The 53,039-nt window shown below is 39.4% G+C and overlaps 1 protein-coding gene across 4 annotated transcripts; it reads left to right on the top strand.

Annotated features, from left to right (window-relative positions):
- Window positions 1-12,819: 12,819 nt before the first annotated feature.
- On the top strand, window positions 12,820-52,836 carry LOC114479274 (pituitary adenylate cyclase-activating polypeptide type I receptor-like). Of its 4 annotated transcripts, none has more exons than XM_028472866.1 (15): window positions 12,820-12,965; window positions 20,541-20,672; window positions 23,294-23,387; window positions 28,968-29,078; window positions 30,755-30,855; window positions 30,939-31,036; window positions 33,459-33,591; window positions 37,253-37,406; window positions 37,497-37,557; window positions 39,254-39,323; window positions 39,438-39,529; window positions 39,651-39,734; window positions 46,072-46,201; window positions 48,325-48,366; window positions 50,609-52,836. In XM_028472866.1, the coding sequence occupies exons 2-15, from the start codon at window positions 20,631-20,633 to the stop codon at window positions 50,831-50,833; spliced, it is 1,437 nt and encodes a 478-aa protein (XP_028328667.1). In that variant the 5' UTR covers window positions 12,820-12,965; window positions 20,541-20,630; the 3' UTR covers window positions 50,834-52,836. The 4 variants fall into 4 exon arrangements, with proteins under 4 accessions (XP_028328667.1, XP_028328668.1, XP_028328669.1 ...); XM_028472867.1 differs by having other exon boundaries at window positions 50,622-52,836; XM_028472868.1 differs by lacking the exon at window positions 39,651-39,734.
- The last annotated feature ends 203 nt before the right edge of the window (window positions 52,837-53,039 follow it).

Here is a 53,039-nt window from a genome sequence, read left to right on the forward strand (position 1 = left end):
CGCTGAACTCTGTGATCTCTTTGTGCATGGTTAGATTTATCAAACAAGCCTCTCTGTGGTAGCTACTCGTCTGTGTCGTCTCATTCGTCTGCCTTTTACGTCCTCGTCTCAGCATTTCATGCTTTACGCTCACAGGGCACATCGTTACTGCAAGGAAACCAAACGCCTGTGCATGCGCATGAAGAAGCAGGTTTATGTGCAGTATAGTTCAAAAAGTTATGCAGATGGTACACTGATCTATTTATCTATGACGGTGAAGCAGCTACAGGCAGCCTAAACATTAGCTAATGCTGCTCAACTATTCATATTTGACATCATCAGTGTCATTAGATTTGGAGCCATACTACTTAAACTGAAGGCATCAATGAGAGCATACTTATAACTATAGGGCATACATGGGCAGCTGGCAGCCTTGGGGCCACATGCAACCGTCGGTGTAATTTTGTGCGATCCTGAAAATAAATCCCAAAAAATTGTAGATAAAAAAGTTGGAAGCTATATGAAACCCAACAAAAGACAAAAACAAAACAAAAAGCTCCATAAACACATGCGCTATTGCAGTAGGGCTTCCTCATGTCTTATGTCTGTCTCAGAGTGTGTCTGTGTAAGTCACATACAGCTGTTTGTGTTTCAGTGAATGACTGTGTCTCAACACACACACACACACACACACACACACACACACACACACACACACACACACACACACACACACACACACACACACACCACACACACACACACACACACACACAGAGGAGACTTCACTTCAGATTTTTTGGTATCCATGACAAGAGGGACACTTTGTACCTCGATGGTTCTGCTGATGTTTTTTTCTTGTTTTTTTTTATGTCCGCATTCATTGTCATAGCTTAACACTACATGTAGTGCAATCTTTATCTGAGAACTATGTATGCTTTTTTCTTGCAATTATCAAACAATATGTTTATATTTATAACTGTGACTGTCACATTCTCGATTAAAGTCTGTGAGTATGTCGTTGGAGAATCTTTATATGTCTTTGTCATGAAGAGGAGTCTAATCAATCGATCAATCAATCAATCAATCAAACTATAGTTATATAGCACCTTTCTTATAAATTGAATTGTAGATCAAAATGCTTCACAGAAATTTGCTTATGTGATATTCTAAAAAAGACTAATGCACACAGATGTAATTTAATAAAATAATTAAAATGATGATAAAATAAGGAACAGTCAGAAAAAAAAGAAGCAGAGAAGCACTTTTAAAAATATAAAACATTAAAATTAGCATAAAAAAACAAGAACCATAAAAATCATAAAGCACTACATAAATGCCAGACTGAATAAATAGGTTTGTAGCATGCCGGGCAGGCTATTCCACCATCTTGGAGCATAAAAACTAAAAGAGTAGTACCAGAGGATCTGAGGGTCTGACTGGGTTCATAAACTAAAACCGATTGGTAGTTGGAGGTGAGGCCATGCAGTGCTTTATAAACTAATAGAATTTTAAAATCAATGCAAAAACTAACAAGAAACAAGTGCAAAGATTTTATAATAGGATAATGGATAATGTGTGCTCTCCTTCCGATCTTAATCACTACTCTTGCTGCAAAATTTTGAATGAGCTGGAGTTGATTTATTGTATTTTTTTGTAGACCAGAAAGGAGAGCATTACAGTAGTCAAGCCTGTTAGAAATAGAAGTGTGTTAGTCTCTTGGTTGGCTCAGTATGGGTCTGATTTTTTACAATGTTTTTTAAATGACAAAATGCTGTTTTTGTGACCCTAACAAGGTTTCATGCTTCTTGACATGGATCCACTTCTGTTTTGTCCTGGTTTAGCTGCAGGAAATGATGTGACGTCCATATTTTTATACATAAAATACATTGTAAAAGTTCACCTATTTTTCCGGTGTCATCAGGAGACACAGCCACATAAAGCTGAGCATCATCAGCATAGCTGTGAAAAGAGATACCGTGTCTCTAAGATTGATCCTTGGGGTACTCCGCAAGTTACCTCATAGTGTTCGGAAGTTTCTGCCTGGTGTAAATTGTGATCTTTCTTGATCTTTGGACATATTTCATCTCATCAGGAATCCACATTGTTCCAGTTCTATGGCATTTACTGAGCATTCGAATGAGTATTCATACTCATTTCTGTATTTGAACAACATGCAAAAGCTGATCTGAAAGAAAGGTTTGAACCAACAACTTTTTATTGTTTTTTTGTTGTTTTTTTTTAAGGTTTTCCTAACTTTATTGGATTAATAATCAACAATGGTGTTTTTGTGAAGTGGTCCCTCTAAAGTGGTTTACAGAGGTCCCCTGGCCTTTAACCAGGTGTGAGGCGAGGACTCACCTTCTCACATCAAGGGACACTTGGCATTGTCATGACTACAAATCAAACTCTTGATTGGGAGGAGGAGAACCATGCAGCACCTTAAGGTCTGTTTATAGACTGAAACAATACGTACCCAAACTTGTCAGGAAATACAACACCAAACATCAAATAAACACAATTGTCACCCATGGCAACCACACTCAGGTGCTACAGTATGGGTCGTCCAGTCAAGAAGCATGTGTCTACATGTTTACCTTTCTCCCAGTGGAGGATCTGGGTGTTACATGGCTACTCTTCTGTCTCCCTGTGCGTGTTTGTGTGTGGCTCATCTTATAAAAGGCTTTGCATCGACTCCTGCTTTGGAAATGATGATGAAAGCGATTCTCTCCGAGCCCTCCTCCTCTAACGATGATGTAGCGTACAAGCTAAACTTTGCACAACCTCGCCGCTTGCTAATGTCTCCTAATGAAATAGTTTTTGGTAACCCGAGGAACATCAAGGATCCCTCAGGGTTTCATCTGATTGCTTCTCCTTTGGGCATTTACAAAGTGAGCAGATCTCATAAGTCAGGGTTAGACAATCAGAGGTTGGTCACGGTCTCTCGCATCTGCTCTCACAGAGCCTGAAGGTCCTGCAGCATCCCTCTATCTAAGTGTTGGTTATCTAAAGAGAAGTGGCAGTGATTACAGTGCTGTGCATTAGAACCCTTGATTACCAGAAACATGGAGGAGCATCAGTGTTGTAGAGCTTTGATCAGAGATGTTAATGTGAGGTTACAAGCTCTGACCATCACAGCGTGGTTTCACTCACTCACTCACTCACAGAGCCTCATTTTTCCTGCTGTTCCTCTGAGGTTTATCTGTATTTTAAAGTTTGATACGTTGAATCCAAGGTTGTGTGGATTAAGTTAAACTAGTCAATAAATAAACTAAAGACTCGGACGTGGCCTAAGATGCCTCACATTAACATTCTGCCCTGTACATTTATTGGAAGGATCATTTTAAAAAGACAGGGACACACATCGCACATGTTTCCGCAGCTTTCTTCCTCCATCTGTGCAAAACTTTGCATCCGTCTGTGCAGAGAGAGCAGCAGCCTTCCTCCTCCTCTTCCTCCTCCTCCTCCGCCTGTGCCGACGGACTTCCGGTGAAAATGTCACCAACTTGTGCTGATTTGTGTTTGGCTGCTGTCTCTTTATTTATAATCATTCCAGAGCCTTTGCTGACTGTTTTGGTGTCGTCTGTGTCAGTCAGGCTAAACACTAACGTCACCACAGTGATCAGCATCTAAGGCAGCTCCTGATTGGTTTGTTTTACATCAGACAACAATATGAATCTTTTTCATCATGAGTAACACGCTGTTACTTTGATTCCCAGGTGAGGGATAAGTAAACTTGCTGTGTTTTTATTTGAGTTGTGTGTTTTTTTTTTTTTTTTTGTATTATTGTTTTGTGTTATTTGGTCTTATTTAGTGTAAGTTTGTTGCTTATTTGTGTCGTTGTATTGACATTTTACTCTTAATGTTTTTTTGGTGTAGTCTTCACATCGTTTAGTGTTTATTTGAAGTCATTTGGCGTACTTATGTTGTGTTATTCAAAGATAGAGAACTGCACTACTGAATTCTTTAACTGTCGGTGCAGAGGCCATTTCATATTCCTTGGTGTTGAATACCTTTCCCAATGAGGGTTAGGAGAAACTGGAAGATGAAAAAAACACTTTACTTGTAGTTTTATACATAAGGCTGACATTCGGCTGAATAAGGTGTCATGAAGGCTATCATTTAGTGTCGTTCATTACCCTAACCGTAACCCTAGCCCCAAACCCTACCTAACCCCCCTAGATTCCTCCACCTAACCCATTTTTGGGTTAGGTGGAGGACACCATATTCATGATAATGACACTGTAATGGCAGCCTTAAGGAAAGAGTTACAGATTAATCTTTGTGTTCCGTATATTGCAGATGGTCTTCTGAGATTGTGAAGGACCTGTATTCCAGTGACCATTACCACAGGTTTTAGTTAGCTTAGCACGTAGCGACGCTATTGGGCAGGAATCAGCCATTGTCAGGAATCAGCCGATAAAGAACGGTTCAGCACCAGGGCACTTTTAAAGTTTCAGAGCTGTTTGATTGTTCGCTGGCGGTTTTTATCTCATTGACTCTTTGCTCACACTGAGACACACAGTGGGAGGGGCCGAGGCACGGCCTGCAGGTTCCACATGGGTGAAGTCTTCCTCCCACGTGTTGCTGAAGACGGTCTCCATGGTGATTGGCAGGATGATGGCGGAGTAGGAGGGCGCCCTGTGGAGAGCTTCATTGAGTGATGGAGATATGGAGCAAAGAGATTACATCAGTCATACAGCAGAAAAGACACACCTTTCTTCTGAGTTCAATCTTGCAATACTGGAGCATTGTCGGTTAGTGTGTAACTTAACCCTGAGATTTTGGCTGACATACGACTATAGCAAGAAATTAAAAAAATGCCTATATTATGGGCGGGGCTACTGGGGCAGTTAAGTGACGCCCAGTCACTTTCTGACAGTAGGCTGCCTCCAAAACGTCATTGGCAAAACTAGGTTGTGTGGTATATTTTCTATTAAGAATTCATCCTGGTTATCACATTCTCTGACTGTGTGCTAGGTCTTGTGTGTGACCTATGACCTTGCCAATGCAGAGGGAAAGGTCCCTAACATAGATAACATCCAGATGTGTAAGGATCAGATAACACAAAGGAGGGGTCAGCAAGAAGATGGAATATATGCAAGATGACAAACAGATTCAGGAGCAGTAGGATTTGGAGGAATAGCAGTTTAAATGGTTTGGCGCCGATATTTGGGAAAAGGCTCTGTGCAAGTCTAATCGGAGAAGAATGCTGTGATTTTTGAGAATAAACCTATTTTGTATTCAATTAAGACAGCATTCTGGCAGCGTCTTTTGTTCATCAATGAAATAGTAAAGCACGCCAAGAATCCGGGAGAAGAACAAGAAGTACAACACTTGTAATAACAGGTCTTAACCCATAAAAGGCAGTCACTCTTGTGTTTTTACAACAAAATTGAAATACTTTGACTAAAATGTCAAGAGTTGGACAAGAATGAATCGACAACACTACTTCATACCCAAATACATTTGTTTTCAACAGAAAAAAAAGTTCAGTTAAACTTTTTTTTTTTTAGTTAAACTTTAAGTTCACTTTATGTTCATTTTGAACTGAATCGCTTTGATTAAAAAGTAGGAGTGGAACAATATACAAAGTCCCAGAGACAAGACGATACTGGGCTCACAATAACGAAACGGGAGGATTTTTTTTTGAAAAGGCAAAAACCAAAAATGAAATGCAGTTTGAAAAATCACCACGCTGTTATTTGACCAACTCCCGGCATACTTACGTCTGGGTGTGACCTTTCCATCCATCCTTTTTCTGAGCAACTTGCTTCTTTTTTCAGGGTTCTGCTGGTGGCGCCTAGTCCAGCTGTCCTCGGGCACTAGGCAGGGGTACACTGTGGACGGGCACCATTGCAGGGCAACATACACACAGACACCCTCTCACACTCACACTCACTCCTATGGGCCATTTAGAGACTCCAATCAACCTCATAGTCATGTTTGTGGATTGTGAGAGGAAGCCGGAGTACCCGGAGAAAACCCACTTAAGCAGGGAGAGAACATGCAAACTCTGCCCCAGAACCTTCTTGCTGTGAGGTGGATGTGCTACCACTACCCCACTGTTCACCCATGACCTTTTCAACTGTGAATATAAAATATGAAAAAAACCAATAACGCAGATAGGATAAATAAGGCAAAAAAATTAAATGGAAACATAGTGAGACCACTTTTACCATATCTTGTCGCACGATATATCGTATTCCCACCCTTAATAAATATGCAATGCTGGAATCATTATTGGTGGTTGTTTGCTTTAAATACCAAATAAATTAATTGAATTAGAAAAGTTAACCTATAATGTCAATTTGAAGCTAAAAAGCTGAGTATTTCCTGTATGTTTTAAGTAAATTGGATCAAACTATTGACTTTATTCTTAGAAATATTCCACTACAAATAATTACCACTAAAATAAAGTGCATTCAAGGGCTTCTAAATTAGAAAAATGGCTCCTGAGTGCAGGATATACAGTCCCCTCCAAAAGTATTGGAAAGGCTAAGTCAATTCCTTTGTTTTTGTTGTATACCGAAGACATTTGAGTTTCAGATCAAAACATGAATAAAGACAAAAGTTCAGAATTCTAGCTTTTATTTCATGGTATTTACATCTAGATGTGTTACACAACTCAGGACAGAGCAACTTTGGTTTAAACCCACCCACTTTTCAAGTGAGCAAAAGTATTGTGAAATGTGAAAACTGCATTTGCAAACATGAAGACCACAGAGCTGTTTATGGGAGAAAAGCAAAACATTTTGAAGCTGAGAGAAGAGGGACAATCAATCAGAGCTATTGCACAAACATTGGGCATAGCCAGTGCAACAATTTGGAATGTTCTGAAAAAGAAAGAAAGGACTGGTGTACTGAGCAACAGACATCAAACAGGTCGGCCAAGGGTTTCAACAGCAGTTGATGACAGAAACTGTGAGAGCTGTGAAGAAACACCCAAAGACAACAGTCAGTGACATCACTGCCAACCTCCACAAGGCAGGGGTGAAGGTATCACAATCCACTGTTTGAAGAAGACTTATAGAAATATAGAGGCCATACCACAAGATGCAAACCACTCATCAGCAAAAAGAATCGGAAAGCCAGATTGGATTTTGCAAAGAAGTACAGGGATGAGCCACAAAAAATTTGGAACAAAGTTTTATGAACTGATGAGACCCAGATTATCCTCTACCAAAGTGATGGAAAGACCAAAGTATGGAGAAAAAGAACCTGCGTATTATCCAAAACACACAAGTTCATCTGTGAAGCATGGTGGAGGTAATGTCATGGCTTGGACAGGTTCACTCGTCTTTAATGATGATGTAACTCATGATGGAAGCAGCAGAATGAATTCTGATGTTTACAAAACCATTTTGTTTGACAATTGACAGAAAAATGCATCCAAACTACTCGGGAGAAGCTTCATTATGCAGCCAGACAATGACCCAAAACACGCTGCCAACAGTGGACAGGACTTCCTCAGGGGGGACAAGTGAAAGGTCTTAGAATGGCCAAGTCAATCACTGGACTTTAACCCAATAGAGCATTTTACCTCCTGAAGAGGAGACTGAAGGGAGAAACCCCCAGAAACAAACAAGAACTGAAAGAGGCTGCAGTAAAGGCCTGGAAAAGCATTCAAATGAAGAATGCAATGCATTTTCAACCTGTAAACAGAAGATAGATGCTTCTCATTTTGTTTATGGTTTTCAACCTGTTCAGCTGCTTGTTTGTTCAATTAAGGTTAATTCTGTATTTCTGTAAAGAAGAAATTAAAAGAAAGAAAATTGAAATCAAGCAAAGAAGTGAGTATTTTGTCTGTCCTCATTTATCGTCTCAGTCCTTTCAAGTCAGTCGCGCATCAAATCAAAAGGAACTTGACAAACACAGTCCTGTTTGATGATTGAAGAGTAGACAGGGTTTGAAAGCTGTGCTGACTTTTTATCCTGCGTTTGAGCCTGAAGATGCTTTAGTTTTCATCCCTGAGCTCAATTGTGCCAGAGCTGTTGTTTGCTTATCAGACTAATGATTAATAACAGAAAAGAAAGTGCAGAGAATTTGACAAAAATGACCTGAATCTGCTATTCTAACGATGCAAAGACGGAGCCGTTCCTAGCTGTAATAAAATGTGTCACTGAGGGTTCCTCTTGCGTATATTTCTATTTTTTTTAAGGTGTTTTATGTGCAAAAGTTTGACTTTGGTGGCTCTTTGAGTTTGGTAGTTATGGTTGTAGTTAGGTTTTTGTTTCTGATCAGGTTTTATTTTGTGGTTGTTCTCTTTGGGTTTCTTCCAGTTGCTTTTTCTGTGTATTTCACCCCCTGTCCAGTCTGTGTGAAAGTGCATTTCACTTCCACACATCGTACATCTCCTTTCTAACTGTTTTACTTGTGGAGGAAAAACTGATTATTCTGTTGTTTTCTATTGGCGGTCTAGGTCCAGCCCTTAAAAGAGATGCTGAGATAGACTTCAAACTTAGTTTTATGTCGAGCTTACAGTAGCTCCTCCCCTCCAGTAGATGATGCTGCCAACATTTTTTCTCGTGTTGCAACCAATCATGTAATCCAATCAACAGAAGAGAAATTAATGTTAGTAGGCCTACAGTTCCTGATTGAAATGTCCACCCAACCCCAACAATGCAAATCTTAATTCACAAAACAGACGATTTAACAAATATGGCGAAAAGCCTGTTTGTTTAATAACTGGGGAGAGTCTCCATTTGTAAAAACATCTAATGCTAACTTTAACACCATATTTCCACGTGACGCTGATTTCATGCTCGTACAGAACAGCATAGAATCATGTGGGCATCGTTACGGTCCCACTCTAGAAGAGCGTACTGGAGTGTATGCTAGCTTGGACAGAGTAGGAAAGCAGAGTTTGTCATTGTTGTGCTTGGGTTGTCCCCAGTCTAGGCTAGGTGATGGACAGAATGGAGCATGTTTTGAGCAGTCCCTCGTCCTACTTTTCACACCTGCTCTACCAGACAGCCTTGGCCTGGCTGCGAGTTGGCCTGGCAGTTCCGAGGGCCACCCTCCATCCTCCCTGGGAAAGGCGGCAGACCCCTGTCGTTGGAGCACTCAACGTGTTACCATGTCGAGAAACCCTCCTGTGTCTGATCTCCCTTGCATTCTCACTGAGCTGCAGAGCTCTGAAAAGTCCACGAAACGCAACCAGAGCTTGCATGAGTTGGGCACTGCTGCTGGTGAACACTTGGTATCTGTGCTGCCCGTCTCTCCAACAAATTAGATTATTTAATCCTGGAATATGCCGTAACAGTCTCCCAACATCAGATACAAATGACATCCAATATGGCATCATAAACAAAAATCAAGTGAATGCGTGGCGTCACAGCAAATCATCTATGAGGTGACTCGGGACCATTGTGATGAAGGTTTTTGAGACCTTTGGAAAAACGGATATCATGTGTTTTCTTTGATTTGAAGCAAAAGGGAAGGCCTCACCATGGCAACAAGGCTCAAACCTCATGCTACTTGCTCTCATCAATGAGCAGATATTGTTTTGTGTCAGACAAAGCGTGTCCATAAATGTCTTTGAGGCGGATGCTGGAAAAACGTGCATCACTTCACCCAACCCCCATTTTTATCACACGTTCAGACGAGGATGTCCTCCAGGCAGCTACTGCTTCCTGTCTTTGCTTCGGGGTTTAATACTTTGTTGATTTAGAGCCTCCGTGTGCTGATCAATCACTTCTGTTGCTGCGTCTCCCCGAGGTTGTGGAGCAGATCTTTGCTCTGTGGGGTCGATTGGGAAAACGCAGCAAATAGCCCTTTAGTGTACTCAAATTAACACCAGCATTCACCTTCATCAGGTGCACGATCACAACTGTCCATTAGCATACAAAGCTAATGAGCAGCTTACACTGGAGCACAAAGCAAGCATCAAGATGGAAAAGAAAGGTGAAGCACAGCTACTGATCTAATGTGAGATTTACTGACAACCTCAAGTAGGAACAGAGATGAACGATGATTTAAACGGCTGCCAGAGAGTCAAATCTGCTCCCGCAGTTCTTGTTTTGTGTATTGTTTTGTAATTTCTTGTGTTTTATTTTTTTGTGTATTTGTGTCATTTTCTTGAATTTTTGGTCGTTTTGCGTATTCTTGAAGTCACTATGTGTTTATTTTATTTCATTTTTTTGTTATCCTATCGTGTAAATCCCTGTCATTTTGTGAATTTGTTTTGGGGACCACACAAAGTTAGACCGAGGGCCATCATTTGTCAATTGCTTGTTTGACCTCCAAATGATCTTTTTAAACCAAATGCATTTATTTATGCGTTATATGCATGCATACACATGAGACTGTAAGCGCATTAGTATAGCGTACCATGAACTCCCTTAAACATTTTAACAATGCGGAATTGAGCAAAAACGTAATTTTGGAATTGTGTAATTCCATATTGTGAGTCACTTTAGCACTATTAACACTGATCCTAAACGTCCTTGTTTTATTTCGTGGTTTACTTGTCATCTTGAATCTCAGTGTATATATTTTAATGTTGTACTGTGTGCATATTCAAAAAAGTGTGAAATCTGACATTTGAGGTTTGATCACCCAAATTACTACTGATTAACCAAAGGTTCTGCAGTAGAGCTTCTCGGAAAGCACTATATGTAAAGCTCTATTTCACACACACACACACGCACTCACACACACACACACACACACACACACCATCTGGATTTCTGCTGCTGTTCAAGATAGTAACACAAATGTTTAGACAGCAGATGAACAGTAGATTTAATGGCACATGCTGATGTGTTATCAACAAGGAGTCTTTTAGTCTTTTTGTCAAATCGTGTACCTACTTACAAAAAGTATCCAACGAGGTTCCAATCACAGCTTCTAATCTCCAAAGCCCTCATAGGAAAAAAACAAAAGAACACAAATAAATCCAACTGGGTGCAGGGACACGAGGAGTGAAAATCACAGACAAAAAAACAGCAAAAACTCTTTAAATAGTGAGCGTAATCAGGAAATTGGGCATCACCTGTGAGAGAACAGGGAGAGAGAGAGGCAACATTCGAAATGGCATACTAATGTACTAGAGCCCTGTTTACAAAAGGGTTAAAAACTAATGGAAGTCAAGAAGAGATGCTTTTGATGTGAAAAAGAGGATGTTTGCCTTTTAGCTTGAAGCCGGTCCCAGGGCGATTTTACGTTCCGCTCATAATGCATTATGGGGCGGTTGAGTATGACTAATGTGTTCGCGGTGTCTTGATATACATCTGGGTATTTCTCGTATACTATGAGCCCATCAGGTCTGGAACTCACAACAATGGAGTTAATGTAAACGACAATCAGTTTGCTTAAAAAACTGAACAAAAGCATAAAACCAGGTCCAATCCGTATTGTAATAAAAAGTGCTTTTTTTGGCTCGTGACCTCACAAATGTCCTGCGACCCCAGACAATTTTTTTTTTTTCTATTTAGTTTTTGATCATGTTTATGAAAGTGTGTTACAAATACAGAGTAGCCAGGATTAGTGCACAAAGTGACAAGTGTGCTGCCTTAAATATTTTCATACTGCATTTTATTTGAACTAGATTTTTGTTTGAGGAAATTTAAGTATAGGATACAGTTATTAGATATTTATTGTGAATACGTGTACCCTTCGTTCTCTGGTCATTCCATTTAAAAACCAAATCAAAATAACAAATAAACGGTGTGGTTATTTTGTTTTAATGACTTAAAACAAAAACAGAAATACAGAAAAATCTAAAACCAAACAAGCAGTGTTTTTCTGTTTTAAAATTAAATCTTGTTGTGTGTGTGTGATATTTGAATATTTAAGGGAAACTAGGATGAGAGCTTCATGTTTTAAGCTCACCACACAGAGAGGACCCACAGACGGGGGATGGACTTTACCCTGCTGCGTTGAATAAAAATAATCTTATATCATGTGGTCCACCTCACACTGATGGCAAAGAAGCGTAATTTGTGTGTCAATGACGTTTTGTGAAAGAGTTATTGATGCTGGAAGTGTGAATCTGTGAATATCTGTCAACTTTATCAAACAATGTTACAGTCCAAATAGTATCCAGATAATCTGGTGACTAACTATTAACTGTGAGGCTTGTGTGAGGAATAGATGTTTGATCCATTTCACACTTTTGCAAAAACAACTACAGTAAAATTGCAGTAAAAATATTTATTTTGCACATTATAATACCACCAGCCATAGGCAGAGTTTGAGATTCTTGCCGGGGGGGGGGGAGGGGGGGAGGTGGGGGAGGGGGCAAAAAAAAAAGAAATATATAGAACGTCTCGAGTTTCGCTTCACAAATAAGGAATGAAAACAAAAGTATCAATCTAACTGTTCTTCTTCTTATTATTATTATTATTATTATTATTATTATTATTATTATTATTATTATTATTATTATTATTCATTTCTGTAACATAAATTTTGAATGGTGGACCTGTCAAAATAAAACCAAAATGCAACATGAAATGTTCATGATCCCATGAAACAAGGAGCACCAGTCGATTCTTTACACCACACATTATTGTGTGTGATGTGTATTTAAAAATAATAATGAAAATTTTAAAAAATAGAATTTGAAACCGGTGTTACCTAATTTTTCATTTTTTATTTTATTTATTTATTTATTTTTTACCAATCCCAAGCGACCCCACAAGGGGTCCCTACCCCAAGGTTGAAAAACCACTTTTTTTTAAAGGGTTTAAAAGACACACTGAAAATGTAGCTGTTGAACAGTAAAGAAAACATATTTTACTTTTTTTTTAAAATCCATTCTCTCCATCCTTTCAGTGAAGTGACTCCCTGTTTGCTCAGGATCTTCTTCCTCCTCCTCCTCCTCCTCCTCCTCCTCGTGCCGCAGCAGTGGATGGATGCACATCTCGTCCTGCAGCAGCAGCAGCAGCAGCATCTTGTGTCTGCGCGTTCCTCCAGGCACGTTCTTCCCTTAACGGAAACCATGACTTCAGACATCTGTTTCTGGGGACAATGACGCGCAGGTAAGTTGCTCTGACTTGTTTTTCACGCGTTGCTGTGATTTGGCAGCAGCGCGTGGATGAAATGATGATGTTTCCCTGTCCGTGCACGAGGGACTCGTGTCATGAATGTGAAGGCCTGTTGGATGTAAAGAGGAGTCTTCGTCACTCACTCATCCTCCGCTGTCACTTAAAGAAATTCATCTGACCTCTGTGCGTCGTGCGCCTCTGGCACACGCACACGCACCACGCAGTCCGGCTTCGGTGGAGGCGCGTCCACGAGGATGAAGGATGAATGCTTCACGTTGTTTTCAGGCACAAAGAAGGGAATCGAACCTTTTACCTCCACGTCTGCAACACACACACACACACACACACACACACACACACACACACACACGCACACACTCGCACAGAATTTTTTTTTTTTTTTTTTTTTTTTTGCAACAACAGTAACTACAATAGGGGACATGTAGAGTAAGTATAAATTCAGGGGCAATTTATATACAATAATAAAGATCAATGACCATTTTAAAATGTTCATATAATAAATATTGATGTTTCTTCTATTGCTGCTCATACAGCCAAGAGCATTTCCTTACAAACAGCATCATTTAGATGCTTTTGCATCACATATACGTGTGCAAATCTGCACGTTTTACAAAATAAAATCAATCTTTCATCTCTGATTAACAGCAGTTTGAAAAACACCAATGCTTTTATTTGACTTAAACTCTGAACAACATTAATACACACAGTATCATGGCATTAGCCATGTAGGCTACAAATAGAAAAAAATGCATGTACACATACTACTAAAGCCTTTTCTGTTTGTAATAAATTGCTCAAAGAAAAATTAATAATAATAATAAAAAACATTAAATATTAAACAAACCATAACATTTTCTTTGAAGTAGTAGATAGTGTGGATCTATTTTCTATCTAACCCACCCACCTTGCGATACCACTCGTACCCTCGACGATACATTTTGTAATGTTTTAATCGTGCGTTGTCTTATATATTGTCCTACTTTTAATCATTTGGTTACACGATAGATGAAACCCTAAAACAAATCTAAAACTGACACAAAGATAATCCAGTAATCTTTAATATTATATAATGTAGACAATATTATATTATTTGCTTCTTCGTACCACACGCCCACACAGACATGAAAAAACAACTATTCAGGGCCGTAGGTACATATTCAGGCGTGCATTATAGGGTGTCCAAGAAAACAGGGTTTTCTAACCTTTATTTGTTATGTGCACCCCCTGATCGTTATATTAGTGCTCCCTTGTTTTTGTTACAAGTTTTTTACATGTTGTTCGGCTCCTCTGAGCTATTGTTTGTGAACTATCAGTGATCAGACATTTAACCCATTCATTGATGCATGAATGATGCTTCTGCAGACCCATGTATTCAGACTTTGACTCAAGATGAAGTTATGTCATATTAATGCTTATTCTTTTGTTGCCATTTATTGTCGTCAGGTGGAGATATTATTCCATATGTAAATATGTGCAGTGAAACAAGCTTATAATGACTCCTTAGCTTGGGAACATAATATAAATGTTTCTAAGTAGCACCTGCAAACCCCTGGTTGGAAAACATCTTTAGAGAAATAAGAGGGCAGAAAAACAAAAGCAAAAATAAATTCCAATAAAATTAGTTTGGAAAGCTTCTGTTGTTGCTGTAGAGACAATATTCTGTTAAAATAGTCTTAAATCATATAGAAACCAAAGGAAAAGTAAGATACAAAAAATTACTTCAAGAACACACAAAATAAGAACACTAAAACAACATGAAATGACAACAACGCTACACTAAAAGACATTAGAGGGCACAAAATGACAACAAAAACATACAAAATAGTGACAAAAGTATACCGAAAGAACAAATGATAACAAATGAGTCATATTACAAAAACAACAACAACAAAAAAACCCACAAACCTACAAAATTACACAAAAAACACTAAAAGGTCACAAATAAAAAAATAATAATACAAATGGCTTACACAATGACAAAACAATGACAAAAAAATTTATATATATATATATATATATATAGAGAGAGAGAGATAGAGAGATATATATATATATATATATATAATGACAAAATAACATCATAGAGACACAAACTGAAAATGAAAAAAAAAAACAAAAATACAAAAACAACTAAAGAAAAAATTACACAAAACATGTAAAATATATAAAATTAGTAGAAGACAAAAAAAAAAAAAATAACACTTAAATGACTTAAACTGCACAGAGATCTGGGGTAACACATATAAAAAAATAACTAGAGTCACTATTCATACTGCAAAAAAGAGCCATCATAATTATTCATAATGTTGGGTATCTTGAACACACCAATCTATTATTTATAAAGTCTAAAATAATAATAATAATGATATTGTAGAATTTCAAACAGCACAAAATCTATATAAAGCAAGGAATACGTTATTATCAAGTAACTTACAGAAAATGTTTCATGGAAGAGAGGGATGTATGATTTAAGGGAAAAGTTGAATTTTAAGATTCAAAGATGTGAAACAACAATGAAAAGATTCTGCGTAACGAATAATGGAGTAAGGCTATGGAGCAGACTGAGTGTGGAGCTGAAAAAATGTTCAACCATCAACCAGTTTAAAAATAAATATAAACAAATCATTTTCACAAGATACAGAGAGGAGGGAGCTTGAAGGTTTGTTTTTTTGTCTGTGGTTGCTCTCGGGTGGGGTTAGGTGGCTCTGAGTTATTCTATATATATATATATATTTTTAATTTTTTATTTATGTATATGTTTCTTAAATTTAGTTTGATTTTATTTCTATGAATATCTGATATACTGTTATCACTGATATATTAATTTATAAAAGCGGTTATAGTTATCATTATATTAGCGTACATTGATGTGTGAATGTGTTTTTATATTACCATACTGAAAATCATGTAGAGTTGCACATAGGAAATTAAGTGTGTACGTGTGTGTATGCATGTGTGTATGCATATACAATAGAGATTAGGGGGTAGGATTAAATACGTTTTTTATACTTCTTCCTACTCCTTTTCGAGCATGGTAATGATAATGATTGATTTATATATTCATTTATTATGGATTATTACTTTTTTTGTTTTGTTGCGTTGATTTCACTGGCTCGTGTTTCGAAATAAAGATTGCAAACAAAAAGGACGCTGAACAGCAGTAATAATACAAAAACATTTCCGAAAAGACACAAAGTGACGACAATAAAACAAAACAACAGACATGGAAAAACACACAAAGCAACAGTGTCTGCAATACATGGATTCGAAAGACTTAGAGAAAGAGGAACGATCTCAGTATGAATCGACTACAGCACAGAATGTCAGAAAAAGCTGTGAAAGCTGTGGAGGAGACGAGTTATTTTCAGTCCTGTCAGTAATTGTATAGTTCTCATCCTGACTGGTGATTGGTTCTCCGATGGGTTTGACAAACCCACATTAGTGCCTCTCAGGTTAGAATCCTTCCAGCTCCAGCAGCTGTTTTTCATGACATCATCTCCTGCCTGTGTTGGAGCCATAGCTCTCCATCACAGTAAATAGCTCCTGCAGTGTTTCCTAGTGACTCATGTTAATGCTGCACCAGTGCCTTCAGAATGGAAGCCATATGGGTTTAAAGTGCGTGCGACTGGTTTCTAACTTCATTTGGAGGCTGCAGACGACACAGCAGACCCCCCCACCCCGGAGCAGTTTGTGTGCAGACTGCAGCTTTTTGGTTTCTGGCCTTCCTGGCAACTGAGAAGTCCTCCTGTTTGTATTTTTATTTTACTAAAGGCTACGTGCGCTAACTTGTCAGCAACGCTAACACGTGCTACATAGAAGTGTGCCAACACATCGATTATTTGATTAATTGCGATTCGACGTGTGACGATTCGATAACGATTCATGAATGTAAAAAAAAAAAAAAAAAATCAATTGATTTCCTTAATCAATTGATTAAGAACACGACCGCTGCTTGCGTATCGAAAGTTAAAGTTGCCCGAAGACCTGAAGAAACGGACCAGGTGAAGGAGACGATAGCAGCAGCTAACTCTTTAGCGAGAATTACTGAGCGTGAGATTCACTCATCTGGATTCAAATAACGTGTTTGAAAAAGAAAAAAAAAGTGCTGTATCATGATTTCAAAGTTGGCCAAGAGGTGTCTGTGCATTATGATTATGATTACATGATAAATAATCACTGTGTTCTTTTATCAATTTACCTTTTATTTAAAAACCCAAATTCCACAAGAGCTGATATTGTAGGTTTTATATGTTTTTAAAGCTGTTTTGATTGACGTTTAGTTTACTGTGGGATTTATGCAGCTCTTGGAATAAGTCTTTATTTTTACTGAATAAACTATCTTTTATGTGCGTTCAGATTGAGTTAGCTGCATAAACTTATATTTTAGTTTTTTTTATATTGTAACATTCATTTTGTAATATAAATACTGTTGGATTTGGTGATTTGACATGAATAAAGATAATGGTGATACATCTGTAATACAGACGTAACGATTAATCGTAAGGCAGTTAAAAATCGATTCATAGGTATCAAGGTTCACATCATGCTGTGAAAAATGAATCGCAGTACTTTTTTTAACCAGCAGAGGGCGAGTGTTGGCGGTGGGCGAAATCTGCTAATACTTTCTTTCTGGCCGCCTTCTACTCTTAAACATATTCATAAATGATTCCTTACCCCTTTAGCACCGAAAGAATTTCTGTAATATTACACGAATATCTCTGTAAAAGTCACGTTTTTCTATTAGCTCTGTCTGCTAGCATAGCATCTCTTCTTCACTGCAAGATATCTGTATGCCAACCGACCACTGGGTTACCAGCGCCCTCTGCTGGTCCAAACAAATATCTGCCCTAAATACAGTAAAATGACTGTTTTTTATTTTTTTTTTAAGTCCAATTGTTAAGGCACAAAATACATTTTCAGTTGCACTTTTAAAAAGAAAAAGAACTATTATGCAGTTTTGTATTGTTTACTATAGAACCAGAATTAAAAAAATAAGCTTCTTCTTCATTTGTATTATTCCTTTATTTATTTCATTCAAGATTTACTTTTAGTTAAATTGCATTGTTTTGAATAGTTTATCAAGGGATTCTTTTGACAATGAAAAATTGTACAGTATTTTTCCAAAAAAAATAAAGGAATATTTTTCAGTCATTTATATACAGTCCCATTTTGTAAAATAAATCGTGAGAGAATCGTATCGTGAACCCAGTATCGTGAATCGAATCGTATCGGGAGTTGGGTGAATCGTTACATCCCTAATCTGTATGGTTACTTTAATGAATGGATTCATATACAGTAGCTTGTTGAAAAGTATGAAATAGCCACAAAGTGAGGAAAAAAGAAACCCTGAATGGATGCTTAAAAAATTGTTATAATCGTTAATATTGTAATTGCAGCACCCTGAATTGTAATCGAATCAAATCGTGAGGTTCCTCAGATGGCACACGACTCATACAGTTGAGCACATTTAACAGGCTGGTGTTTTACTGTCACAGCTTTACTCACAGATGGCTGCAGTTATTGTTGGAGGAGGCAGAACCGAAGGCTACGAAGAGAAATACTGCATTTCTTATTTTTTCTTTGTTCTTCTTTTCTTTATCCATCTTTTCTTGACTTCATATGCTTCTCTTCTTGTTTTCCCCACAGCACTGACTCACTCTCTAACTTTTCCTCTTGCGCTTGCGGTCACTCTGTCATCCCACATTTTCCATGTTGAACACTATAACCTTTAAATTGGGCCGTCTCCTCCACTTTCACACCTCTCTGTGATTCTATGGTTTTTGGTTACCAGATAGTTCAGGACATGGCACAAAGCCTTTGACGTAGTTTGGATGTTGTCCTTGTGCAGCTCTGGCTTCCACCCACAATCCAGATATATGTATGTTAGGGTGATTCAAATTGCTTTAATTGCCTCTAGAATTCTATGAGTGTGTGAATGTTTGAAATGACTTTTGTTGTAATTGGCGCTTTATGAATAAAGTTGAATTAAAAATGTAATTAATACAGGAGTTAATTCTCAACCTTGGGATCGGGACCCTATTTTGTATTTTTTTTTTAACAATTTGAACCCATATTTGCTTGTTTTGTTTTTTTTTTTTTACCATTTTTCTGTAACTACACAAACTTGTCACATTTCAACCTATTTTCATCACTTTTTCTTGGTATATTTTTGCTCCTTTTAATGCATTTTTGCTACATTACTCCAATTTCTGCCACTTCTTCATCAAATCTAATGCCTTTTCTGCACATTTTTTCCACTTTAATGACATTTTCAGCATTTATAAACCCTTTTCACCACTTTTCCCACCTAATGTCACATATGTTGACCCAATGTTATCACCTTTAACCTCTTTTCACCATATTTTATGCTTCGTTTTTATTTATTTTTTGCCAATTTAACCACATTCGCGTTTTGTCATGCCTATTATTTGTCAGTTTAAACAAATTGTTCCTACTTTTTAAATAACATGACTGTTCTTGAATGTTCTGTGTTCAACCACCTTCAGGTACAGTGGGTGTCTGCAGTTTCTGGCACCTTTATTTTGGGGGTTTGGAGCTGAAAAGGTTGAGAACCACTGCTGTAATAGGCTGGCATCCTGGTGTACCAGCCTTACGCCCAGTGTGCGTGTGCGTGTGTGATAATCCACATCAATGATGATTTCAGTCAAGAGATGGAAAACTGAGACAGAAGTGTTTCACACAGTTTATTACTGTAGCTGATCTGCTATTGATCTTCAAACACAGACGGGGACAACAGATGACGCGCAGTCCATTTGTGGGTCTGTTTTTAGACAAAACACACGAATCGACGACAAAACATACAAACATCAACAATAAAAAAATGACCCCGAGAATAAACAAAACTGAACAATAACACACAAATATGAGAGGGAAAATAAAATAAAACTGACGATAACACAATAACATAAAGTTAATGGAACATTTACACAACATCCCTCTTGAACACACAAACGCTTTGTTAATAAGGATCAGATTAACGACAACAGAAATGCACAAAACTACACCAAAAAAGATACAGAAATGCACAAAATGACTCCAGAATCACACTACAATGGCAACAAAAACTATAATTATACAAAAAATGCACAAACACAAATACACGTAATGACTCCAAAAAACATACATTACAGAAAAATACACCAAACAAAATAAAATATAAAAATTAGTAAAAAAAAAAAAAAACAACAAACACATTTATCATGCACATGTCCCAAACAATTAAACCAGGGAAATTGCACACGCTTTTTCATTTTGCACCCACAAATAAACCCCTTTATAACACTACAGAGTATGAACACCTCTTTGTACATCCAACCTTCAAACACATACTCATTTGGCCATAATTGATAACTCTAACTTAAGCTCCCACATGAATGCATACTTCCGACGGGCACTGTACTAGTTATTCCAAATGCTGAAATGAATGTTGATCACGTAGCCTGCGCTCTGATAGAAGAAGCCCATCTCTGCTCAGTAGTCTGACAGTGTGTGTGTGTGTGTGTGTGTGTGTGTGTGTGTGTTCCACAGCCTTTAAATTACCTACACACTGAGAGGAGCGCTTGTTGACACACTCGGCACATTGAGGAGATCTTAAAAGCCACACCTTCACTGGAGGCCATGAGGAGCTTCCTGCTGACCGCGCTCCTTCTGCTGCCTACGGTGAGTCTGCTTAAAACCAGTGGAATGTTTACCAGTGTCTATACTGGTAATGGGTTTTCTCATCAAATTGAGTTACCCTTTGTCAGATGTTGATCATGTTACCACCAGAATTAAGAGGAAGTAAATATCAAGCATCTTCGGTTAATGGAGTCGAGTCAGGGACGGTCAGGACTCTAACAGTCTGGTTCCTGAACGCTATTAGGGGGGTAAAAATAGATCTTTATACCATATACAGTGAGCGTCCTACTGGGAGTGGATGGTTGGATGGAGGTCACGGCTACCCATCAGCAGCTCCTGCAGCTTCTGGTTCGCCCATTGTTGTTGTTTGATGATGTGTGGACACACGTCTGTTTTACAGCAGAGAAAAAGAAGAAGACTATTTCACTGCTCCCATCACCATGGTTACTGCTTAAACCCACAGCCCAGACTTCCTCAGGCCAGCTGCACCTACTTCATCAATCAATCAATCAATCAATCATCTATCCATCTATCCATCCATCCATCCATCCATCCATCAATCCATCCATCCATCCATCCATCCATCCAATGACTTCTAAATTACCATCAACTATTGTCAAATGTGTGAATAAATGAAACTAAATACATGCCCTTCAAAATAAATGCACAATATAATTTTTTCTATTTTTTACAAAGTAAAGACCCACTACTGAAATTGAAGCACAAACTGAGATTCATGAGGCTAGAAAATAATGTTGCCTTATAAGGAAAGGTGGAGGTGCGTTAGATGCTCTAATATAGATAAAACACGACTGATCGTAATCATAGGAAATACCAAAAAATCCAGATGAATTAAAACCACGACAGCCAATCATCTTAGAATCACAAACAACAGTGACGAACCCATCCTGCCTTCATGCTGAACAGTTTCGCAGTCATCTGCATCCAATTCTTCTTCTTTGAGTAGCTTCGCCCCTGCTGCTTAGCAACGTGGACGTTTGAGTACAAAGAAGGCCTTTCTTTGCTGCGCTGCCAGCACTGGTTTCATTAACAATATCAGACACGAGCGACAAGAAGGAAAGGTGAGAGGAGTTTAGTTCCTGTGGAGACGGAGGGTCTGCTGTTGTTCTGTGAAAGTATCAGAGAGCAGACGCAGAGTTCACAGGATTCTGGAACTCTTGGACATCTTCACAGTTGGTTCTTCTTCCTCCTCATCAAGGTCTGAAGTAAGTGACATTATAGGGAGGCTTTTATTAGGATGGAAGTAAGAGGATGGAGTCGGTCCAATAACGTAGAATAATTATTTAATAACTCTGCTTTCCAGATTGGCAGATTTTCATTTATTTTGTACTTGATAACATCGCCCCACCCCTTTACCTGTTGACCATGCTAAGCTAACCTGAAGATGTAGGACTGGTATGGCGTTCCGTCACAGTCTCAGACGAAGAAGACAGCACGTCTGCAATGTTTCTGCAATACGAGGAACGCGCAGATTCATCTTCAAGTGTCCTTAATCCTCACCTGGAAAGATACACCAAGTGTTTGGAAGGAGCATGTTTAGATGACAAAACAACACAAATACACACACAAAAATACACAAAACAATGTGAAGAATGCACGAAGAAAACAAAGGGAATACGACCACGATTATTTTACAAAAACAACTCGAAAAACACACTAAACAAAAATAAGAACACACAAACAGATGAGGAAAAAACCAAACAACTAAAGGAAATGCTAAAATGACTTGTAGAAATAACACAGAAAATATAGAATGACAAAGAAATATCGACTAAATGAAATAAAAAAAATACACAAAAAACAAAAACAACTCCAAACAATACTTAAAAGACACAGAACGACACTAATTATATAAAAATAAATCCAAAAAGACACAAAACAACATATTTACTCTATGGAATTTTGAAACGCCATGATTTCCAGAAGTGGATAAACATTTTCAAGTTTCCTTATCTGGAAAGTTGTCATAATGATGATGATGTTTGGATGGATTATGAAAGGGTTGCTGCACAGAATGTCAGAAAAAGCTGTAAAAGAGGTAAATTGATTTTCACAGCTGTAAAAATGTGCTTCATTGGATGATTTGATTCAGTTCATGTTTGTACATTTAATCATTTGGCATTTTGGAATAAGAACTAAACAACATTATATGACAAGTAAACTCCATTTTGTTTTGTTCATAAAAGATTATTGGATGTATTTTCATCACAGTTTGGTTAAAGAAAGTTTTTGTTGAAAGAAAAACAAAACAAAGAGAGGATTTTTGTGTTTTTTTTTTTGTTTTGTGTGTTTTTGTTATTTTGTATATTTTTGTTGTCAATTTTTTTTAATTTTTCTCTATTGTTCTGTGTGTTTTTGTAGTAAATTTGTATATTTTTGTTGTCCTTTGGTGTTTTATTTTTCTCCTGTTGTGTTTTTCTTTCTGTTATTTTTTGGATTATTTCTGAGTCATTTTATGCATTTACTTTGGGGGCTGCAAAAAACTAGACAGTCGGCCGCGAGTGGGAAAGTAATAATAAAATTACAAACATGTTTTTTTTTCTAGCTGACTGACAGGGCAACGTGATGAACGACTGTCACGTCCAGATGTGATGGTGTGTTTCCACTGCGTCAGTGCTTTGTGCTTGTTGGTTTGTCTGCAGGTGGCCTCGGAGTCGGAGCACTGTATAATAAAGCGTGAACATGAGAAATGCATGGAGAGGATGGCCATGCACACTGCACACGAGGATGATTTCGGTGAGTGGGTCTGCCAGCACGCGTGTGTGTGCGTGTGTGTGCTTTGGCACCGACTCCCAGCGGCTGTGATTAAATTGTCCACAGTCTGCTGATTAGAACCATTAATCATGCACATGTTCAGGTATTATTATCCGACTGGCTTGTATCTGCGTGACCTCTGACCTCCACCGGGGTTAAAGAGGCCACATGGGGACATAAAGCCTGAGAGACAGGAGCAGCTATTTGATAAAAATAAATAAATAGATAAAAACGCCGACCTGCTTGTAATGTCACGCTGAACTGGTTTTACGTTCCTCTTACGTCACTGTTAAAAAAAACTGCTTCTGTGGTTCCTGGAAGCCATTATTTTCATGGCCATGGATGGTGGGTTGATGAGGGTCTGCACCATGACTCACAGCCTCCAGCTCTGAGGAATACAGCAGTGTAGGGTGAAAATGGAAGCGTCTGTTCTTTGTATTACATTTTTCAATTACAATTATGTCTTCAATTATCCATGTTCAATTACAACTGATTTATCATCACGATGACCAGCATTTCTTCCAATTACAATTATTACATTCCACCTGAAAGCCATTTACATTTATGTCTTAATCACTAAAGTTCAATGAAAATGAATCACAATTACTGAGCCTTTAATAAATAACCCCATAAAATGTAACCGTCCTCTTGTGCTAGCTTTTATCAGCTGTAAAATACACTAAAAAATATGATCTATCATGCAATTTATTTCTCAATGAAAATATTGGTGTTAATGTTTTTGGCGTGGGCGTCACTCTGAGCCTTTTTTGTGTCAGTTTACCCCTCGATTTTAATGATCCTCAAGAGAACTGACAGATTGTGGGAAAAGTTTACATGACATATGTGCATGCCATAGAACTGTAATGTGATTCCCCAGGTTTGCTTTTAATGAAATTGTAATTGACAGTTTTTGTCGAATTTCAATGCCAAATACTAAGTGAATTATCTGAACTCAATTACAATTTAATTATGATTTTTTAATGTTTTTATTTATTTATTTTTTTTTATTATTTTGGACAAACAACAATTTAATACCATAATAACTAAAATATAAAACTCACATACACCCCATACAAATGATCACATATTTTCAGTTACAACATAATTGTAATTAGTTATTAATTATGCAATTATGCAAATTACAATTATAATTGTCCCCAACCCTGGTTAGCTGATTATCAGGCAGAGCTACATGATGACACCATCATTAGATTCAGGTGTGTTGGTGTTGGGAGACAGCGGCCTCCGCCTGTTGATCCGTGCACCATTTTGTACCAAGTTTATGAAAATGATATTTATATTTTGTGAAATGATATTCTGCTTTAACGTGCATCAGTCCTATCCTGTGTTCTATATAGTCTGTCTAAAACACGCTTGATGCACGCACACACACACAACCCGAGCGCAGTGAGTGCAGGAACATTTTGTCTGCATTATTTTTAAACAAATCTATTTTTGTTTACAGCTGAATATTGTGAGTCACAGCCCCACACAGTGGAGATAAATACGTCTTACAGTGTCTGGACGTTGGCTGTCCATCGAGGGTGTGTCTATAACAGTGGTTCTCTAAACTTTTTCAGCTCGCGACCCCCCCAAAATAAAGTTTCCAGAAACCAGAGACCCCCACTGTACGCAAACATGAACATGAACAATGAAGAACAGTAATGCGGAGGCAGGGCCATCTATAAGGAGGAATAAAGGGGAGAGCAAAATGATGGTCCATTCTTCTATGATCCTGTGATAACCACTTTTATTTATTGATCTGAATAATATCCACTGTTATCCAGGAAGTTTAGTATTATTTACTCCATAGTATATAGTCATCTTATAGATGTAAATCCTTGTTTTAATCAGAAATGAAATGGGTTAAAAATGACCAAAAAGGTGGGAAAATTAGATTTTAAAAACGACAGATATTGGTTAAAATTTGCAAATTAGAGTGGCCAAAAATGCAACAAAAAGTGGTAAAAAAAAAAAAAAAAAAGAGTTCCAAGTGTCAATATTGTAACAATTAGTTTAAACTGGCAAATAATGGCCATGACAAACCGTGAATGTGGTTAAATTGGTAAAAAAAAAAAAAAAAAAAAAAGCATTAATTATGGTGAAAACAGTTTAGTAGCAATAAGGGGCAACATCTGTGACATTAGGTGGGAAAAGTTTGACGCAAAGGGTTTATAAGTGATGAAAATGTCTTGAAAGTGGAAAAAATGTGTAGAAAAGGCATTGAAATTTGATTGAGTGGTGGCAGAAATTAAAAGGAGCAAAAAATATGACAAGAAATAGTGATGAAAATAGGTTAGAATATGGCAAGTTTAGTGTAGTTGCAAAAAAGGGGTAAAAATAAGCAAAAATGGACTCAAAATGTTAAAAAAAAAATATTCTTAGTTTCTTGAAGGCATCTGGCTACACCCTCCTAGTGTCTCGCGACCCCAAGGTTGAGAACCCATGGTTTATAATAATGCTGCATTAGGAAAGACTTTTAAAACAAGCTTATTTTTTTCTAAACATTCAAAGAACTGTTTCAGTGGAAAACATTTGCGGTCATAAATGTAACCAAAAGGAAGCTCAGAGATGCATCACATCAGTAAATCAAACCATGATTAAAGAAGAAAAACATTTGGTTCACGGTTCATTATTCATGGTACAGAAAAGATCTCCACCCTTTCAATCCTGCAGTCTGTGCACGTGCACACGCACACACACTGCCTGTGTGCACAGTGTGTGTGTGTGTGTGTGTGTGTGGTGTATTGTGTAGCAGCCAGTGATGTCGCTTCATCAGACCTGTTACCTCTGCAGCCCAGTGCGCCTCATTTGGCTTCAATCTGCCCTTTAAAAGGTAATTGGCTTTGTGTCCGGCTCAGCAGACAGTACTAAAGACACACACACACACACACGCACACACACACACACACACACACACACACACACACACACACACACACACACACACACACACACACACACACACACACACACACACACACACACACACACACACACACACACACACACACACAGATGCAGCGAATGTTATAAGAGAGGACAGATAAGTCCGAGTCAGCTTTGCACTGCAATAAAACAGCGTGATAGAATAAACCGAGGGGGGAAGAAGATGAATAATGGGAGCAGGAGGTATTAAACTGGGATAGAAACTAAAAGACTGGGAATTAACCAGAGTCAAAAGATGAATAATGGGGGATGAGTAGAAGATTGAGATAAATCAGCTGCTGTCAGGTCCTGGAGAGCCTCCGTCCTGCATGTGTTAGTTGCACTATTAAATCTGACGGCAAGTTTTAATGTAGTTTGAGTCTAGTTTTAGTCAACTGAAGGAGATTGAGATTTTATTTGACAAAATGTGTTACAGAATCTAATAAAAACAAACACTGGATGAGAGTTTACACAAGATATGGGATGGTATTTATAATAATCTTTGTAAATACACACATTTAACGTGATCAATGTGTGAGACCACGTGTTTACGTGAGTTCTGATTTAATCTCGTCCAGTGTGACAAAATTATAGTTTCATTTTTATTAGTCAACGAAAATATCAATATATTTTGATATCGTTTTTGTTAACATGTATTTTTTTAATTAGTCATTGCCTGAAATAGGACAAAGCGGGTCATAAAATGGATGGATCCATAGTCATTGTCCTGTCACTTAAAAATATGGAGTTGACCAAAACAATGATGGGAATTTTTAGTGGATAAAAGATGTGATGTACAGAAGTCTTTTACATGTCGACGTATTGAACTTGTTTTATTATTATTATGAGCTGTTTAATATTTTAAAGAAAAATGTCTTTAGATTTACAAACATCTGGTTAAAAATTAAGAAAAAATGCCTTGATTATGGGCGGGGCACCTGGAAATCCAAAGAACAATATATGCTATGCTAACTACGTACTCAATGCTCACTCTACCTCTCTATTCACAATTCTCTCAATCCAAACAACTCATCACAGATTACACAGGTGCTAGTTCTTATTGGAGGGGGCGGGGCCAACAGTGATGTAAGAAGCCACCGAAACGTCACAAGCCACCATACTTAGCCAATGGCAAAATATGACCCTAATAGACGGGTTTCAATCCATAGAGAGCAGTCACACTTAACGTTTTTACGACATACACCAAATTGAAAGACTTTGACTGCGGTAAACACACCCACGCTTGAAGCAGCGTTTGTCGTCTCATAATCAGAATAGAATGTGTTTTACGTCAATGTGTAGTGATTGGCCTAAAACAATAACAAGATTGTGTGGCTAGCCAAAGAAAGCCGGTACGTTGATTAGCCGTGGGATTCCACACCCCTAAACACAGACGCTACTCTGCACTAAAACAACCATAAGGTTTACTGTTCTAAAACCTCTGATATGGTTATTTGAAGCATGGAGTGCTTTATTCATAACTTCAATTAGAGCATTTTGCAAAAAATAGAGCAAATATCACAATTTTCTCAGAAAACAAAGGTTTTTCTCTCATGCCGACTTGTTCCTGGATTTGCCATGGCGCGTCACATTTTTTTCTCTGTTAATTGGAATTTGTGTGTGTGTTTTTTTTTTAAAAAACAATATTAGAATGTAGACGTTTTTTGTTGTGAATTTATTTTTTTAAAAAAACAGTTTTAACCTACAAAGTTTCATTCAACAGCTTCTTACTTAATGCACAGTAATATTTTTATGATACATACATTACACTATACATGTTTTACAGCACCATAAATGTAAATATTTGTTGCAGCTTGAAGTTGGACCCTAAAGCCAAACCAGTTGAGAACAATTGCATTAAATACAATACTTGGAGTTAGCAGGCTCGATGCGTCACAGTTGTTTTTGCTGCCATCTGCTGTTCACTAAAACAGTACGATCTCCAGTGGGCACATTGGCATAAAGTAGTTAATGCTTATTTCATGTGTTCAATCTTTCTGACTTAATGCCACTTTTGTCACATAATCTTCTAGGTTTGCTCAGGACTGTTTAGAGAGAGAGTTGCGACCACGGAAGTTCGAAATAAACTGAAATAGTTCCCGGAAGTTATTGGCGGACAATTTCAATCCATTGATTTCAAGTGACATAACTGGGATGTTAGGTAATTTGTCGTGAATAACTGCATTGATTTACAATATTTACACAGTACACCGTCATATATACACATATATATACACCGTCATATGTTAATAATGTATTATTAATGAATTAATAATTAGTTAATAATGCACTCGTTAATGGGTTTAGATACACTGATGATAATAATAATAATAATAATAATAATAATAATAATATCCAATATGATAATTTACACGTCTTACCGTTCAAAAGTCAATCACACACTGTCTACTCCGCTCTAGCTCCATTGGGCTGCAATAGTAAACTGCTTACTTCCGGGAACTATTGTGAGGCTCCGTGAACCGCCATTGCTGTTAAAAAAAAAACAAAAAAAAAAGGACCATTGGAGTGAACGGAGTTGTCGCATCTCTCTCTCTAAACAACTCTGGGTTTGTTAAGTTATTGGATAGATTTCAGCCAATCCATTGTCACACCGGTGTGTCTTCTGTCCCTCAGTGTGTGAATGGATGTGGGACAATCTGACCTGCTGGCAGGCGGCCCAAGTCGGCGAGGTGGTGGAGGTGAACTGTCCCGAGCTTTTCCACGACTTCATGGATCCAGAGGATGGTGAGTTGACGTCAGACACGTAGGCCTGGGCAATACTCCGAGGGTCGAGATATATCGCAATTTCTCTTTTGGCGATATAGAAAATTACAATGTTGCCTAAATCTATTTTTGTTATTTTATAGCTTATTTTGTATTAAAAGTACTAATTTTAGGAGTTGCTACTTGTGCTACTTTTCAGAACAGCATGAAAAGCACAATTATGAATGAATGAATGAATGAATGAATGAATAGCTTTCATTGTCATTGCACCTGTTACGGAGCAATGAGATATCACTTTAGATGAGAAACGGGATCACAACACAGGGAGAGGTGAGGGGAAAAAGGCAGGTTTTGTACTGAATGAGAGTAAAGAGTGAAACTAGGAAAAAAACCTTCTTCGTATACATGCATCAAGCAAAACAAAGAAAACACAGTCACGATAACCATATAGCACATGGGTGGGTGGTGGGTCTGGTGGCGGGGTGTAGGGGACGGGGGCTGGGCGAAGAGGGGGAAAGGATATCCAGCCGCTGGGGGGGCGCGGGCGTGACGCCTCTGCGTCCTCTCCGTCCTCTCCATCCTCTCCAAGATCGATTTGATTCCATGCAAACACTCCAGAGTAGCCTCCTCATTACTTTTGAGTTCTTCATCATAATATTCTGAGAGTTCAGTGCTCTGTCCCATCCTTCAGAGATGACTGGCAGCCTTCCCAAAACACCTGCCAACGTAACACAGACTTTATGAAAGATCAGATAGCTGCCAGCTCCAATCAACAGCATCCCTACTATTATGATTCCAATCATGTATATATCCTCTACGTCCGCCACGGAGAGTAAAACCAGGCACATGACCTTCCATCTGTCCCAGGGATCCATCGTGTATTTGGCTGCAAACGTTCCGTTCGGACATGCAGGCTCACCTCGGCCTGGTCTTCTCATTGAGAAAATTTGATCCATAGCATTAAATTACCAGCTGACCAATTCCATCTTTTTGGTTTTTGGATGAATGCAGAGAGAGTCTCCTTGATCCACAAGACGGCAGAGAAAACAAGCAGCTGGGGCAGATAGGGAGGAGGGTAGCAGCAAAGAGAAATGTGACCGCCTTTGAAGAGAAGCAGAAGACAAGGAAGAAGGAAGAGAAGTTAGATGAATTTCTGAGTGTGTCTTCCAGAACCTTCCCCTAAACAAGCCACACTACAGAACCCACTCACACATACTGTCTTTGGAAAAAAACAAAAGTGACATTGTTCATCAGCAAATTTAACTCCAGAATGGTATTTCTGGTAAGACTTTATTGAGTCGACATTTATATCGTATATCGGCATTTTGAGAAAAAATATTGAGATTTATGTCCATATCGCCAATGTACTAATGGTTTGTCGCCCCCTGGTGGGAGAACTCTCTGAGACAAAGAGCAATGAGGACTTGCTTACAGCCTTTGTTTATACCTGTAAATAAATAAATATAAAATATATTCTATAGCCAATTATGAGTTTATTCTGTTGCCATGACGTCAGGATGCGTCCCTTGATGTTACACATGCTGTCATCGGTGTTTTGTTAGCATATATACTGTATATATTATATAACAATGCACCTTTGTTCTCCATTCATATGTTGACTATACACGTAATGAATAATGAATATTCTTCTTAAGCCCCCACTCCTTCAGCTGAGGCTTGTTTCTTTGTTTTCTCAGAGATGGCAAAGGTCAGCAGGAACTGCACAGAGGACGGCTGGTCAGAGCCGTTTCCTCACTACGTGGACGTCTGCTTCTTCTACGACAACTCCACCAAACCCGTACGCTCACTGATATACTATAACACGTGTCACGTTTGACTGATCTGTGCACGACTAAAGCCCGGCTTGTCTTTGCATTCCAGGACATGTACTACGCGTCGGTTAAAGCTCTGTACACGGTGGGCTACAGCACGTCTCTGGTGTCTCTGACCACAGCCATGGTCATTCTCTGCAGGTTCAGGTGAGGTTTGCGACAAAGGTTTAAATACAAAGTTTATTTCCAATAGATTAAAAAGAAGAAAAAGTACTAAAAAAAGTCAGTTTATACAATTAAGTATTTCTTTTTCTCTCATGATCAAGAACAGGTTTAGTTTTGTGACTCACAAAACCAGACTGTGGTGAGAAATAGTGTTACAAGACGACAGAAGAAAAGCATTAGATCTCTAAAAATGTACTTTGATTAAAAATAAGTTACAATTTAAACCTGTTATAATGGAGGTGATTCAGGAGATTGAAGTTGATTATGTAAGATAACTTAAAAGAGAAACAAGTTGAGTTTTGATACTACATTAAACTACATTAAGTGTAAATACTTAATACTATAGACCAAAGACAAGCAACTTTTATCACAAAAATGCAGTAAGTAGGGGCCACAAAAAGGTGATTATATCAGATCCAACATTAATGACCAATTGGATAATTACAGTAATACAGGAAAAAACAAATAGTTTGTGTGTTTTAGAATTGTATATTTTTTGTTGTAATTTTTTGTATTTTTATTGCTAGTTTGTGCATTACTGTTTTCATTGTTTACAAAACATGGATGATATGATCAGATGAACACCAGAGGGGTATTCCATAGAGCAGGTTATGTTCAAACTCTGAGTATGTTCAGGCTCAAATGAGGGAAACTCTGAGTATCCCATTCCAAAAAGCGAGGTATGTTCTTCTCTGAGTATGTTACCATGGCAACATTGTCCGTGAATTAAACCTGGTCGCTGGCAGGTTTTATCAAAGAAACCCAGGGTTTCTACCTGGCTCCACTTTAATGAACCTTAACACTTTTTTCTGAAACACATTAGTAACATCACACACCACAGACGTGTTCACATCATTACTAATGTTGTGTTGTTTTACGTTTTTTTTTTTTTTTTGTGATAACGGTAATTTTCTTTATAACATTGTAGATGTAGATCATTAAGTGAAAGTCACTGAGAGGTTGATCTGCATTAAAACATCTACTGACGTCTGTAGTAAAGTTCTCTGGATAAAAACCTGTGGATAATATAAAGGAGGAGATGATCATTTAAATAAATCAACTTTTAAGGCTCGATTGTTGTTTTATATTGTTATACAGTTAAGTCTGTAGATCATACATCTTTGAAGGTATGATGGCGCAGTGAAGTGTGACACTGCTCTTGAAAGGGATGGGTCGTGGGTTCGCGTACCGCTTCAGTGTGTTTTTATGACATTTTTTTTGAAGTTGAGATGACTCTGGCGACAATCTTACATTAAGAATCAATATAAATGATGTGATATGAAGCAGCAGTCACTGTGTTTATATCCAGTGTAACAGGAGGGCTCTCTATGCAGACATCATATGCTGCTGCCACGTCTCCTCAGACACACTTTATTCATATTATTCACCGCTTGTCACGTCACTGAAGCAATAAAGTGATGAAGTGACCAAAAAGTGTGACTAATTCTGGGTGATTTACGCCACTATAGTCACTGAAGACTGAACGCATCTTTAGAACAGGCTCATATTCATCAAACAACGGCTTATTTCACCCATTACGGTGAAGAAATCACTATCTTCCGTTTGGTTGTCATGGCAGTTTGAGTATTCTTTGATCCATTGATGATGGCTTTTTATCGCGCGCATGCACGTAAGTAACCCAAGGTTTACATACTCAGGGTTGATTAACCCACTTCATCGCGGGGTATGTTGACCCAGAGTTTATGGATAGACTCAGAGTTTCTTAACCCGCCTTTATGGAATACCCCTCTGGCATAAGAATGGAAAATAAAGGAGCGTGCTATGCTAAGAGAGCAACCACCACAGTGGAAGCTAATGGGGATCCAATAAAAAAATAAACAAATAATACATATAAATCTATCTTAGTGGCCTCTTTATGCTGTGTAGATATGAAACAAATTGTAGTGTAGCTAAATATGAATTCATAGTGGATGTAGTGTGGCTTGTATTGTTTAGATGTGTCCATCAGGTTTCCTTAGTCGTACTGCCATGGATTAGAATCACAGTTTGTGGCAGTAGATTGGAGCTCTGAGCTCAGACACAGCTCACATTTAACTACAATGTTTCTGACTTTGTCGTTCAATGAAGAGAAATACTGACATAATCTCCACGTGAAGGGACTCGTCTTAAAGGGCAACAAGTTACTTTGAGTCATGCTGTAGTCCCAACACTGCTTCTTGAAATGACTTTTGATTAATTCTCATAAATGTCTTTGTCCAGTCATGTTTTAATGAGGCAGAAAGTAAAATGTCCCTCTGTGGCATTTAAACGTCTACACTCAGCTTGGTGAGCAGAGCGTTAAAGCAAACTGTGTGTGTTGTTGTTGTTTTTTGATGATGTGTATCTTTAATAAATGCTCAGGATGTTTTTATAATTATAATTTTCATGTTTTCTTGAACCACAGGAAGCTTCACTGCACCAGAAACTTCATCCACATGAATCTGTTTGTGTCCTTCATCCTGAGAGCCATCTCAGTGTTCATCAAGGACGGCGTCCTGTACGCCCAGGAGGACAGCGACCATTGCTTCGTACACACGGTCAGTACTAACAGACAGATATTAATACGCTCTTTTGATCAATGAGGCCCTTTGATTAGTCCTAGGGCACAGTTTCTCTTTGAATTGTAATAGTAAACATTGTTAACTAGTTGAAGGATTTAAACAATAAAGTAAAGGTCCTTAAAGGTCCCATATCATGCTATTTTTCACCCATCTCCATTTGTTCTAAGAACCCCAAAAACATAGTATTTGAGGTTTATTTTACCAAACTCGCCTGTTTTCCAGAGCAACTCTACACAAACAGGCTGATTTGCGTCCTACTTATGCATATTCATGAGTGGGCGTGTCTATACACAGGACACTGACTTCCTCCTCCCTGGACGGTGACGTAGAGCCAGAGGACGGCCCGCCCTCCTCCCACCCACTCCGTAGCCGAGCTCATGCTGCTTTATGAACACGAGACAGAGCGTGGGGGCGGGGCGTTCACCGGTACATACATAGACTGTAGAAAATACATACTTAGCACTGCGTGAAGGATGCTGAAATCACGGCAGAGAGCTTACCGGAGGCGTGGCTTCTCCAGCTCAGTGCCGCGTCAAAGTGGGAACGCGTCATCAAATTGGAGCGAAGTGTTTGGGCTCACCCTGCAGTAAGAAAGGAGCAAATCACCCTCTAACTAACGATTGAGGGAATTAATGAAAAAAACACTGTGAGCATGTGTATGAAACCCTAATAGCACTTTTATGATGTTTAAAACAAAGAAAAGTCAATTTAGTGTAACATGGGCCCTTTAAATCACAGCAAAACAAAAGTAATTATCTGTAAGCAAACTGCAGAATTCAAAATTAAAATTGATAATACTTACAATGAACTGGTAACAGAGACATTTCTAGGTGTAATAATCAATGACAAACTCAGTTGGAGACCACATATCAGATACATACAAAACTAAATAGCTAAGAACATCTCAGTAATTCACAAAACTAAGGAAATTCGAAATCCCAATTCACTTTTTTTACTTTATTGTGCTTTGCTACAACCATACCTCTCTTATTGTGTGGAAGTTTGGGGTAACAACTTCAAAACTGCCCTAAAGCCTCTTACAATGTTACAAAAAAAAAATGTTACATACTATTTGTGAATAATAAGGGTAATTCACAAAGTAGAATATATTGAACACACTAACTCATTTGTCCTGCAGTCAAAATTATTACATGATATTGTACAATATCTCAAATAATGTACAGAGCAAATAGAAATGATCTGCCTTAAAAAATACAAAAGTTGATATCTACAGCCTAAGTTCCCAAAGTGGGGTATGGGTACCCCCAGGGGTACGCAAATTGTCATGGGGGTACATGAATCAAAAATAAAAATTGGAAACTAGAATATGAATCGACCAGCAGTCAGGACCCTCTATGCATTGCCACAAATTACACATTAGCCGATGTAAGACTATCCATGGTTACTGATTATTATTATTATTATTATTATTATTATTATTATTATTATTATTATTATTATTATATATTGTTCCTCAACAATTGTGGCTCCATGTTAATATCACACATTTTTGGTGTCTCCAGAGACTTTTCTTTTTTTCTAGAATTAGCTTGTTGCCAGGATTAGTGCACAAAGTGACAATATGCACTAAATACATATATATATATATTTTAACTAGATTTATATTTGAGGAAGTGAAAATATAACACAGTTGTTTAAGATTGTTTTGTGTGTGAAGTTAAAATTTGAAAAATAATAATAATTAAAACATTTTAAAAATCATTTTTTATTCAGCATTTTTTTTTTTTTTTACATTATAGATTATTAGATATTTCAGGGGACCTCATTTCAATTCCAGGTGACCCCAAGGTTGAAAAACACTGCATTTCATTATTATGTTTTTTAAGTGTGTAGTAGTAGGGGGTATTTGGCCTAAGGTTAAATGTCTGAAGGGGTACGGGACTGTTTGGGAACCACTGATCTACAGTATTTGTTAATACATATCATGTATATTAGCCATGTAGGATACAGATGGAAAAATGTATGTACACATATTACGGAAGCTTTTCTGTTTCTATTAAATTGCAAATAAATAAATAAATAAATAAGTAAAGGTAAGTAGTTAAGTTAGGTCTTAGGGGTTTTATGTTTACTGAAACTGGCAGTTTTCCAAACTTGGCGTGGGTTGACAAACACTTTCCCATTAATAGGCTTCACTATAAGCCTCAGCCTGTCACACAGAGCTGAGGACTGACAGTCTGCAGCAGCCTGTTAGCGGTGTGGTTTATTCAGAGCTCTGCTGCTGTCGCTCAGCTGCAGGTAATTACCACAGCAGCGGCACTGGGAGTCAGACCAGTGTTGTACCGAGCTGACCTCCATCTCAATGTGCATTCTCCATCATTAACAGGATGTCATTAGATTACACGTCATCCAACACGTAGGCGGCTCGTGTCATCCGCTAATGAAATCTCATTCTGTTTATTCTCAGACGACCTTTGTGAGTAATTAGTGTTTCAACCCCTGCTTTGATCTCTCCGACTTTTTCATCGATTGTTAAAATAATGAGAGTTTATTAAAAGATAATTTCCACATGTGCTGCTTTTTCTTCTTCAGCTGATAATTTTCTGCCCCAAATCTGTTAAGAACAACCTCAAACTCTCCTTGGAAAAAACCCCAAGGCTTAGCAACATATATGAGCACTATTTGATTTCCTTAGATTACTTTTTGTTTTCTAAAAACAGTCAAATGAATCAGAAAACCAGGTTCTCAACATGTGGGTCGGGGCCTAAAAGTGGATTACAGGACTGTGTTTCTTTAGCTGTGGACATTTGTGCAGAAAAAATAAATAGATAAAAAGATGTGTTTATTTTGAAGGATATTTATTTATGTTGTATATCCAGGTCAGTCATTTATTTTTTATCTCTAAGAGTAGGTGGCATTATTTATATGCTAGTACTGCTGAAGCTATTCACTGCCAGTCAGTGAATTGATGAAGGTGTTCTCCCATTAATCAATCGATCAGTCAATCAAACTTTATTTAAAAAGAACTCTTCATACAAAATGTAACTCAAAGTGAAAGTGCTTTGCATAGTTAAAAGCCACAAACCCCATCAGCCACTGTGTGATGGACAGATGGATGGATAAAGAGAATGATAGATGGATGGATGAACAGATAGATGATGAAGGAATTAACAGATGGATGGATGAATTGAGGGATGAATTGATGGATGGGTGGACGGATGGATGGATGAATGAACAGACAGATAGATAGATAGATAGATAGATAGATAGATAGATAGACAGATAGATAGATAGATAGATAGATGAACAGAATCATGAATGGATGGATAAAAAGAAGGTTGATGGTTGGATGAACAGGTGATTTGATGGACAGATGGATAGATAAAGAGAATAATTGATGGATGGATGATCAGATAGATGATGGAGGAATGAACAGAGTCATAGATGAATAGATAGATGATGGAATGAATGGAGGGATGATATATCGATGATCGAATGGATGGATGGATGAACGGATGGATGTCTGGATGAAATGATGGATAGATGCTTGATGGATGGATGGACAGACGGATGATTGGAATGATGCATGATGATGGAAGAGCACAGGGAGAGGGAAAGGTGTAGATGAACAGTTGGATGATGGTTGGATGTCTCTCTCTCTCTCTCTCTAATGCAGGTTGCCTGTAAGGCGGTGATGGTTTTTTTCCACTACTGTGTGATGTCCAACTACTTCTGGCTCTTCATTGAAGGCCTGTATCTCTTCACTCTGCTGGTGGAGACCTTCTTCCCTGAGAGGCGTTACTTCTACTGGTACACCATTGTAGGCTGGGGTCAGTCCACCAGTAAAACCAGTAAAGTCTCCAGTTTGTGCATGTGTTATTGTTAGGCTAAATTACCTTTGTTCTGTGGGCGTGTTACAGGAACGCCCACAATCTGTGTGACAGTGTGGGCTGTTCTCAGGCTCCACTTCAATGATACTGGGTGAGTCCATTTATCTGTTCATCCATCCATCAGTTTATCCATCCATCTCTTCATTCATCCATCAGTTTATCCATCCATGTGTTCATCCATCCATCCAAATGTTCATCCATACATATGTTCATCCATCCATCAGTTTATCCATCCATATGTTCATCCATCCATCTATTCATTCATCCATCAGTTTATCCATCCATATGTTCATCCATCCATCTGTTCATTCATCCATCAGTTTATCCATCCATATGTTCATCAATCCATACATATGTTCATCCATACATATGTTCATCCATACATGTGTTCATCCATCCATCTATTCATTCATCCATCCATCCATCTGTTCATTTATCCATCAGTTTATCCATCCATCCATATGTTCATCCATCCATCCACCCATATGTTCATCCATCCATCAGTTCTTCCATCCATATGTTCATCCATCCATCAGTCATCCATCCATATGTTTATCCATCCATCTGTTCATTCATCCATCAGTCAATCTTTCATATGTTCTTCCATCCATCTGTTCATCCATCCATCAGTCATCCATTCATATGTTCATCCATCCATCAGTTTATCCATCCATATGTTCATCCATTCATCAGTCATCCATTCATCAGTCATCCATTCATCAGTCATCCATTCATATGTTCATCCATCCATCCATCTGTTCATCCATCTATCAGTTTATCCACCCATGTGTTCATCCATCCATCACTCATTCATTTATATATTCATCCATCCATCAGTAATCCATCCATTCGTTCATCCATTCATCAGTCATCCATCCATATTTTCATTCATCCATCAGTCATCCATCAATCTGTTCATCCATCAGTCATTCATCCATCTGCTCAGCCATCCATCAGTTATTCATTCTATTCATCCATCTCTTCTTCCATCCATCCATCTGTTCATTACATCCAGCCATTTGTTCATCCATCCATCCATCAATCCATGCATCCATCTGTTCATCCATCTATCCATCCATCAGTTTTCCATCCATCAATCCATGCATCCATCTGTTCATCCATCAACCATTTATTGATCAATCCATCCATCACGTCATTCATCTGCTCATACATCCATCAATCTGATTATCTATCCATCCATCTGTTCATCCATAATTTTTCCATCCATCAATCCATGCGCCCATCTGTTCATCCATCCATTCAACATCCATCCTCCCATCATCCATCCATCCATACAGTACATCATGTTGTTCATCTGTTCATCCATCCGGTCATCCATCCATCCACCCATACATACATACGTCCTGTTGTCCATCCATCCATCCATCCATGTAAAATTAGATGTAAAGATATGAACTGAAATGAATGATTAGAGAAGCATATCTTCCACATCTTGCTGCTTTGTTTAACAGTCCTTGCCGCGGTCGGTCCATCCTTCTTTTCTTATGACTAAATTCTAAAACTACAACCCAATAAGCATCTTAGGCAAACACAAGTTGCACTCCCCAACATTTCATTGAAGCATGTGCATGTTTTACAAAGTCCTTCAGCACTTAAATGGGTTCATTCTCTCACATTGCACTCACAAAGCTGCCAGAATCAAACAATCCGATTTTGAACTAATCATGTATTGCTCGTCCAGACAAAAAGTATCTCCAATTTTGTGTCTTGAATCACCTTTTCTTTTATATCAATAAATGTCATGATAAGTGCTTGTTCTGTTGCAGCTGCTGGGATACGAATGAGAACACTGCCCTCTGGTGGGTTATCAAAGGACCAGTCGTGGCCTCTATAATGGTAAGAGCAGGTTTTAATGGTGTGTGGAGTATTCATTTTATGTAGGTTGGGCACCTGCTAACAGTCAGAGGAGGTGAAAATCACCTGATTCATGCGCTTCTGCTTTGGTTTCAGATAAATTTTGTGCTTTTTGTTGGAATAATCATCATCCTGGTGCAGAAGCTTCAGTCTCCTGACATTGGAGGGAACGAGTCCAGCATCTACCTGTGAGTCAAACACTGCGTGTGTGTGTGTATGTGTGTGTGTGTGTGTGTGTGCGGACCTGTGCGTCCCTGTCCCTAAAGACGTTGTCTCTGTTGTGTTGTGTGTTGTCTTTGTGCTGTGTAGCAGCTGTGCTCAGAAATGCTTCAGTGAGCCCACACAGGCTGTGCAGCATTCGTGCAGGATGTCAGAGTTATCCGCCATCACGCTGTAAGTGTGTGTGTGTGTGTGTGTGTGTGTGCGTGTGGTGTGTGTGCGTTTGTGTGTATACAATGTTGTGTGTTGTTATTCATCAATAGGTTATGAATGTCAATCATATCTTAACTTAACCTAATGCAATTTAACTGAAGTAAACTCAACATAACTAAACTTAAATTAGTTTAACTGAACTAAACTAAACATAACATAACTTAACTTAACTGAACTAAACACAACATAACTAAACTTAACTTAGTTTAACTAAACACAACTAAAATGAGCTAAACTGAACTTAACACAACATAACTAAAATTAAATAAACTGAATTAAACAACATAACTAAACTTAACTGAACAAAACACTACATAACTAAACCTTACTCAATTTAACTGAACTAAACACAACGTAACTAAACATATCTAAATTTTACTCGACCCAGCTTAACTTACAGTTACTTAACTTAACTTACAACTCATCTTAACTGAACTCAACTTCACTCAACCAAACTCAAATTATCTTACCTCAAATAAACTCAGCCCACCTTCACTCAACTGCCAATGAAAGTTACGTACGCAACTACGGTTCTATGAATCCCGGGACCAATCCCATGCCGGGGCCCTCTGAATCCTTGGAGGCCGGAGCCTTAAGGCCCCTTTTAGGAAGCGGGTCACCAACCGGTGGGAACCCACCGTGGCCAAGTCCACCAGGTCTGCAAGAAACCATGGCAACAAAGACCTTCAGAGTGGACTGTGAGCAGCCAATATCAAGGAGGGGCTGGAAAAAATCCAGGATAGCAGTCACCGGGTAGTGGACTGGGTCCAACCGCCTGTCTGCACACCAGACAGAGAACCTCTTGAACTTGTTCTCATATTGAGTTTGGGTGGATGGTGCCAATACATTCAGGATGGTGGCTCTTACAGCATCTTTGCAGTCATTCAGCAGTGGGTCGGCCCCTGAAAAGGCCAGGCCCAAGCTGGAGACACCCCAGGTCGGGGTGCCAGATCTGACACCCCAGCTGCGAGAGGAGATCTCACCTGTCGAGGAGGCATCATGGCTAGCAGCAACAGAGCCTGCACAGCAGGAGAAGCCAGGTCCTGCCCGGCTACCGAGGAGCCACCAACAGCAGGCTGTGGCTCTGCTTGGAGACCCAGTGTAGTGTTGGCAGGATCAAGGGCTGAGATAGGAAAGCGTAGAGCAACCCCTGTGGCCAGTCGTGTGCAAGGGCGCCTTGCCCGAGGTGGCTGGAGGTCTCCGTTCAAGAGAACCAGAGGGGGCAGTGGGTTTACTCCTTGAAGGTGAAGAGGTCTGTCTCTGCCTCCCCGAAAAGTTCCCAGAGGTTTTCCACCACCTCGGAGTGAAGCCTCAATTCGCCAGGCGGGGGTCCCCTTCGAGAGTGGAAATCCGTCACCTGGTTCTGTTCCACCGGCAGATGCATTGCTCTCAGGCTGGCCTGCCAGGGAAACGCCCAGCCTACGAGACTTCCCTTCATGAAGGGCATGAAGTGTTCCAGGGCTAGGTGAACCGCCCACAGCTCCAGTACATTTATGTGCCTGATGCTGTCCCGGGCTGACCACAGGGCTTGCACAGTCCACTTCTGCCAGACGGTGCCCCACCCTGCCGGGCAAGCATCCACTGTCACCGTCTCTCTGTGCGACGGAATGGCACCCAGGGCCACCCCCTTTGCCAGAAATGACCTTTCGCCTCACTAGGTTAGAGATTGGGCACACCTCCTGGTAACCTCAACCATCCTGTGTAACTTGGCATCCAGGTGGAGGCTGTTGATCCATATCTGGAAAAGCCAAAGAACCAACCAGCACCCATCCAGCTGCCAAGCTGGTCATCATGGTGACAGCATTCAGGTTGATACCCATCTATGTAACCTGCTTGGAAGGAACCAAACAGCTCTTCTTCATGTTCACCCTAAGCCCCAGGCGGGCCACATGGCTGCCTGTGCGCGAGAGGGCGAACAGAAAAACTGGGAAAAACAGCCAACGACCGGCCTCGTGTAGTCAGCTCCTGCGAACCCGGGGGGGGGGGGGGGGGATGCGGCGGGGACCTGGTACTTCATCCCTAGGCTGCCTTGGAGGCGGGTGTGCCGGGGGGCAAAATATTACAGCTTGCTCTGCTGGCTGTCCATACCGCTGACGGCGACTAGATTTTGATCTCAGGGGTCGCTGTCGAGGAGCGGTCATGGAGGCCCTGGATCTGCCAGGAGCTGCTCTGGGCCTCTGGAGGCCCGCCAGTAGCTGCTGGGTCGCCCCTGTTTGGGCGGAGCGTTCCAGGGCATTGAGGGTGGCTGACCCAAACAGCTACCCCGACTCCACTGGAAAGTAATGGAGAACTCTTTGGCATGCATCAGTCAGGGGTGACTGCGCCAGCCATGCCCCGTTTCCCTGGCCATGAGGGCGAAAGCCTGAAGCGAAGCATAGCTGAAATCTATCACTGTTGCATCCACTGATGCTTGTGATAAAGAAGCGGAGAGGGCCAGCATAAGGTGGGAGAGGGAGCTACCGACCTGCCCCATGCGGACCATCGAAGGCGTACGTTATCCTGCACTGGGGTCGAGGACACCTAGCGTCAGTCCTTAAAGCTGATATCCGGAGTTTCTGAGAAATCTATGTTTATTCATGATTCTTTTGAAATTTGAAAAAATACCTAACTAGTCTTTTACTATGGTCTACTACTGGTTGTCATTCATATACATTAATGTATATAAGTCCTTCCTTCGTCCTATAGACTCCTATACAAATGGAAACGATCGCCGAGTGCACCCAACCAATAGGCTTTGATTTACTCTTTTTGAGACTGTCAATCAAAGTGAATGCGGAACTGTGCACGGAAACAAGGCCAAGCGTCACAACAACAAACAGGTAAATATGATTTTGGCTCTTACCTCACCCATAGAACTATATCAATGCGACCCGATGCAACCTTGTTATCTTCCGCAATGCATGTGCAGAAAAGCAGAGGCGTGGCTTCTGGTAGTTTGACCGAGGCAGTGTCAGGAAGTGAGACTGTTTTGGGCGGTACATTGAGGCAATTCTCAGAAACTCCGGATAGCAGCTTTAAGGACTCATCCGGAGACAATATCAGAGATGCAATAGCCAGCTTTTTATTTGGCCCAACCATAGTTGGTGGAGTCCTGCATAGCCGCTAGGGCCCTGGCATCCGAGTTGGAGTGGGAGAATGCCTTGGTGTCTCTTCAGCAGGTGTGAAGCTCCCTGACATAGTCCTCCGACGGAGGGACTGAAAAGACACTCAGCGCCTGTTGTCGCCTGAAGAAAGCGCTAACGGGAGCAGGGTTTTCCTGTGGGACATCAAGCTGTAGTCGAGCTAGGGCCTCACTGATTATAGACCCCATAGAGGTGTCCTCAGCCCCCCGCAACAGGCACTGCCCTGAGGAACGGGAGAGCGACTCAGAGGCATGCAAGTAGGAGTCCGCCCCAACATCTGAAAACTGCATCGCTAATGCAGCGATGGACACGGCGTCTTCATCAGCCTGGGTCCTCATCAGCCTGGGTCCTCATCGGCCTGGGTCTTTATCTTTGGAGGTGCCGATGCAACGCCTCCTAGCTGGAGAGCCTTCAGAAAATCTGACCCAGCTCAGCCAACAATCGGTCAACCTTGGTTGCCAGCTTATTATCCCTAGGTCTAGGTCACCAAGGCCCCCTTGGCTGGTTGTTTGACAGCTGGGACCTGGCAGGGGAGAAGCGGGTCGTCCAGGGGCGTGTCAGCCCCCTCCGAGGCCTGCTGCACCTCTCTCAGCCTAGTCATGTGTACTGGCATGTAATCACAGCTCATGCATGGATTTGCGGATAACCCTGTCCTCAGATGAACGATGCCCAAACAGGGTGGGCAAAGATCGTGACCGTCCTCCAACTCCAGAGGGGTCAGGCAATCCACACAGGAATGGGACATGGTGACAGTAGCACACTGGGAGCCGGAGCAAGGACACTGTGTAGTGCGGCGACAGCTCGAGCGGGAGCACTGCTGCTGATCGACGGGCTAACCAGGTCTAAGCAGCCTATGTGCAAAAGAAACCCCCAATAAAGCTGCGGGGCACGTCGTTAGCTTGAACATGAGCACTGCTACTAACAATGTGGTAACCACACTGGCTAAACAGAAAACAACAGCCTGAGCTGCGAAAAACTAAATGGGCACTGCTGCTAACTACACGCTACTGTATTGAAAGGAAACGACAGCCAAAACTGCAATAAGAAAACTAACTAAATCCCTGTTAGCTTGAGTGACAACACTGCTGCTAACTAAGGACTAAACCCTGTGTAGCCATCACAATAACAACAGAAAGCGACAGCCGCAGCTGTCAATGACACTGACCGAGGCTGCAAATTGCCTCTTTAGCGAAAACAGTGCTGCTAACTGCGTACAGTAACAACATAAAATGTCAGCCGTAGCTGTGAAAACACTGGCCGGGGCTGCAATCGCCTCGTTAGCTCGAGTGGAGACACTGCTGCTAACTGCAAACAAAACAACATAAAGTGACAGCCGAGCTGTGAAAACACTGACAAGGGCTGCAATCGCCTCATTAGCTCGAGCAAAGGCACTGCGACTAACTGCCGCTAACTTAGCACCGCAGTCAAGGTAACACAAAAAACAAGCCGGTTGTATGATACTGTATTATGGCATCCTATCCAGCCCCTTGGAGGGCGAACACAGGCTCGCAGCTCCAAGCTTTAAGGTCACGGGGCTGCCGACACCACAGCTCATTCCTGAGTTTTTTTCTCTCCACGATCTTCACGTGACTAACATCCAAGTGAACTTGCGTAACAAGATTCAAAGAAAATTATCCACGGGTGACACTGGATTTTTTAGACTCCGGGGGTCACGCAGGCATCACAGGTGACTTTGTTGGTATAGGTGCTTGACCCATGCGTACGTGAGATGTAGATATCCAGTGCTAAAGCACCAACTCTGGCGATCAGTAGGGATGAAATAAAACTGATCTTGACTGAAATGAACTCATTTCAACTTATCTCAACTTGCAACTCATCTTACATTAATTTAACCTCACTCAGATTAACTCAAATTATTTTAACTGGACTTGATGTAACATGTATTTAAACTTGTAAAAATAATACAATTTAGACAGCAATTTAGATTGGTTAGGTCGGGGCTGTTTTTGTAGTCGTGTTCTGGTGGCTTGAGGTAGTATTATATGTCAAGGCTTTCCTTTGCTCTAGGGATTAAAAATTGAGAGAAAACAAACCCCTTTAATGCAAAAACGTGTCTATAAATTCCATCATACTTTGAATGCATCATCCAAGATGCTGCACGTTGTTAAAGTGAGTAAAATTAAGTCATTTCTAGACCTTTGGAATATCATAACCTTAACCTTTATTTTCTTTTTTGTTATAAATGAGTTTTAATCTTAAAAAGGTTTGTTATAGATTCCAACACACCTTCAATAATTCACCAAATAGGGATACAGTACATGTAAAATGTATAACCAGAGCAGTCTTTAAATATAAATGTGATGATACTTACATGTTTTAATAGTTCATTATAAGATATAACTCTTATCAAACTTTTTTGACAGTTTTTTTTTTTTTTATTAAGCGTGTATTGTTTTTGTATTTTCAGCAGGTTTAAAATCTGTCTCCTTTGACATTAATATTTAGTAGATTATTGCTGCATTATGCATGTCCTGGAGCTGATGTCTACTCTAGTTTACACTCTATCAGTTAATGCATGTCGTGTTTGTCTGAAAGTTAGAGTAGGTTTCGTGCACGCTCATGGAAAGTAATGTCATTCCCACTTCGTCCACGTTTCCCTGCTGTGAGTAACTCTGGGTCATTCAAAACAAGTATATTTTATTTATATATAAATGCATTGATTAGGTTTTACCTACTTGTATGTCATGCTTCTGTCAAGCTCAATTTAAAACCCTTTAAGCACCAAAGTTACCATCACACAGAGCGACTGAGAAGCAGAGAGCGGGCTTAGATGAGAGGAGAGTGAACACTCCTAATACTCCTGATGAGTAACTTATTATTACTTTATTTTATTTTATTTGACTTTGTTTAAATGTATTTAATTTTCTGATTTTTTTTCATCCAATACAACATTTTACTGTGAGAATGCTGCAAAGCCTTTGATGGCATGTGTCCTTTTCTCCGTAAATACAGTTTGTCTAGTTTACAGCTTGAGTTTATATCCAAGTTTTCTGGATAAACTCTGGCGTTTAAGGGGTTATTTGATGCTGATATGACTTATCGGCCATGAGTTTTGGATAATTAGAATCCAGGGTAGATTAAAGTTATGGTTTTATTGACTTTAAGGCCCTGAAAAGAAAACAGAGAGAGTACGTGTGTCTCTCTTGTGTGTTCAGGCGTCTGGCACGCTCCACCCTGCTCCTCATCCCCCTCTTTGGTATTCACTACACTGTGTTCGCCTTCTCACCCGAGGACGTCAGCAAGAGGGAGCGACTGGTCTTTGAGCTCGGCCTGGGATCCTTCCAGGTACGCCTTTCAAGCATTCGAAAGATCTGTTCAAAAATGATGTATAAAAAGGAAACCGAGTGAAAGGATGATGAATCATGAACATGGTTCAAATTAATATGCAGATGATCAAAAACTGGCCTTAGTTTTGATGCACTATGTTAACACAGGTTCAGAGTTATTCATTTATAACAATGACAATGCACATTTATAAACATGTATGTAGTACATATAGTAAACTATCAACTATCAGAAGGACATGTTGCATATCCAAAGAAAATGCAAGTGAGCTTTACACTACGGTCACGGTACATAATAAAAACCAACACAATACACAAAGCGATTGCATAAACACGTGAAATGCCAATATAAATACACAAACTAGCAAAAAAAACACACAATGCTACAACAAAACACGTACAAAAAAATACACAAATTGAATCAAAAACACACAAACGATAACAAAAATACACACAATGACAACAAAAATGCACAAAGTGACAACAGGAATTGACTCCAAAATACACAAAACGACAAGAAAAACATAAAATGACTCTAAAAACCCAGTGTATTGTGTCGATGCGTGGTACGGGTGGTATCGGGAAGGGAAGGGGGGTTGGTATGTGGGCTGAAACATCCTTTTTCATCCCTGATACAACTGTCCCAAATGAATGTGTCTTTCCTACTGCAGGAGACATACCTGTAGTGAATGTCCAAAAGTCTCAATTGCTGCCATTAAATGTGAATATTGTTGTAGACTGCTCGAGTTATAGGATAAAAAAAATAAAAAAGAAATAAAAAACTTGTGAGGTGAAGTTCATACACAGAAAGGAATTTTTTTTAAAGAGTGTATTGATAATGGTATGAATTACTTTTATTTTCAGACTGGCAGGAATTTGCAGTCTTTGCTTTTGTGTACGTGCACTTTTCGCATTTTAAATAAAGAGGAAGAAATAGGTTTCATATATTCCTATTGTGACGCTGGAACAGACAGATACGGACTCAATAGCGGGACCTGGAATCAGAGTTTTAATGGAGAAATGACTTTGGTACACAGACGGTCAGTCAACAAAACAGGCAGAGTCAGAAATAATCAGTAGGAAAATGCTGAATCACTAGCCAGGAAAGAACGGAGACAATCTGGCAAACAGAAACTAAAGGAGCTGAACTAAATAGACAGACTAACGACTGATTAGTGGCGGCTGGGAACACAGGGGAAACTGAGGCTGAACGGAGGGTGAAGCAGCCTGGAATGACAAAGAGAATTAGAAACCGAAACAGGAAGAATCAAAATAAAACTGGGAAAAACCAAACCGTAAACATGGATGTGACACTTATGGTGTCGAAAAGGTCATAATCAGAGTAAGTATGAAAGTATTGTGACAGAGTGAAAGTTAAATAAAAGCATTGTTATTTATTTTATTTTTCCTTTCCAAAATATCGAATTGCATCGTTATCGTGAGCTCATCATTGTCATCGTATCATGTCGTGAACTCTCTCTATCGTCACAACTCTATTAAAAAGTTATACAAAAACACAATGAAATCTATATTACCTCATTTTTTTATTTATTTTTTTTTGTAGCAGAATTTTAAACATAAACAAACAGCTAGCACGATACCTATGGGTTAGCTAACCCTAATAATGTAATGTTAAACACCTTAACTTCACTCTGACACTAGATAATCATATCTGATGTGTTCAAATTTAGAATAATATAAATATAATTGGTTAAAATGTATCCTCACAATACATTTTACACTTTTTTTTCCTGACTTGGACATCTTACTGTTTTTTTCATTTTGTCTCAGCTAGAATAAAAGCGTTCCCATCATCCCACCCTAACAAATGAGACATCATTAGAAAGGTCAGGATGTCCTATTTAAAGCTCGTTCTGCATGAATAGATACAATAGCTCAAAGACGTGACAAGATACAGGCCAACAACCAATGTCCTCTACAGCAGACGGAAATGAATAGGCTGTGTCTCAGGAGGATAAGCGTAAGCTAAACCTGTTGTTTCATCAAACTGACTAAATACAAGATACAAAACTCAACCCCAAAGTAACCCACTGACCCCAGACCATGACATGCCTAAAGCTCTCGTCCTTTTTCTAATCAACGTTGGTTTATTCTCCTCCTCAGGGCTTTGTGGTGGCTGTTCTCTACTGTTTCCTAAACGGAGAGGTAGGCATGATCATTTACACATTCTTTATCAGTAGATAAACTAAACACAAGATCAGCATTTCACCATAAACTGTTCCTGTTTAATCGAACATACTCTACATTTCACATTTGAAGGCACATCCCAGTGGTCGACAACCTTCAACATCACAGAAGTCATTCAAGCCCCACCCAAAAAAACGAACAAACTTTATTCATAATAACACACACAGGAGTGATTATTTATTGAATTACTGATAAACGTCATAATTAGATATCATCTATGCTTTGTGCTGCTGCTGAGTATTGCTAGGTGCTGTTTATCAGCCTGATGGTTGAATCTCTTCATGAATCACTGAGGCCTGAAATAACAAATGTAAGTTTCTTACACTACTCATAATTTGCATAAAAAGCGTTTAATGTTGCATTTACTGAAGAATATAAATCCTTTGTGTGCCTTAATTTAATCATATTCACACTGTCCGACATTTTTGTTGTGTAACACGCAGAGCAGGTTGAAGGTTTACTGCTGTATCGGTTAAATAAAAATCCATTTTAGCTAGTGACTTCTGAGCAAAACCTGCTTACACTTAGACTCAGTCGTCAGTTAACATGATTGTGTCCAAACACAAATAATGAACAGAAACCATGGAGTTGACTTCCTGAAACTGAAATAGTTACAGTATATGTGCACGGAATATACCCTCACCCACATGTGTTGGGAGAATATCAGGAATTTTCACCAAATTTGACCATTAAACAGTTGGTGAAATGTGTAGCAAGTGTTTGGAAGTGATTAAACAAAAAAACTTTCAATTATAACGGAAAATCGGTGAGATCTTGCATGATTTATTCAAGCATACCTTTTCGACCTCGGAAGTTGTGAAGAATACAATTCTTGAGAAAGATTTAACTTAATTAATCCCTATTCAGTATTTTTGGCATGGGAGCGATACGTTTGTCAGTAATTAGCCGACATTAAATAAAGAAAAACGAGATAAAAATGAAATAAAAATGGGGGTACTCAAAAATTGAATTTGGAAAAAACTTAAAAAGGGAAAAACGGTGGTCGTACTTTAGTAACCAGACTGTCACTCCCGCATGGACCTGCCAAAGATCCTGTATTCATGTAAGATAATCACTCCTGCTCACTTACATCTTTGACAAGCAGAAAGATAGGATTCTCTCCTCTTTCTGTGCTGAGATTCTCTGTAAATGTGTATCACTAGCTGCATTTCCATTACCCTTGGAAATGTGCAAAATCTAAATAGCGCAATAAAAACTGGTAATGGAAACACCTCAATTTTGAAAACAACACTCAAATATTGCTAAATAGTTTTTACGCTTTCATGAGGAAGAATTTCAGACATTTCAATATTTAATTGTGTCGCAAAAGCGCTATGGAAACACTTTTTTCCGCAAATACACGTCACTGAACGTGACATACATGGTCACATGACATGAGGTACCTGGTCACATGACCACTTCTCTCCGAGAAAACATGATGCGGTACGTGTGGACAGTAGAGGAGACCGGGGCTGCGTCTGAATAGTCCCTCCTATCTCCTTTCCTATCCACTTTTCCATAACCCCGTGGATGACGTCACGGGGTTAAGGAAAGGTGTTAGGAGAGGAGTAAGGAACAGGCCATCATGTTTGTTTTGACAATCAGAAGTACTTCCACTACGTGACGTAATAATCTGCCGGCCGCGAAGGTTAGTGACGTCTGCCGTGGTGAAAAAACTACAAATTTCCCAAAAATGGACTAAAAGCACATTTAGAACCCTTTCCCCTGATATAATCTCAAGAATCACACGGTTTGAAGGTAAATCAAAAGGAAAAGAGGCTACCAGGCTATGAGGAACAAAAGTGAAACTAAAGAATGTCACATTGTGACATTGTTCTGAGCGTCCATCTTTCTACGGCAAAGTCTCGCGGGATGAGATTTCACAGGAGTTACGAGGCTCCAGTCCAAAACAACCTTCAATGGAAACATGTTTAAAGCGCAATTATACTTTGTCGGCATTTAGAAATATCGCTTTTATTTTGCGAAAATCTGTAATGGAAACACAGCTACTGATGTACTGTACCTGATGGTCAGAGGGCCGTAGGTTGTCGACCCCTGGCCGAGTGGCCCCTGCTCCCTGGTTGGGAATCACTGCATTGCTTATAAGCAGATATCCCACATGTGTATCACCTGTGGCACTGACTGTGCATCGTCATGGAGCTGGTACAGCCTAAAGTACATTACAGATGACCTTGTGAAGTTTCTCCCTGAAGGTGCAGTCGGAGATCAAGAGGAAATGGCGCAGCTGGACGGTGAACCGGTACTTTGCTGTGGACCTGAAGCAGCAGCGGCACCCTTCGTTGGCCAGCAGTGGAGTGAACGGCGGCACTCAGCTGTCCATCCTCAGCAAGAGCAGCTCCCAGATAAGGATGTCCAGCCCGTTGGCGGAGAGCGCCAACATCAGCCTGCCGACCTGAGCGTGTGACGAACCCGAGCGTGTTTCAAGATGCCGTCCCACATTGTATATGACCAACCAACCGACCGACCGGAGCAGACCAAAGTAATCCCCTCACACGTCATCGATACCACAGCACAGCCCACAGAAAAAAAAACTCTCAAAGCATTTACAGCAAGTCCCTGGTCACAGATTGGTTTCACTCCAAATCAGACTAAATGCGGTGCCAAAACGGGGAAGGGGGGGGTGGGGGTCACATTTGGCTGTGGATGTAAAATTGTGTGCTTGAAAGTGCTGTCGAGGTTCAGCTGCTGTACAAAAGCTCGTTGTTTTGATGTCTCCTCACAGTTTTCTACACTCAGCCATAAGTACGGAGTATGTCAGACTCAATCTATACCAGAAAACTACTCATGGATCGTGTATATAGTCAAACCACTTTCTTACCTTGTACAGAACACGGTATTTACGTCGAGACCTTTTCAAATGAAAGGAACTGGAGCCCAAATCTGTAGACTTCACGTCACACGACTAAAGATCTTACCTTGTCCGTATGAGTGAAACAACACTTGTATGGTGCAAAATAGAAGTCTTAAAAAGGCTCAAATTTTTAGGCTTAAAAGGGAAGTAATTGTCTTTTTCCAAAGCTTGAGTTTATATCGTCTTTAATTGAAGGGAATCAAACCATCACTCTGCTTTTGAATGCTGATTATTCGCCATGCTCACTGTAGATTAGTAGCCTATGGTGGTGTTTAATTGAACTCTTTATCTTGAATTTGTTTGATTTACTCTCCGTCTCGCTCCAAAAGTGCCTCGGCGGTCAAACCAAGCAGCCACTTTAGATAATGGTGCAGACGTAAAGATTGTAACAAGTGTTTCTGCTTGAGCCTTGTGTGTGAAGTGATTCTTTTAAGGCAACAGTCAGAGCTGATTACTGCTTCGTTAATCTTTTTTTTTTTTTTTTGGTTTGCGGGTTTAAGCCATGCGGAGTAATGAACTCTGACACGACGGCGGTAATTGTTTGCTTCATTGTGATTTAAAGCTTTTGACAATCTTGGTGTTGCTTGTATTATTAAGGTCAACAAAGGGAAATGTGAAACAATACTTCAAGTCACAGGTGATGATGGAAACCTGGCATCACGAACCGGTGTGTATTTAGTTTCCGTGAACCAGTGCCATGTGAAATACTTACCGGTACATGTACAGCATTGATGTATTTCTCTCTGTAATATAGAATTTTGAGACGCGTGAATATATCACATTAACTTTTAGCGTCAAAGTGCCATAGTTTGAATATCGTGTGGTTCAGTAAAGCCTTGAAAAGACATTTGTTATGTTTTAGATCATTTAAAACTCTGAATAGACAAGATATTTGAAGTATTAGGAGGAAAAGAAGCTAAACCAACTCCCATTAATTCTCGCGTATGACGACAGCATTGTAGTATCTCCTTAGCTCAGCATTACAGTAAGACTCTAGTCAATGAGAGGACTCTGAAAACGTGTTTAATTGTGAATGATTGAACCGCATCATTAGAGTATATGTTTTTATAGTAAGTCCACTGTCGTTCAGTGTAGGAAATCAACGTACCACGTCATCTATGATGCTACATTAGCGCCACAATTCTACTCGAGCAAAACAAAAAAGCTATTATTAGGCTGCCTGGATTTATTTTTCTGTATTATTGCCTTTTTTTCAAAATGTTCAATGACTCACATGGATAAATGCATAACTTGTTAATAATAGTTACACCTTTGTAATGCTGTGTAGTGTTGAGCCTGACCTTTGGTGTCTGAGCTGATAAAGAGAAATATAATTTGAGCTTGCAGAAACTTTTGCTAGTGCAGAATTGTGGCACGGAGAGAACACTAAAGCCATCATTGAAGGACTTTAGAGCATAAGTGTACCTGGGTTATGAAGAATGACAATGGTCATATGGACCAAAATTCATATCTCAAATTGTTTTCTCAATATGGTGATATACAATATAAATCACAACATCTTTTTTAAAAAAAAGTCAGACCAGAAAAACAATTGTTGGACAAATTTGCTGATGCAAAATCCCACACAGGCACATTTATTACAAACAGTTGCACAATATGTGCCACTTTTGACTTTTCCTACTGTAAGGGACAGCATGTGTGAGTGAGTTGTGTATTGTGGCTTGTTTAGGGGAAGATCTGGATTAGGATGCACTCAGAAATCCATCTAACTCTGCTTTTCATAATGTTCTGTGAAGTA

This window comes from Gouania willdenowi, chromosome 17 (assembly GCF_900634775.1).
Source record: "Gouania willdenowi chromosome 17, fGouWil2.1, whole genome shotgun sequence".
Taxonomy (NCBI): domain Eukaryota; kingdom Metazoa; phylum Chordata; class Actinopteri; order Blenniiformes; family Gobiesocidae; genus Gouania; species Gouania willdenowi.

Bases quoted from the DNA above. Each gene is read 5' to 3' on its own strand.
- LOC114479274 (XM_028472866.1), top strand. From the start codon at position 20,631: ATGAGGAGCTTCCTGCTGACCGCGCTCCTTCTGCTGCCTACG. The intron at 37,558-39,253 runs GTGAGTCCATTT...GTTCTGTTGCAG, and splicing joins CTCCACTTCAATGATACTGG to CTGCTGGGATACGAATGAGA. The intron at 46,202-48,324 runs GTACGCCTTTCA...TCTCCTCCTCAG, and splicing joins TCGGCCTGGGATCCTTCCAG to GGCTTTGTGGTGGCTGTTCT.